Genomic DNA, 72,089 nt, shown 5'->3' with positions numbered 1-72,089 from the left:
ACCTATGGTACTATCAAATAGTAGGCCTTATTTATTCTTTGTAACAATTTTTTTGTACCCATTAACCATCCCCACCTTCCCCTGAGCTCAACTACATTTCCCAGCTTCTGGTAACCATCCTTCCACTATCTTCAGGAATTCAATTGTTTTGATTTTTAGATTCCACGAACAAGTGAGAACATGTTTTGTCTTTCTATGCCTGGCTTATTTCACTTAACCTAATGACTTCCAATTCCATCCATATTGGTTCAAATGACTGGATCCCATTCTTTTCTCTGACTCAATAGTGTGGACACTTAAGTTGCTTCCAAATCTTGGCTATTGTGAACAGTGCTCCAACAAACATGGAAGCGCAGTTATCTCTTTGATACACTGATTTCCTTTCTTTTGGATATATACACAGCAGTGGAATTGCTGAATCATATGGTAACTCTATTTTTAGTTTTTTGTGGAACCTAAAAACTGTTTTCTATCATGGTCCTGCTAATTTACAGTCCCATCAACAGCGTACAAGTGTTCCCTTTTCTCCGCATCCTTGCCAGCATTTGTTATTGCCTGTCTTTTGGATCTAAGCCATGTAGACTGGCATGAGATAATGTCTCATTGCAGTTTTGATTTGCATTTCTCTGATTATCAGTAATGTCCAGCACCTTTTCCTATGCCTGTTTGCCATGTGTATGTCTTTTTTTGAGAAAATGACTATTGAAATCTTATGCCCATTTTTTGATCAGATTATTAGATTTTTTTTCCCCTAGAGTGATTTAAGCTCCTTAAATATTCTGGTTATTAATACCTTGTTGAATGGAAAGTTTGCAAATATTTTCCCCCATTCTGCTGTGCAGAAGCTTTTTAACTTGATGTGATCTCATTTGTCCATTTTTACTTTGATTGACTGTGCTTATGGGGTATTGCTCAAGAAATTTTTACCCAGACCAATGTCCTGGAGATTTTCTATAATGTTTTCTTGTAATAGTTTCATAGTTTGAGATCTCAGATTTAAGTCATTAATCCATTTTGATTTCATTTTTCTATATGGCGAGAGATAGAGGTCTCTTTTCCTTCTTCTGCATATGGATACCCAGTTTTCCTAGCACCGTCTATTGAAGAAACAGTCCTTTCCCCAGTGTATGTTCCTGGCAACTTGGTCAAAAATGAGTTCACTGTAGGTGTGTGAATTTGTTTATGGGTTCTCAATTCTGTTCCATTGGTCTATGTGTCTGTTTTATGTCAATACTGTGCTGTTTTGCTTACTATACCTCCGTAGTATAATTTGAATTCAGGTAATAAAATTCTTCAGTTTTGTTCTTTTTGCTTAGGATTGCTTTGGCTATTCTGGGTCTTTTGTGGTTCCATATAAATTTTAGGATTTTTTTTCAATTTCTGTGAAGAATGCCATTGGTATTTAGATAGGAATTGCATTAAATATGTATTGCTTTGGGTAGTATGGACATTTTAACAACATCGATTCTTCCAATGATGAACATGGAATATCGTTCAATTTTTTGGTGGCCTCTTCAATTTCTTTCATCTCAATTTCTTTCATCAGTGTTTCATAGCTTTCACGATAGGGAACTTTCACTTCTTTGGATAATTTAATTCCTAGGCATTTAACTTTATGTGTATCTATTATAAATGGGATTTACTTAAAAATTTTTTTCAGATTGTTTACTGTTGGCATATAGAAATGCTACTAATTTTTGAATGTTAATTTTGGTTCTGTAACTACTGATTTTGATTGTCAGTTCTAATAGTTTTTTGGTGGACTTTCAGTCAGTCAGATAGTATTATTTGCAAACAAGGATAGTTTGACTTCTTCCTTTCCAATTTGATTACGCTTTATTTATTCTCTTGTCTGATTGTTCTAGCTAGGACTTCCAGTACTATGTGAAAAAATAGTGATGACAGCAGACATCCTTATCATGTTCCAGATTTTAGAGGAAATGCTTTCAGTTTTTTTCCCATTCACTATGATACTAGCAGTGGGTCTTTTGCATATGGCTTTTATTATGTTGAGCTATGTTCCTTCTCTCCTAAGTTTTTGAGGATTTTTATCATGAAGGGATGTTGAATTATATCAAATGCTTTTGTAGGATCAATTGAAACGATCACATAATTTTTATCTTTCATTCTGTTCATACGATGTAACACTGATTTATTTGCATATGTTTAACCATCCTTGCATCCCAGGGATAAATGCTACTTGGTCATAAAGAGTCATCTTTCTAATGTATTGTTGAATTTGGTTTGCTAGTATTTTGCTGAGAAGTTTTGCATTCATATTCATTGGAGGTATTGGCCTGTAATTTTCCTTTGTTGATGTCTCTTCATCTGGTTTTAGTATCAGTGTAATACTGGCCTCGTAGAATGAGCTTGGGAGTATTCTTTCCTTCTCTATTTTTCCGAATAATTTGAGTAGGATTGGTGTTAGTTCTTCCTAAGTGTTTGGTAGAATTTAACAGTAAAGCCATCAAGCTGCAATAAAAGGCCTCCCAGACTTTTCTTTACAGGGAGACTTTTTATTACAGCTTCTATCTTTTTACTTGTCATTGGTCTTTTCAGGTTTTGGATTTCTTCCTGATTTACTCTTCAGCTGAGATTGGTCTGGTTTTCTTTTCTGCTGTAGCAGGACCGCACTGAGTTCAGTGCCTCACAATTGCTGTGCTCTCTTTTCATCAGCACATAGAAACGCTATCCACACCATGCCACCACTGCCATGGCAGGGGATGGGTGGCATTGAAAATTCAATATTGTTCTTTCTACCTATTCAGTGGATCTTTTAGCAATACAAAGTTAAACCAGGTACTGGGAATGCTTACCTGATCTTTGGTTCTCATTAAGGTGTTTTTTGTGTGTAGATAGTTGATAAATTGGTGTCCTTGCTCAGGAGATGATTCGTGGAATCTTCCCTTCTATTCTGCCATCTCGCTCCACTTCAAGTCCCCTTTGTTAAACTGGTATATAATCTTTGAAGCCTATCTGCTTTTGGGGGACTTCATTTGTTTTATATGAAGGCCTCAATGAACATGTAAAAATAAACTTGTTTTCTTTTTTCCTGTTATTCTGTCTTTGTAAGTTTACTTTTCAGGCTCAACCTGAGAACCTAAGAGGGAAAAGGAAACTTATTTTCTCTCTTTCAATTTCTAACAATAAATGTGCTAAACCAAACCCAGTATTATGCCCTCTCATCTCCACCCATGCATACACACATGCTAACCTGGTGTTACCTCCATAATAATTTTTTAAATTTATTGTCTAGGTTGAAGATTCTAAAAGGAGTGGAGTACGCTACTTTATTTCCTTGCATTTCCTATTCATTGTAGAGTTAGGTCTGTTGGTTGAGGAGTTGTGCTAGGCAACATAAGATTGTTAGGGTTAATATTATTAAAACTATTGTTATTTACAGTGGATGCTTTTATTTACTGCATAATAGATCAGTACTTCCTTTGCATTATTGGGCATTTGTACTATCTGATCTTAGTTTTCTTATTTTTTTAAAAAATGGGTAACATCTATATTACAAAGTTTGTTTGTTTTTTTAAGTGTTAATTTTGCCATTGTTTCAAACTTACCAGCAAATTATAAGAGCAACACAAAGAACTTCTAGATGCCCTTCACACAGATTCCACAAATTTCAGTATATTACTACAGTTATTTTATTCTGTTTCTCCTATGTGTCTGTGTTTATATATATCTACATACACACATGGTTCTTAATTACCAGTTGATAAGACCCTTTTATTTGTAAATATATCAGTGGGTACAATGGATATTTTCTAAATAAAGAAATTTTCTAACAGCTCCATAGTAAAGTTATCAAAATCAGGAAATATAGATTGACATACTACTATTATGTAATCTACTGATTTTATTTCTACTTCACCAATTAATGGAACAATATTTTTATAGCAAAAGAAAAATTCACATCATGGATTACATTTATTTATGATGTCTCATATGTCTCTTTGCTATGCTTTGGATATCGTTCATTTGTCCCTATGAAATCTTATGTTGAATGTGATCCTCAATGTCAGAGTATTGGAAGGTGAGGTCAATTGGAAGGTGTTTAGGTTATGGGGGGAAAATTCCCTCATGAATGATGTGGAGGTATTCTCACGTTTGTCAGTGAGTTCCTATAAAACTAGATTTGTTCCTATGATAGTGGGTGGTTATAAACTCAGGACATTCCTCAGGCTTTCTCCTTTTTGCACATGCTTACCCTTTACCCTTCTCTGCCGTGTTTTGACACAGCACAAAAGCCCTCACAGAAGCGGAATGGAAGCAAACACCATGCTTTTTATACATACAGCAAAACCATGAGCTAAATAAAACTCTTTCCTTTATACGTTACTCAGCCTCGGTTATTCTCTCATAGCAACACAAATGAACTAAGACATTCTTTAATCTGAAAAATTTGCTGAATGACTTTTGTTATTTATTACTTGAAAATTTTTAGGAGGACTGGCCAGTTGTTTTGTAGACCATCTCTCAATTTTTATAGTACTGCTTCATGATTAATTCAGGTTAGAGACTTTTGGCAGAAATATCGCAGAATTGATGCTGAATCCTTCTCAGTGTTCTATTACTGCAGAGTATGCTACTGATCAGTCACATTGTTGTCTAGCCTAATAACTTTGATCACTTGATTAAGATAATGCCTACCAGGTTTCTTCACTGTTATTTACTATTTACCCTTTTCTAGTCAATTATTATTGTGAGAAGATATGCTGAGTAAAGTAAATATCTTGTTACTCTTTAAACGTCTACCCACTAGTATATAATTTATTGGTGTTTCTTGTTGAATCTATTATTGTAATGACTGGTACTGGTTATCTTCTATTATGTTTTCTACATGTATTAGTTGGCTTTCCACCATAAGAACAACCTTTTCCTTCCACCCTTTTCATTCATGTATATATAATATATGTATTTATAGTAGTATGGACTCATGTTCAATTGTGTAATATCTGATCAATAAAAACACATTTAATCAACTTCGGTGTTCTTTTGACATGTTACCAATATTTTTTGAACACTCCTGTTATAGAGTAAATCTTTATCTCTAAAATTCATATGTTGAAATTCTAACCCAATGTGATGGTATTAGGAGTTGCAGCCTTTGGGAGGAAGTTAGGTAAGAGAGCAGAAACCTTATGAATAGGATTAGCACCCTTATAAGAGACTCCAGGGTATTCTTTCACCCCTTTTACTATGTGAGAACACAGTGAGAAGAAAGCTATCTATAAACTAGGAAGCAGGCTCCCATCTGACACGAAATTGGCTTGTATCTTCATCTTGGACTTCCCAGCCTCCACAACTGTAAAATATAAATATTTGTTCCTTAAGCTATCCAGTCTGTGATATTACTGTTATAGCAGCCAGAATGGACTAAGGCAGAAAGTTGATAACAGGAGCCACATGCTGCTGTAACAGATACCTAAAATTGTGTACTCAGCTTTGTAACTGGGTAATAGGAAGAGGTTGAAGGAATATTGAGGTACAGGCTAAAAAAACTTACATTGTTGTGAACACACCTTTAAAGGTGATTCCGGTTAGGGCACAGAAAGAAATCAGAAAGCTGTAGAGGAAGCTGTCATTTTCTTAAGAATACTTAAATAACCATGAACAGAATGTTGTAGAAATATGAATGGTAGAAGCCATTTGGTTGAGGTCTCAATAAAAAGGAACATTATTGAACAATGGAGAAAAGACCATCCTTGTAATAAATTGACAATGAACTTGGCTAAATTGTGTTCATGTTCTAGTGTTTTATGGAAGGTCAAACTTGTGAGTGATTGAATAGTTCAGTATTTAGCTGAAAAGATTTCTAAGCAAAATGTTGAAGGCCTGGCTTGGCTCCTTCTGAATGCTTATATTAAAATGTGAGAAGAGAGAAACGATTTAAAGACAGAATCGATAAGCAAAAAGAAAGAGGAACAAAAAGAGTTGGAAAAGTCTCAGCCTATCCACATTGTAGAAAATTAGAACACTAAGGTGAAGGCCAGGTGATTATTTGATAAGGAGAATAGTATAGAAGCCAGGAGCTATTTTTCAAGACAGTAGAAGAGTGACACTAAAGGGAATTCCGAGATTCTCAGGACTGTCACTCCCATCACAGGCTGATCACAGGCTGAGTGCACAGGCCTGGAGTGCATAACCGTCTCCACGAGTTTCAAAGGACAGGTCCAACTGGAGCCACAGGGCTGTGACTGGAATCTTGCAAGGCTGTAGTGTGTACTATTAATATACAGTGTTTAATATAAATAGATATCATACTGAAGCAACCTTGAATTCATGGAGAAATTTTTACTTGATCCACTTATGTCGTTGTCTTAATGTAGTATCAGATTTTATTAGTTAACTTTACAGAGGAAATTTTTGCCACAGTGTTTGCAAATCTTATTAGTCTAAATTATTTTTTCTTTGTACTGTCTTTATCAGGTTTGGGAATCGGGGCTATCCTAAGAAATAATTTATGGTGCATTGAGACTATCTGGCGTTTGAGGTTTGATATATTCCTCTATGATGCCATCTTGCTTTCTATCTCCAGTGCAATTAGTTTTGAAAAACTGCATTTCCCTAGGACTTTTCTTTCAATTTCTCTAGGTTTTTGAGGTCTCATAATTTTCCTAAAATGTATTTTGTTTCAATGTTTTTTTTCTAGGAGAATTTGTCATTCTCTTACCTACTCTTATCTTGTAGATATAATTACATACTGAATAAAATAGTAACTAATAGTCAGGATGCAGTGAGTGATGATGCCAGGACTTTTTCTCCAAGACTTTGTTCTTAATCCTTCTTTCTTCCCCCGTGTTTCTTACCTATGTTGTCTTCTATAAACATTGTCTTAATCACACTGTTCTTTCTTTTACTTTTTGTACTCTTTTATATGTATTTAAAATGTTTTCTTTTAAAAAATCATAACCCACTTAAATCTGTGAATACCTTGAGATGCCTATTTATCTTTAAACATTATTTTCTTATATTTTTGGTAAAATAGGTTACTAATGAATTAGTGAATTTGAAATTTTTTAAACTCTTTGTTTTAAAATATTGTGCTGTGTTGTAATTGTGTTAGAATATCTTTGTTTCTTAATAAAAACTCTCAGAAGCACAGCAATATGAGCTCAAGCTCCATATGGGCGAGGATTGTATAAATTCTATTCATTTCTCTTTCTCTTGTACAGCGGCTGCCTACAGTATTAGTGACATAAATTAGTTGACCAATAATTGTTTAATTACTAATTGTATTAGTTCATTCTCACACTGCTATAAAGACCTAGCTGATACTGTGTAACTTATAAAGAAAAGAGGTTTAATAGGCTCATGATTCTACAGCCTGTACAGTAAGTATGGCTGGGAGGCCTCAGGAAATTTACAATCATGGCAGAAGGGGAAGAGGAAGCCAGCATATCTTCACATGGCAGCAGGAGAGTGAGCGAAAGGGGAAGTGCTACACACCTTTAAACAACCAGAACTTGTGAGAGCTCACTCACTATCATGGGAACAGCAAGAGGGGAAATCCAGTCCCATGATCAAATCACCTCCCAGGCGGTCCCTCTTCTAACATTGGGAATTACAATTTGATATGAGATTTGGGTAGGGACACAGAGCCAAACCATATCATTAATTAATTTTAAGTATATACATTTAAAAATGTAAAACACTAGTATCTCAGTCTCTTAAACAAGTGCCTCTCAAATATTTCCAGTGAAGATCCTTTAACAGAAAGAGAGGTTAAGCCAATATTCCTTGTGCTCTATTCAGCCCTATTCCATTTGGAAAAATCTCATAAACACTCTATTTCAAACACGTAAATAGCTTTTCGTATCTATTCCTTTATATATCTGTTTCTTTAATGGGAAAAAAAACCCTATTTTCCTAATTTGTGAAGTAAAAAGGTAAAATCAATCTTTCTAGTATAACAAAGCACATGTCACTGAGCCAGCTCCATAGTGATGCTTGCCCATCTCTTCTACCAATTCTTCTCCCTACTCCATTGTCGGCACTTGAGTAAGTTGAAAAGAGGCTTTTCATTTCCTTTAGTATATTCCTGGTGTACTTTTGTACTGGCTTCCTTGGTGGTGGCATTACACTATTTTAAACATGAATAAATGTGTTTATCTAATTTGCCATGTACTATGTATAACTTAAATTCGTAGGTGTGAATCTGAGTATGATTACAATAAATGCCTGTCTGCATTTTTGATGTAAATTAGAATACTATTCATTTCCAATCCTGTTCATCTTTCATAATTAAAGGACTTTTTGAAAAGAATTTTATTCCAAATAACTTAAAATATTTACTTGGATTTTCGATTACATTAGTTGATCAATAACTAGGGATCTTGTTCATTAAAACAGATGTAATTTCATTTTTATATGATAGATTCCTTCATATTTTCAAATGCCATGAATAAAGAGATGATAGATAGACAGATAATAGATAAAAGTTTATTCTTATTTGGGAAATTAGATAACATTATTTTAACACTCATTATCTCAGTGTCATAAAATAATTCAAAATATTATTCAGCAAATGATTATATTTTGGTTAAAGTGCTATATCTCTAGATTGAAAATTTACCTAAACAAATAACATTTATCTTTTTAAAATAAATTAACCGATGGAATGGGAAGGACTTTGATTTTCCAGTGCCTAACAGTATCACACATTTGGTAGTCAAATAATAATTTTTTTAAAAATTTAAATATTCTTTATATTTATTTATTTCTGTGGGGTTGCAAATTCATTCATGTGATCATTCATTTTTACAGAGAATATGTAGCTTTGTCACTTTCTTTTTTTTTGAGACGGAGTCTCTCACTCTGTCACCTAGGCTGGAGTGTAGTAGCATGTTCTTGGCTCACTGCAGCCTCCGTCTTCCAGGTTCAAGCAATTCTCCTGTCACAGCCTCTCGAGTAGCTGGGATTACAGGCATGTGCCACCATGCTCAGTTAATTTTTGTATTTTAGTAGAGATGGGGTCTCACCATGTTGGCCAGGCTGGCCTCGAACTCCTGACCTCAAATGATCCATCTGCTTCAGCCTCCCAAAGTGCTGAGACTGAAGCCTGAGCTACCGTGCTCGGCTTTGTCACGTTTTAAAACTTACCTCCTCTTTCTCTTGAAACTTCCATTCCCTAGTTCATTCATGTAGTCACTTGAAGAGTATTTATTCATTGAGTGCCACAATATGCCAGACATTTTAAATGTAACAGCGAACAAAACAGACAAAGCTCCCTGCATTTATAAACCTATTTTGTAGGAAAGACAGAAAATAAATGAGAGAATATTAATAATATAAAAATGAAGAGGAGGTTAGACTGAGATAAATGCTAAAAGCAAAAATAAATTTTGAAAAAATAAGTGTTGAAGAAGAGAATCTTAAATAGTTCTGAGAGAAAATAATAAAAACCTTCATTGTCCTTTAAATGACAACTTAAAGCAAGGGAGTGATCCATGTGTCTACTGAAAGAACATTCCAGACAGACGGAATGACTACAGCAGAGTCCCTGTGAAGGAAGCTTGCTTCACAAGTTTAAGAAAAACCGATGAGACCAGTGAGAGGCTGGGGCAATGGAGAAAGTAGAAATAATGTCAGATAAATAACAAGGTGTCACATATTTTGAAGCTTTTAGTTTATTGTCAGGATTTTGGCTTTTACTCTGAATATTATGAGAAGCTGCTAGAGCATTGTGGGCAGCAGAGTGGGCTGATCTGATGTAGATTTAATAGAATCACTATCTTCTGAGGTGAAAATCCATCTTCAGGAGGCAGACAGGTGGAAACAAGAACAGAGAAATGTCTGTACAAAATTGCATGTGAGATGGGTGGAAGCAGAAAAGGTAGGTAGAAAGGAGAGGATCCCCCACATAACAGCACTTGCTCGGTTTATACTGCTTTCAAGCACTTCCCATGGAGGACTCTTTAGGCCAATTCCTCCTTCCTCATTACCCTGGACGTTTGTCAACAATGTTCTAAAACTAAAACTCAGTGCCATGCTTTGGCAAAAATATATCTACTTCTTTTTAAATCACCCCTGGCTCGCCTTCTATGATAAATGATTTTAACTCTCCCCTTCTCTGGTGCCATCCACACTCTCAGATCGTTTTCCATTTTCCTTATTTACACCCCAAACTGCACCCGCCTCCACTATCACGCATCACTGCTTCTTTCGTGTGCTCTGCACAAGAAATGTTCAACTCCTTCTCTAACAAAAACTGTCTGTCAAGCCTCTTCTAAAAAAACACATCCCTCCACAAAAGTTTTCTTGATTTCTCCCAAACCTCCCACCCGCCATGGTGCAACTTATTAAGACTTCCACAAGCTAACTTCTATGAGTCCCAGGAATATCAAATCATTTCTAATCTTCACAGAAACCCTCTGAAGGTATAATCACTTCCATCCACCAGGATGGAATTTGAGACACGGAGAGTATAAGTGATGGGTCATGGACTGTCCAACTGATAAAGTATGGCACCAGGTCTTAAAATCAGTTCTATGTTGCTTCAAAGCTCAAAAGGTTTTCCCCATGCCACATAGCCACCATATGTGTGATTTCAATCATCCTATGTAATAGCAGCAGCAATAGCAATTTTTCTTAATACATCCTAAGCTACTTAAGGCAAGAGCTTGTTACTCACGTTGAAATTTCTTCCACTGGCCATGTAATATCTTGGCTAGACAGTATTATCAAATGATATATTTCTATTATTTTAAATTTCTCCTTTTTGAAAGGCAGATGTGTATTTTAACTACATTCTAGTAGTTTACCCTCTTCCTAAAGAAGCTACAGTGTTTGCTATTATCCCAGTATTTCAACTATGCATTTATCTCTGTTCTGGTTCTTTTTACTCCTAATTTTAATTTAGATGTTCTACTTGAAGTGAGATTACATATGGGATAGATATGTTGATTCAAAATTTAGAAGATAAGAATTAAAATTATTAAATTTGCCCACTGTGTAAATTAAGCTCTTTCTCCACTACTTAAATGAGGATTTAAATTTGGATTTATTATTAAGATTGTGTTATAGGATTTGATCATATAAAAACATAAATTTATATCAATTGTCCATTGCATTTTGAAAGCTTTATGGTTAAAAACTAAAATTGCAATGATGACATTAATGACATTATTATATAAAAATGATGATGAGACCAGCCTGGGAAACAGGGCAAGACCCATCTCTACAAAAAATACAAAAATTAACCTGGCATGGTGGCACACACCTGTCACCTAATCTGTGATCCTAGCTACTCTGGAGGCTGAGGTGGGAGAATCACTTGAGCCCAGCAGGTGGAGGTTGCAGTGAGCCAAGATTATGCTAATGCACTCCAGCTGGGGTGACAGATTGAGACCCTGTCTCCCCTACCCTCCAAAAAATGATGATGAGGATGTTACTGTGAAATCATCCGAAAATTAATGATTCTAATGACTAGTGACAGGTATTTTCACACTTTTCACAATATCATTAGTTAAGATGTCTCTAAGATTTGAGGAAATATGGTTAAGAAAGATATTATCAGAGGGAATAGAGAAAGACAAAGTATATGTTTTCCTAGGCAAAGAATCTTTAATATTTCTAATTCTGGAAAAATATTAAATACTAATTGTGAAATGCAAAAAGCCACCCCAGTTTTAAGTTACTGAGCTTTAATGTACTGTGTTCTAAAGACCACTTTCAATATTTTCCCCTGTAAGTATATAGTAACAGAGAACATTTTTAATAGATAATAAAAAAGAAGTATCTTGGAGATGCATATTAATATTTTATTTCTAATCTTATCAAATAATTAAGTTTAAAATGAATGTCTCCTTAAGATCATCAGAATTATGGAACATAACGTATAATTCAAAGCTGAAGGAATTTATCATTAAAAGGGCAATTTTGGTTGGTAATGCCATTTCTTTAATCAATCTGTCCAAAAATTCATTAACTGTCTTGGCATTAAGAAAATCTTATACTAAGTTTTAAGGAACTGAGAAGTGATTATATTCCTTATATATTTTAAATTTTTTAAATAAAGAAGTCACAAAAGAGGCCTTACTAGGTTTTTCTCTATTTTGATTTTGCCTGAAATTTCAATCATCTTATGTTTCAAATTGTTTGAATCATTATTATCACAGATGTATTATAGTGATAATATCCCTGCACAAGAAATGTGTAAACAATGTAAACAATAATCAAAACATTAATATTAACCTTACTATCTAAAAAATAATCGAATTTTTTTTTCTTTAGAAGTGTGAAACTTTGAAGTGTTTAGGACCCAAAAAAATAATAGTTGAAAGGCCACTGTCATCATTTTTATACCTCTATTTGGTAGAGTAAACATTGATGTCAGGAAAATATAGCCCCTGGGTTTTATTATACGTCTTGGACCAATCTGCCTCTTCATTGTAATCTTCACAAATAATCAATTCAATATACATTTGAGTGCTTTCTACATCCTATGTGCAAAGCACTTTAGGGAGTCTAAGAATAAATGGAAAAAATAATGTGCAATTTATTCTGCACTCTATTTTGAAATGAATTGAGCCAGGGAGTGGGGGTAAACCAAACAGAACATGTATACTTTTCATAAACTGTAAATAGGAAAGAAAATATGTTACAAAAAGACTACATGACAAAAAGCCATAGCTGAATAGGATAATAAAAACAAAAGAAATTTTAGTGTCAAGAAATACATGTAACACATTATACAAATGTACTAAAACCCATGAATGGTTAACCTGTTCTTGATTCTCAAAGCAAAATAGCTAACACGATCAGTTATAGACTTTATCGTTAAAATTAAATAATACGATAGTAAATCAAAAGAAAAAAGTTTCCCCTGATTCTTATACATACAAAAAAAAAAAACAAAAAACAAACAAACAAAAAAACTTGTATTTAGGCCTTCATGAAAAAGAAGCAATAACTTTGGGAAACTAGCCTCTACTATAATCCAACAATTAAAATCATAGGGATTTTCATACGGCTATTACAGGGTTTTTGTTTGTTTTACTTTGTTTCAGATTAAAGAGTTGCCTATATGCCTATAATTAAATTTTTTTATCCCAGTGAAATATACATAACTTAAAATTTACCTTTTTTTGGAGACTAAGTCTTGCTCTGTCACCTAAGTTGGTGTGCAGTGGCACAATCTCAGTTCACTGCAACCTCTGCCTCCCATGTTCAAGCGATTCTTGTGTCTCAGCCTCCGGAATAGCTGGGATTACAGGCACGCACAGCTAATTTTTGTATTTTTAGTAGAGACGGGGTTTCGCCATGTTGCCCAGGCTGGTCTCGAACTCATGGGCTCAAGCGATCCACCTGCACTGATCTCCCAAAGTGCTGGGATTACAGGTATGAGCCACCATGCTTGGTCAAAATTTACCATTTAAATTGTAAAGATACCTTGAAGATATTGTCACAGGATCCTTGGGGTGTCACTTCACCAGCTGGAAACCCGTGTGGCCGGTGGTGCCTTTGGCCAGATTTTGCTTGGGCCTACTGGGCTGGTTTCGCCAACTCAGCCTGGCGGGCTGCACTGGGCTCTTGCTACTGGCCCAGATCCCACACCTGCCAAGGGTGAGCCAGGCGCAGGCGGAGAGAGGTGCATGCGCGAGCGAGCACAGCGTCTGGTCACTACGCACAGCCAGGCAGACTGGCTCCTGCGGGGTGGGCAGCTCCAGGTACTGGGGCGGGCTCTAGCTCCCTGCAAGTCTGTGGCTGGACCAGGCATACCGGAAGTGGCTTCCACTGCAGGCACTGGGAAATGCGGTGGTGCCTTACAGCCCTGGCTCAGGGGACTCCCAGGTCTGGGCTCCTTGAAGGGCTGCAGCTCTTCTCTCCATAACTCCTCTCTTTCTCGTGCTCGCAACGTGAGGAGCAGCAGGGACGGAGGGCGGAGCATGTTTCGGCCCTGTTTGTGTTGGAGCTCTTTCAGTTCCGCAAATGGCTGGTCCCTAGTTCTTGTCCCATGTCCAGGAAGGATAAGGTAAGTGGACAAATAGAGAATGAGCAAGGCAAAGAGGTGCTTTATGGGTGACAGTACAGCTCTCAGGAGACCCAATGTGTTTAACTCCTTTCCACAGGCAGGTCATGCAGGGGTCTGTGCAGCTCTCTGCCCTTAGGGGTGAGGAGGGGAGTGGGGTGGGCAGCTTCTATATGCTGGCAGGTAGTCCCAACGTCCGCCTGTGTTTGGGAGTCCGGAGTTTTTAAGGACTTCAGAGGGGAGGAAGTGGATGATGATTGGTCCATGGGTGGCCATGAGCAGGCCAGGAAAAGCACCGTAAGTTCTCACTCCAGTCGGAGTTGAGACTGCCCTGAATAGCAGAATTCGGAGCCCGGCCGCCAGGCTTCAAGCTGCCCCTGGCTTGAAAGTGGATTTTCATGGAGGACCCACACTTTCCACCCAGGAGTGTGTCTGCCTCCTGCCGCTTTTCATGGTGCTCAGGTTGTTCATGCAGAGAGGGGTGCCTGCAGGCCTGCGCTGAGCCACCCTCAGCACCCCCTTGTCCTCTCTCCCATGCCGGTCAGTGCCCAAAGTCCGGAGGAGGCTGAGACAGTAGGGGGCTGGAATATCAGCGCCGCACCCAGCCCCCAGGCTCGGCCACAACTTTGTTCCAAAATCAGAGTGGGTGCTGGGAGCTGCGGAGGCCAGGAGGCCAGGTAGCTGGAGCGGGCACTTACCAGGAAGCTTCCTCCCCCGCGCCCCTCCTCGCCCCCAGAGCACAGGCATGCCGGGGTTCATGGCTGGGCAGCTGCAGCTATTCCAGAGAGCGCAGGGCTCCTGCCCCACAAAATCGGAAGTGGGCGGGGCTCCTCAGACAGGCCACTGCTGCCATCAATATTGTGGATTCCATTCCAGACCACTGTAGTGAAGCAAATATCACAATAAGGAAAGTAATTAGATTTTTTTTGGCTATGTAAAAGTTATGTTTACACCATGTTGTAGTCTATTAAGAGTGTAATAGTATTGTTTAAAGAAAAATGTACATATCTTAATTTAAAAATACTTCATTGATAACATATGATAATGATAATCTGAGACTGTCTTATATGTGTGCTATTCAGGGCAATTCAAAACAATCATAATAGCAATGTCAAAATCACTGATTTCAGACCATCACTACAGAAATAATCATCATGAAAAAGTTTTAAATATTGTGAGTATTCTCAGATGTGACACAGAAACATGAGGTGAATACATGTTGTTGAAAAAAATGGCACTGGTAGACTTGCTCAAAACAGGGTGGCCACAAACCTTCAATTTGTGAAAAACGCAATGTATGTGAAGCACAATAAAGTAAAGAATTAAATGGGGGTATGCATATATTTTAAGTGTGTAGTTCAATGGCATTAAGTACATTAAGGCCTGACATAATGTTTTGCAGCTTTTACCACTATCCATCTTCAGAACTTTCTTATCGTCTGAAACTGAAATCCTGTACCCGTTAAGAAATAATCCCCCATTCTCTCCACCCCTGGGTCCTTTGACAGCCACTAATATATTTTCTGTTTCTATGAAATGGAATTACACAATATTTGTTCTTTTGTATTTGGCTTTTGATTAGCATAAATACAATTGACCCTTGAACAACATGGATGTTAGGGACATTGACTCCCTGCACAGTCCAAAATTCATGTGTCACTTTAGACTTCCCGAAAACTTAACCATGAATATCCTACTTTGGATTGGAAGCCTTGCCAATAACATAAACAGTCAAATAACACAGATTTTGTGTTATATATGTTTTATGTACTGCATTCTTACAGTAACATAAAGCTAGAGAAAAGAACATTAAAAGAAAGAGAAAATATATTTACTGTTCATTAAGTGTAAATGGATCATCATAGAGCTCTTTATCCTTGCTGTCTGCATGTCAAGCAGGCTGAGGAGGAGGAAAAAAGGAGGAATTGGTCTTGCTGTCTTGAGGGTGGCAGAGGTGGAAAAAAAGCCACATATAAGTAGATCTGTGCAGTTCAAACTGGTGTTCAAGGGTGAACTGTATTTTCGTGGTTCATCTATATTGTAGTATGATCAGAGGTTCCAATTCTTTTTTAAGGCTGAGTAATATTTACATTGTAAATATATAACATAGTTTTTTTTTTTTTTTATTGACTTGTCAATGCACATTTGTGTTGTTCCAACTCTGGGCTAATGTGAATAATGCCACCGTGAGCACTGGTGTCCAAATATCTGTTCCAGTTCCTGTTTTCAAATCTTTGGGGTATCTCCTAGAAGTGGAATTACTGGGTTATTTGGTGATTTTATGTTTAATTTTTTGAGGAATTGCCACATGGTTTTCCATAGTAGCTGCATTATTTGGTATTCTTAGCAGTAATTCACAAGGGTGCTAATTTTGCCACATATTTGTTACAACACTTGTAATTCCTTTTTACAAAAAAATTAATAGCCATCCTAATAGGTGCAAAGTGGATTCTCATTGTGGTTTTGACCGGCATTTCCCTGATGGTTAGTGATGTTGAGCATCCCTTCATACACTCATTTGTCTTTTGTAAATTTTTTAAGATATGCTTATTCCAGTCCTTGTTCAATTTTATATTTGAATTGTTTTTCTTTGTGGTTGAACTGTAGGATTTGTTTATATATTTTGGATATAAGGGCTACCAATTATATCACTCGCAAATATGTGCTTTCATTCCATGGTTTGCATTTTCACCCTCTTGATGTTGCCCATTGATGCATTAAAAATTAAAAAGTTAGAATCAATATTAATAACTATTATTATTAAATATTATTAATAATATTAAATTATCATTAATTAACATTAATAATTAAATTTTTCCAAGTTTTTATTTTTGAAAAAATTGATTTATCTATCTATTCTTTTGTTACCTGTGCTTTTCATGTCATATCCAATAAGTCGTGCCGAATCCAATAACAAAAGTTTTTCTCTTATTTTTTTTCTAATAGTTTAATAGTTTTAAGTCTTATGTTTAGGTCTTTAATCCATTTTGACTTAAGTTTTTGTATATCATGTAAGGTAAGAGTCCTACTTCATCATGTTGCATGTGGATATCTACTTTCCTAACACTATTTGCTGAAAAGATTGTCTTTTCCCCATTTCCTCATTTAATGACCTTGGCACCCTGTTGAACATTATTTGACCATGTGTGAGGGAATTTCTTTCTGGGCTCTATTCTAGTCCATTGGTTTTTTATTTTGCCAGTATCACACTGTTTTCATTGCTATGCTTTTATTTTAAGTTTTAAAGAAGGCAAGTATGAACCCTCCAACTTTGCTGTTATAGAATTGTTTTCACCAGAGTTGCTTGAGATTTCATATGAATATTAGGATGTATATGTTTGTTAAAATCTATCAAATTTTACATTTTAAAGAGGTAATGTATAGTAAATGGCTTAGTATCTGGTCTATCCTGGAGAATAGTCCATGTGCCTCTGAGAAGAATGTGTATTCTGCTCTAATTTGGTGAATTCCATGGATGCCTGTTAGGTCTAGTGTATTTAGACTGTTGTTCAACCTTCTATTTAATTATTGAGGTTTTGTCTAGATGTTCTGTCTGGCTGTCAAAAGTGGCATATTTTTGTCTTAAGCTATTATTTTTAGAATCATCTATCTCTCCCTTTAATATTGTCAGTTTTTGCTTTATGTAATTTGGTGCTCTATTTTAAAGTGCATATATCTTTATAATTGTTAAATTTTGATGGTAGAGTGACCCATTTATTCTGAGATGTCCTTTTTATCTTTAATAACATGTTGTTTGCTTTAAAGTCTATCTTGTGTGATGTTAATATAGCAATTGCAGTTCTTTTATGGTTGCAGTGTGCATGGTATGCTTTTTCCATTCTTTTTCTTTCAATTTGTTTCACCTGTAAATAGCATAGATTTGGATGCAAATTTTCTGATAGATAACCTCTTTTTTATATTATTCAGTCCATTCACTTTTAATATTATTATTAATATGGTCAGAATAACATTGGTTATTGTTATTATGTGCTATATCTTTCTGTTTCTGTTCTTCTTGTAGTGGATTATTTTTTATTAAGTGGGTGTTTCTACTGTAATATTTTAATTCCTTTAAGAGTTTTTCAAGTTATATTCTTTGAATTTTGTCAGCTTTTGTCATATGGCTTACTATACACATCTTAACTTATCAAAATTAACCTCAGACTTATAACTTAATTCCAGTTATATATATATATTTTCTCCTATATAGTTCTATCCCTTTCCTCCCTTTATTGAAGTATTATTGTTATGCATATTAAGCCTACATATTACAAACTAAACAATACATTATCATTTCTATAACATCACAAAAGTTTGTCTTTTAAATAAGTATTTTAAAAAACTTTTTAAAAAGAAGGTAAGAGAAGAAAGAAGAGCAAGTGTTTATACACTTTAATATTAATTTTTGTGTCACTCAGTTTGGGCTGCTATAACACAAATGCCATAGATTGAGTGGCTTAAACAACATTTATTTCTCACAGCTCTGGAGACTGGAAAGTCCAAGGTCCTAGTACCAGCAGATTGGGCGTTTGATGAGGGCTTGCTTTCCCATTTATAGATAGTTCCATCTTATTGTGTCTGCACATGGAAGAAGGAGCAAACAAGCTCCCTTGGGCCTCTTTTTTTTTTTTTTTTTTTTGAGACAGAGTCTTGCTCTGTCACCAGGCCAGGGTGCAGTGGCGCAATCTTGGCTCACTGCAACCTCCCAACCCCCAGGTTCAAGTGATTCTCCAGCCTCAGTCAGACCTTTTAAAAAAGGCACTAATCCCATTAAATAGGGCTCCAAATTATGACCTGATTAACTCCTGAAGACCTCACCTTCAAATATCATTACATTGGAGGCTTTAACATATTAATTTGGGGGGAGGGGGACATAAACATTTAGCTTATAATAATCTTATTTACAATTTCAAAATCTGTTCATTTTGTTCCCTAAAGATTTAAGTTATTGCCTGGTGTTATTTCCTTATTCCCATGCAGCTTGATCCCCACCTGTATGCTGTTACTGTCCAATATTTTACATTTCTATTTAAATCCCAACATACAATTACATACTGCTATAGACTGGATATTTATATTCCCCCAAATGTATATGTTGAAACCTAATCCCCAATGTGATGCTATTTGGAGGTGGAGCTTTTGGAAGGTGATTGGGTCATAACTGCAGAATCCTGATAAATGGGATTAGTTCCCTTGTAAGACACTCAAAAGAGATCTCTCACCTGTTCTGCCACACAGCAAGAAGATGGTCACCTATCAGCCAGAAAGCAGGTTCTCACCAGACACCAAATCTGCCAGTGTCTTGACCTTGGACTTTCAGCCTGGAGAACTGTCAGATACAAATTACTGGTTTTTGTTTGTTTGTTTGTTTGTTTTAATAAGCTACCCAATCTATGGTATTCAGTCATAGCTCCCCAAACTAAGATATTCACATATGATTTCATAAGATTTTAAACAAAATCCTAAAACTTAAGAAAATAAAGATTTATGCAAGTATACTTTCTTTATATCAAAAAAGCTGTTTTTAAAAAACAAATTTCTTAACATACAGTAGACACCTAATGAGGTTTGTTGCCTCATTCATGAATACCAATGTCCTCATGAAGAAAAATTAAGACAAATGTACAACCAAAGTGGACAGTGTTTAATATATCCTTCTTAGTAACTGTTAGATTAGCAGAGCAAACAAAATTTAAGCATATAGATGTTTTAAGCAATATAATTTAAATATTTTCACCTAGTGGGCAGACATAGAGCACTGTCCTTAAAATTTCAGATTGTATAGTGTTTTTCAAATATTCACAGAATTTCTATGGAAATGATTATATGCTGGTCCAGAAAATAAGTCTGAACAAATATCAAAGGGTTATCATAGAGTGTATAATCTAAGACTGTCATAACATAAACTTATAAATCAATAACAAAAAAATCAGTAATATGTCTACATGCCCTTAAATTAAGAAATGATAGGTCTAAATAAAATGTGGGCCAAGAAAAATGTTGATATGGATTTTAAAATACTGGACCAAATACAAATGAAAATGTCTTCATCAAAATTGGGGGGATATGATGAATTCTGTATTTAATGATAAATTCTAGGCTTAAATTATTTTTAACAAATTATGAAAATTACTAATCTAATTATCCACCTCCAAAAATTAGAAAAATAAAGCAACTAAAATCCTAAGACCATCAATAGGAGTAAATAATCGAAGTAAGGTAAAATGTTGATAATATCAAAAGCACGTGTGATAAAGTGGATTATCAAAGCCAAAAATTTTCTGATGGCTATTGCCAAATGCTGCTAGTCTCACTTTCCCCAAACCATGAGAATATTCACCTATATTGTTTCACCTTTCTCACTGAGTCCCACAACTACCTGGAATTAATTTTGATACATTGTCTGAAGGTGTCAGTAAGGCTAATATTCTGCAATATAGAGAAAACAATGGCCAAAATATCATTTTTTCATTTAATTTGGTGAATTTTTAAATAAAAGACTTTTTTTTTTTAGAACAGATTTAGTTTACAGTAAAATTGAGATGAAAGTATGGAGCTTCTCTATATCCCCATTGTTGCAGCACGTGTATAGCCTCCTCTGTTATCAACATCCCCCAATTTGTTACAATTGATGAGCCTACATTGACACATCATAATCACTCAAAGTCCATGGTTAACCATAGCATTCATCCTTGGTGTTGTACATTCCGTGGGCTTGAACAGATGTATAATCACACGTGTCTACCACCATAGTATTATCTAAGTACATTTACACCCAAAATCCTCTATGCTCTGCCTATTCATCCTTCCCCATCCCCCTAAGTCCTGACAACCACTGTTTTTTTTTTGTCTCTATAGTTTTGTCTTTTCCAAAATGTTATATAATCATAATCATAGTATATAGCACTTTTACATTGACTTCTTTCACATAGTAAAGTGCATTTAAGTTTCCTCCATGCCTTTTCATGGTTGGATAGATCTTTTTTATTATTAAATAATATTTCATGGTTTGGTAGTGCCATGGTTTATTTATCTATTTACCTACTGAAAGATATTTTAGTTGCCTGCAAACTTTGGCAATTAGAATAAAGATGCTATAAACATGCTTGTGCAAGTTTTTGTAGGGGCATAAGTTTTAATTTTTTTGAAGTTAAAATACCAAGAAGCCATGATTGCTGGATTGCATGGTAAAAATGTGTTTAGTTTTGTAAGAAACCATCAAACTGTCTTCCAACATGACTACAGCATATGGCATTCCCACCAGCAATAAATAAAAGTTCCTACTGCTCTACATCCTTGCCAACATTTGATGTCATCAGTGTTCTGGATTTTGACCATTCTAATAGTTATTTAATAGTGTCTCATTCATTGGGATTTTTCTTTCTTCTTCTTCTTCTTTTATTTTTTATTTTTTGTTTGTTTGTTTTTGGTAGAAACAGGGTCTCCCTGTGTTACCCAGGCTAATCTCGAACTCGTGCCTGGCCTCAAGCAATCCTCCCTCCTCGGCCTCTGAAAGTGTTGGGATTACAGGTGTGAATCACCCTATCTGGCCATTCAGTGTTGTGCTAACTTGCATTTCTCTGATGATATATGATATGGAGCATCTTTTTACATGCTTATTTGCCGTTTCTATCTATTTTTTGATGAAGATTCTATTAAGATATGGAACTTTTAAAAATTGAGGGTTTTTGGGCCAGGCGCAGTGGCTCACGCCTGTAATCCCAGCACTTTGAGGCTGAGGAGGGCGGATCACCTGAGGTCAGGAGTTCCAGGCCAGCCTGGTCAACCTGGTGAAACCCTGTTTCTACTAAAAATACAAAGATTAGCTGGGCATGGTGGCACCAGCCTGTAATCCCAGCTACTGGGGAGGCTGAGGCAGGAGAATTGCTTGAACCCGGGAGGCACAGGTTGTAGTGAGTCAAGATCATGCCACTGCACTCCCAGCCTGGGCAACAGAGTGAGACTCTGTCTCAAAAAAAAAAAAAAAATTGAAGGTTTTTTTTCTTACTTTTATCTTAGCTTTAGGGGTATATGTGCAGGTTTGTTACAGAGGTAAATTGCATGTCATGGGGGTTTGGCGTACAGATTATTTTATCACCCAGATAATAAACATAGTACCCAATACGTGGTTTTTCAGTCCTCTCCCTCTTCCTGCCCTCCACCTTCAAGTGGGCCCCTCTGTTTGGGTGTTTGTTCTTCCCTTTTTGTGTCTATGTGTACTCAGTGCTAGCTCCCACTTGTAAGTGAGAACATGTGGTATTTGCTTTTCTCTTACTGTGTTAGTTCACTTAAGATAATGGCCTCCAGCTCCATCCACATTGCTGCAAAGGACATGATCTCATTCTTTTTCATGGCTATGTAGTACTCTATGTTGTAGATGTACCACATTTTTTTAATCCAGTCTACTGTGGATGAGCGTTTAGGTTGATTCCATGTCTTTGCTATTGTGACTAGTGCTGCCATGAACATACACATGAATATGTCTTTATTGGTAGAACAATTTGTATTCCTTTGGTTATATACCCAATAATGGGATTGCTGGGTTGAATGGTACTTGTGTTTTATGTTCTTTGAAAAATTGCCACACTGCTTTTCACAATGGTTGAACTAATTTACATTCCCACCAGCAATGTATAAAAGTGTTTCCTTTACTCTGCAACTCACCAGCATCTGTTATTTTTTGAATTTTTAATAATAGTCATTCTGACTGGTGTGAGATAATAGCTCATTATGGTTTTGATTTGCATTTATCTAATGATTAGTGAATATTGAGTTTTTTTTTTCTATGCTTATTGGCTGTGTGTTTTTTAATGTTGAATTTTAAGAGTTTTTGTACAGTTTGGATAACAGTTACTTGTCAGATGTCTTTGCAAATATTTCCCCTCAGTCAGTGGCTTCTCTTTTCATTCCTTCATTCACTGATATTTACAGTAATTGTTTCAAGACTTCAAGTGCTATTTTTAGGACTCTCTCATACAAGTACTAACCAGGTCCAATCCTGCTTAGCTTCTGAGATCAGACAAGGTCAGACATGTTCAGGATGGTATCGTTGTAGACTGTTCTATTATATTATTATTTTTTTCTTATTTCACAAGTTGAGTTTTGAGAAGCAGCACTTCAGTGTCATTCTTTCTAGAATTCTGTCACTGAACACTAGCTCATTGTTCAAACATTAAGAATTAATGATTTATAGAATGTAACTCTGAAATATTTCGAGACATCAATCAAGTAGTCATATGTTATTCTTGGCTGATACACACCACACATATATGTACACATACACATGTATATGTAACATGGATTGCTTATAAATTGACTAATTCTTTCTTTTCTAAACTTGCTAGTATCCTTAAATTTTAGAAGAACAACAATAGAAAGCAAATTGATTTTTCTTCATCCTTGTGATGTTTTTCTAGAATAAAGTATAAAACTTGCTTTCGACTAAAAATCACTATCATAATGGAAAGAATGTGGTCAATGTCTCTTTGTTACCTTCTTTAAAAAGATTAAACCTATAAATAAAATGGTGCAAATCATATTAAAATATTCTCATAAATTTTTAGATTTATTATATGGAATTATATAATTTGGTTAATTTCAATTTTTTTCATTCATAAAGTACCCTGAATAGCATATCTGCCTTTTTGCTGATATCACATAAAGAGCTTTAAGAATTTGCTATGCAAAAATATTATGCTTATATTTCTGCAGATTTTGCCTTGCGTGTTAGATTTTTTCTACTTGAATTACTGAAAGGTAATTTAATTCACTTTAAAATATTTCATTTTCTTCGAGTGCACAGATGTGTCCTAATCCTATTCAAGTAGCTACCAGAATCATGTATTGCAAGTAACTCTTTTATTTCAATATTTAGTAATTACTTTTCTCTTATAACAGTAGCCTTTATACCTACTGATTATAAGGATAAGAAGGTATGTAATTATGGCTACCTGGTCTTCTAAAATGCCATTTCAAAAAAAATTTACATTAATTTTATCTGAATTCTTGAGGAAAATGAAACTCAGCTCTTTTGAGGTAATCTTCATTAATATGAATTTCCCAAGTATGAATCAAAATAATAAAATTAACCTGCAGATGATTGTAAGCCAACCCCAATGTATAACATCTGTCATTATCATTGATATTCACAGTAATTGCTTCCAGACTTCAAGATTTGTGCTACAGTGCTAAAGGAAATTTTGTTTGAGAAGCTGAATTATTAAGGGCCCTTGATTTGTAAGTAATAAAAATCCATAGCAGCTAACAAGCAAAAAAAAAAAAAAAATTCCGGGTGGGGAGGCATGTATAAGCTATTTATTACTTTTGTAAGGAATGTCTAGTATAAAATCACAGAGTTGGTTCATGGAATGCAGTGGCACGTATAGGTCTAAAACTCAGATACAGACTAAAATTAAGGACTGAAGTGCTTTAGAGTACTGCTTTTAAATGTCGATTTTATTTAATTAATTTTATTTAAATGGCTATACAATTCACAGGGAATTCTGGTTAAACACCATCTTCTACATCTGTGGGTCTTTCTGGAACCTGGGAATCCGTCTTTCCCAGAAGCTCCCAGATAATATTTACTCCCTGCAAGTTATAGTCCACACACTGAGTAGCAAACGTTTTGAAAACTGTGATATTCTCCTTTTTTTTTAAATAGAAAATTTTTTGTAGGGGTTAGAAAGACCATGAAGCCTAAGTACAGATTTTCTAACTCTGGGGGAAGTTTATACTTTATATCAGTCAACTATAATTGGGCACTCAATGTGGTGCAGATATGGCTATTAAAGGACCATCCTTATCATTTTCACACAGATCTCAGAGAAGCAATAATTATCTAGAGCTGAGCAATTTTTTTCAGCTGAGGAACTTCCTACTGCAGGAAATTAGTGAAAATAGCTCTTTAACAAAAAGAAAGAGAATTAGATGTTTCATTAAAATCAAACAGTAATTATAGCACATGGCCTGGCACAGTGGCTCATGCCTATAATCTCAGCATTTTGGGAAGCCAAGGCAAGAGAATCACCCGAGCCCAGGAGTTCAAGACCACCCTGGGAAACAGAGAGTGAGATTCTGCCTCCATAAAAAATTAAAAAAAATTAGTCAGTCATAGTAGCATGCTCCTGTAGTCCCAGCAACTAGAGAGGCTGAAGCAGAAGGATGTCTTGCGCCCAGGAGTTCGAGGCTGCAGTGAGCTGTGATTGGGCCACTGAACTGTAGAGAACAAGATCCCCCTCCATATAGAATTATAGCACAGGCGTATAGAGAATATTTTTCATTTGGCTTTTTTTTTTCTCACCCATTCCTCTACAGGTAACATACAAATCTACAATAGCAGTTTGTAAGTATTTTTCACCTCCTAGAGGGTGATGTCCATCAGTGGATTACACAGGAAAGTTAGGTAACTGAATAATGTCGTTAAAGACCTAGTTTCCAGCTGGATGAAGTGGCTCATGCCTGTAATCCCAGCACTTTGCGATGCCACCTATAATTCCAGCTACTCGGGAGGCTGAGGCAGGAAAATCTCTTGAATCCAAGAGGCGGAGGTTGCAGTGAGCTGAGTACACACCATTGCACTCCAGCCTGGGCGACAAGAGTGAAATTCTGTCTCAAAACAAACAAACATTTTCATTTAGTTCCTGACTTGCTTTCCATGGAATCAGATTTAATCCTCTAATGTGAGTTTCCTGTTCCATATCCAGGAGATGTGTCCATATCCCTGCAGAATAAAATGAGAAAAATGAAAAGCTAAAAGGAATGAACCATGAAGTCTATTTTAAAAATAAAGACAACTGTTAACTTTTTCCACAAACCAATTTAAAGAGAAACTTTACCAAAGAGAACATATAGATGGCAATTAGGTACATAAAAAGATGCTCAATATCATTATTCATTTGATGAGTACAAAGGCAAACAATAAAGAGCTACTACTATTCACCTATTAGAATGTGCAAAATTTAAAAACTGACCACACCAAGTGTTGGTGAGGATCTAAAGGAATTGGAACTCTCATGCATTGCTGCTGGAAATGTAAAATCATTGGGCAGGGCTTTTTTTTTTTTTTTTTAAGTTAAACATACATCTGCCAAATGACCCATTTTTTTTCTGCCTGAGATGTTTGACTAATTGATATCAAATCATGTTTGGCCAAAGACCTGTACACACATATTCATTGAAGCTTTATTTATAATATCCCAAACTGGGAACAATTCAAATGTCCATCAATAAGTGAAGTGATAATCAATATTACTCAGCAACATAAAAGAATAAACTGAGCCAAATAAGTTAGATAAAAAGAGTATATTTTGTATGATTTCATTAATATGAAATTCTACAAAATAAAAACTAACAATCACAAGATTGGTAACTGTCTGGGCACATGTGGGGCAGGTGGTAGGGACTACAAAGGGGCCAGAGAACTTTTGGATGGTGATATCTCTATTCAACTGTCATACTGTGTTTAGTAGTTTCACGGGTGTAAGCATATGTTTCCAAGTTCCATTTATTGCACGTCAATTATACCGCAATTGAGTACTGAAAAATATTAAAAGACATCCACATTAAGCATACTATAGTGAAACTAAAAAGCCCCTCTAGATGAAAAGGAAAAATCAGATCTTAAAATCAGCTGGGGGAGCTATGAATCTAAAATTGAATATATTCTTAAGCACCAATTTAAATACATGACCACCGTACCTTGAGGAAGCTGGGTTGAAAGACAATAAAAAGAGCTCTTAAAGGAGTCTCTCAAAATGTGGTTTCGGACCATCAGTCTCAAAATGACCCTAGGGTATGGGGCTAAGAAAATTGCATTTTGGAGAAGTACCCTAGGAGGAAAAAACTTACTTTTATGGTTCACTTCTTTCATTAGTTTCAGTCTCTCTCTGCCCTTAGATTGCTGCACAACCTTTCTACCGCCAAAGATTTTGAGCAACCAATTTGTTAAATCCTTATAACTCTTCGGGACTTCTCTCTTTCTGGACTTGGAGTGCCTCCGAACCATCATGATAACCTCTTCTTCTCTGATTCATTTAATATCATAAGAAAAAAGCTGGAGCCCCTTACAGTGACTTATTTTAGAGAGACCAGATAATTAACATACTGTGGAATTATCACTATTAAATTTGCTGTAACCAGGGCTGTTTTTTTTTAATATAGAATTACTTATGGGTTAAAGATTGGTGTCAGCTTTAAAATGACCCATCGCAATGGGAAGCCACAGAGAAAATATGGGCAGAGTCACCCTTTGTCACACTCTTAGTCACCCTACTCAGTAAGGTCACTAGCTCTGACTATGCACTGGAGAACTTTGCAAGACGAGAGGCCGGTTATCTGTGTGTATAGAATGTCTCTGCCCCATCAATTCAGATCACACTTCAGGCCATCAGTCCACTCTCCGAAGGTCCAAACCAAGATAGGTTATGTGCTTGTTTAACTCGATGATGGTTTAACTCTGTAAAAACAGTTTTCTTTTCCTATTAGAAGCATTTATATCATTTTTGTTCTTCATTTCTTGGCGTGTAATTAAATCAATTGTGGCTCCTACATTTTAAATCACTTTAGCTATGATTTTCTTATGGCAACCATATGACCTTATTAATTTTGAATATACCCAAGAAATGTATATATAAAAGTTCTAAGAGCCTAACATCTGAATTATTGAAAATCAAAATGATACTAACATTTCTCTGGTATCAACGTCAAAATATAGATTCGTTCCAGTCAGTATTTAAAACATTATGTCCTTACATAGGTCTGCAAGAACACTACCATGCTTTGATTTGTGATTTAATATCAAGTGGGAAGAAATAAGAGCAAGTAAATCAATAAATCATTTGTATTTTCAGGCATGAATGAAGTAACTTTCTCTTGGTTTCTTTCCTTTCTTTCTTTCTTTCTTTCTTTTCTTTTTTTCTTAAAGCAAACAAAGAGCTTTATTATAAGTGATGGGAGACATCCACAAGTGTAGACAGTTAATGTGAAGTTATACACCTAGAAAAAACACACACTTGAGAACCTGGATCCCAGCGTCTCTATCTGGCCTTGCAAGTCTATCCTCACCCCTAGGCCACATCACTGGAAATTGAAGGATTGGGCTAAAAGTCCCTCACTGAGGTTTATTCCTTCTTTATTATTTTTTGGGGGGCACTACCTTAGTTCCCTAAGGCTGCTGTTGCAAAGCACCACAAACTGGGTGGCTTGAAATAACAGAAATGTATTGTCTTACAGTTCTGGAGGCCAGAAGTCCAAAATCAGATGTCCTAAAGAGCCATGCTCTCTTGGACAGCTCTAGGGGAGACTCCTTCCTTGCTTCCCTCAGTTTCTGGTCTTTGCCAGCAATACTTTGTGTTCCTTGGTTTGCAGACGACCGTCTTTTCCCCGTGTATCTTCACATCATCTTCCTTGTGTGCTTGCCTGTCTCTGTGTCTAAATTTCCTCTTTTTATAAGGACACCAGCCATACTGGATTAGAGTCTCCATCTCCAGTGACCCCACTTGACTTAATTACCTTCTAAAGACCCTGTCTCCAAATAAGCCACATTCTGATGCACTGGGGGTTAGATTTCAACACAGGATTTTGGGGGCAGAAATACAATTTAGTCCAAAACAAGGACCATCTTGAAGAAAAGGTGATATTTGAAAGGCCTATAATGACAAACCCATGAATTGTGTGTGCTAGTCAGACATACCACCCTGAGGTTCCAGGATAAAGTTACTAGTTTACAAAGATACCATAATAACATATGAACAATTATGTTGTAGGAAAGTGCATACTGCCTACTGTAATTTTACAGAGAAATGCAAATGTTATAACCCAAGTGAGCTTCAGAACCAAACTTACATTAAATTCACATTTGATCATTTCCTATGATCATTGATATAAAAATCAAATACAGATCAAGCAAAAAAGAAATCTAGGTTTTTTTTTTTTTGCTAAAAAGTTCCAACAGAAGTTCATTAATGTGCTACTAAAAATTATCACAGAATTCTTTTGCATCATAAGTACTCAGAACTCTTTTAAATACTACATACAAAGAGCTTGTATATATCAGACTTTCACAAAATCAGATTTACACCCTTTCTCAGCAACACAAGCATTCATTACATAAACAAGGCCACGGGGTCTTTGCTTGTCAGCACCAACAAAGACCTATCCATTCTTCTGGCTTTTAACGAGAACATTCACGGCCCACCAGGAACTGCTTCAGTTCCCAGGATGGTTTCCCAGTGAATAGCGTCAGGGCCAGCCCAGTAATGAAGGTCAGCAGACAGTGTCCAGAGAAAAGATAGAACATCTTGTCAGTGCAGTGAGCAAGTGTTTCCTGAAGCTTGTTGTAGAGGATGACCAGAGTAAGTAGCAAGCATAACTGATGCTGGACAAAAAATCCAGATGTCCCAAGAAAGCACGAAGTTCACCAGACCTCCATAGCCTCCGTGGCATACAAAAAGGACTTTTTTTTTTTAAGCGAACAAAGAGCTTTATTATAAGTGATTGGAGACATCCACAAGTTGTAGACGGTTAATATGAAGTTATACACCTAGAAAAAACACACATCTGAGAACTTGGATCCCAGCGTCTCAAGTCTATCCTCAACCCTAAGCCTTATCGCTGGAAATTGAGGGGGTCCAGTGGAGGACTTGGTAGAGAGCTGCAGATCTGGTGGAGGGCTTGGTAGAGAGCTGCAGCCACTGGAGAGGAAGCAGAGGCATCATCCACCGCATATGCCAGAGTGGTCACAGCAAATAGGCTGACCAGGGAGCATCTCCACCCAGCAGGGCCTGCACCTTGGTTCTGAGAGTGTTTTCTTGGTGCTTTTGGTGCATGACAATGCTCAGAAAGAGGCCCACAAGGAATGGCCCAAATTGGCATAGGGCTTCACGTAATACTCTAAGAAATACAATAGAATCACCTCTTCGCTGGCTTCTGATGGAGCCACCATGGGAAGTGTATACACCAGTGTGAGCATAGCCGTGGCTGTGAAAGATGCCAAGAACAGCACAGCCCCGAGGAGGATGAGGACACGTATACTTCAGATGACAGAAAAAGTATCTGAGTATGATATTAGGGGCTATTCCTTTGTCTGAATTCTGATGCATCTTTAAACACAACCTTGCCCTTACCCAACCACTCCAGGTCTTAAAACAATAGTTTTGTTCTTGCTTATGCTGTGCACCCAGGCTGATGGAGCATGGGAAGTTCACCAAGGACCATGGAAGACGACAACCTTGGTTTCTATAAAAATAAATAAATGCATTTTAAAATCATGAACTCAATGACCATGTGTCTTTATTGTGATCTTTTGAGAAATTATTTATTTTCAGATAAGTGTTCAAGATAAAACACTGTATGAAAGGACATACAAAGTAGAAAATTAAAAATATTTGGAGGAAGTGAAAACTAGGGTAATTCATCAGCACTTTTTGAAATTATAATATTCTTAATTATATGCATGTATAAATACATATGTAGAGTTACAGGATATAAATATTTGCATTTATAGCATATAAATACATATATATTTATACATGTAAATTTCTCAAAAGTTCTATACCAAAAATTCTTAATTTTAGTTCTATCATCTCAATTCTTCTGTTACTCATTTGCTATTATCATTTTAATTTTAAGAGAATATTGCAAAATATTATGTAAACTGCATACAGAAGCATTAAGAGAAACGTGATATTTCTGTACTTCTATTTTATCGGTAAAAAACATGTAGCCCCTTTTAAGATCTATTTTTTTTTAAAGTTCTATTTTTTTTCCAAGTCAACATCCATCTATGAGGAAAACAACTAAATATATTTTTTGCCCTTCACTCTCGATAAGAGATTTACAAATGCTGGATAAATGTGCCTAGAGGTTTTACATAACCTGTGAGTGTCTCTCTGTTTCATGTTAGTCTTTATTATTGTATTTTTTGTTAAAAGATAGATTAAAGGAATAGCTGATGATTTTCCAATGCTTTCTTTTAATAATAAAACATATTTTCAGTAATTCAAAGTTTACTTAATGAAATTAGAGATTATTTATCCTTAATTCTTGGACAAATGAGATTTTCAATATGGCTGGCAATGATGTAGTTTGGTTGAAATATCAAAATCAGCTCTATGCTGCAGGCCAATTTTCACTGCAACACTGAATACCTTTAGTGGCTTACACACTTACACTAATCTTATTTAATCTGTGTTCTGTTCTCTTTAAGAATGTGGACAGAGATATTTGCATAGTCTACTAGTAAACTTGTTATAAAATTTTAACACTGGTTCTTTGTAACAACTGCTGTAAAATCATTATTAAGCTGATTTTGTATTGTTTTTGTTTTAAATATGAATAATTTCACATATGCTTGGAAAGTCAGATTTCCTTTATAAATAATATTTATATTTACTTTGCCACACTTCTGATACTGTATTCAAATTTACTCTGTTCACTGAACATGCAATGACTCGGCATTTTTATTATTTCATATTGTATTATATAAGAAAAACCAAAGAGAGAAGGATGTACCTGTTTTCAGTCCCAAGAATGACTACTTCATTAACTCATGAATCTTTTGCTTTTTTCTCTCATTTATATTCCTTCTCTGCCACTTAATTTCATAGGAAATTTGGAAATATCAGCAATAGACTTTTTTTAAAAAATTCAATTTTATTTAAACAAGATAAACATCTGATAACCATATTTATTTAACAAAAGATGATGAATATATGTAAATTACATGGGATGTATATACAATCATAGTTTTCATTAGTATTTCTTTCCCATTATTATTCTTTTATAATAATTTTAGAGTTTATTCTTTACAGCTATGACCTCATAACTATATGGGTTTCAGTATCTCCTGACTATCAACGTAGGACAAATTATTCATGTTTCAGTACTTCAATAATGAGATGTCAGCCCATAATCCTCCCTGTTGAAGGGATTGTTGGAAATGATTGAATCCCTAGTGATAATGACCTCAGTGCCATTTAAAGCTTGCCCTCATAAGAAAGTACATGCTCTCTCAGAAACCCCTCATATTCCTCTTAGCATTTAACATTTTTTTGCATAATGCCATACATGTGCATCATATATATGCATAATCCAAACTGAAAACAAATTCAGCAATAATCATATGCACATAGAGTAGTAAGTACTACTTATTTTGAAAGCTTTTTATGGAAATATGTGGATATCATCTTAATTTATTTCTTCAGAAAATCCAGAATAAAATGTTGGGGCTGCTAATTTTCCATTGCTGTATGGTAGATGTGTTTGTCTGCTAGTATTTTTTGTTTGGTTGGTTTTTTAAACATCATGACTTTGATGATGTTTACAACATAAAAAGTTTTTACCTAATGATTTTATATCCATGAAAGTTTCCTTTGTGATTGCTATAAATTTGCAAAGAAAAGAGGTATGTGTCAGAGTTCCACCAGAAAACTGAGTGATATATATGTATCAGTGATATATATGTATCAAAAGATTTATCATAAGGATGTGGCTTACAGAATTGTGAGGCACGGCTAAGCAAATCTGAAATTTATAGGGCAGGCCATCAGAAAGGGCAGCCTGGAACTCTTAGGCAAGAGCTGAAGCTGTAGTCCACAGGGAGAATTGCTTTTGCAGTTCTCCTCTTAATAAAGCTTTATAACTTAATCAGGCCACTCAGATCATTGAGGATAAGCTCCTTTACTAAAAGTCAACTAATTATGAACTTTAATCACATCTACAAAATACCTTCGCAGCTGTGCCTACCTTAGTGTTTGATTGAATAACAGAGGGACTATACAATAACAAGTTGACAAGTAAAAGTGACCTTTACAGGTTATTTCCTGTTTTTATAAAGTTAGCATTCCCTTAATACTTGAATGATGAAAATATAAATGCATAAATCAACTGTCAATGAACTCAACGCTGGGCGTACCATGAAATCAGTTTACTTTATATATTCATGGTTTCTATTATGACAGGCATATTTTAGTAGTACTTATAAGTTTTAAGATCTTGAGGCTGATAGATGCTTAAAAATTTAACCTGTCATATTTTGACCAAGATATAGATATTATTATATGATTGCACTTATGGCCATATAATAACAAAAAATTCAAATCCATTTATATCTTGAATAATATTCCAAATTTAGCTCATTCTTTCTATATTAGGCATATATATAAAATAAAGATATAGATGGAAAATGACAAAGATGTGTTAGTGCTTATAAAAATAATTTAATAGCCTAAATAGATATGATACCAATATAAATATACAATATTTATCTTTGACTTAAAAACTTCGTAATACATGTAGTTAGTGGACAATGACTAAACATAGGACTTATGGCTTAGAAACGAAGCACAAATGGTAGAAAAAAGAATACAGATACCTTATGCTTCAACTTTTTTCTGTTTTTTTTTCTGGCATTTTTTTTTTGTTTTACCTGTCTCCCTAATATTTCTCTAAATCCCTATATTCCTTCTCTTTATATCCTGTATTAATTTTCTATTGCTATATAACAAATGAGTACAAATTAAAACAACATAGATTTATTATCTCAACAATTCTGTGGATCTGGAATCTGGTTACATGTTAACTGAGTCCCCTGCTCAGGTTCTCACTAGGCTGATATCAAGATGTCAGTGACAGCTGTCATCTCATCTGAGGTTCAGAGTCCTCTCCCAAACTCAATGGTTATCAGAATTCAGTTTTGCGCCTCTGTAGAAAAGAAGTACCATTTTCTTGCTGGGTGTTGGCCAGGGACTGCTCTCAGCACCTAGAGGGCACCCTTAGCTTCTTGCCACATGGCCTCCTCCAGAGGCAGGTCACAACATACTTTTTGTTTGTTGGAGGGTAGGAGGAGTATCTCTTTTACTTGGAATTTGTCTCCTACCTTGAGTCCCTTTTAAAGACTCACCACCAGATTAGGTCAGTTCTTCTCAGGATAATCTCTCTTTTGATTAATAATACAAAGCCAACTGACTAGAGACCTCTGTTACATCTGTAAAATACCTTTTTCCATGTAATGTAATCTAATCATAGGACTGATATTCTATTTTATTCACAGGTCCTGCTTACACTTGACAAAGGATTATGCAAGGGGATGAATCATCTTAGAAATCTATCTGCCACATACTCTAAAATAAAATTTCCCAATAACATGTTAAAATAATAATACACTGACCTAGTAATATAGACAGATTTACTTTTCAACTAACTTGTTCTAGGTCTTTTTGTTTATGGCAGGGTCAAATAGAAATCAGAAATGTCCAACGTTTCAAAACTGTAAGTAATTGTTAAGAATCCCCTTTCACTCCCAACTTCTTCAACTCAGAGTTAATATACGGACTTCACAGAGCACTGAAAAAAACATTCACTGGGCAAAGCCAGTTTCATTAGAGAAGTATTGGCTCTCTTCACTAAAAAAAAAAAAAAAAATATATATATATATATATATTACATGCACGTATGTATCGTGTTTGTGCATTTAAACACATAGATTTAATTAAGAAATAAAACATGCTATTACAAAGAGTAGTTTTCCAATGAAAATTGATTAGACAAGAGGATATGATTATCAAGTAGATTTTTAAATTTGAAAATCATCTGTCATTTTTGAATAATGTTTGTAAAAAATTATGGATAGTATAATTCACTACTTCACTAAAAATGTAAACTTTAAAAATAAACCTCTTGAAGAACTACAAACCACTGATCAAGGAAATAAGACAAGACAAAAACAGATGGAAAATCATTTCATGCTCATGGATAGGAAGAATCAATATCATGAAAATGGCCATACTGCCCTAAGTAATTTATAGATCCAATGCTATCCATATCAAGCTACCATTGACTTTCTTCACAGAATTGGAAAAGAACTAGTTTAAATTTCATATGGAACCAAAAAAAAAAGCCTGCATAGCCAAGACAATCCTAAGAAAAAAGAACAAAGCCGGAGGCATCACACTACCTGACTTCAAACTATACTACAAGGCTACAGTAACCAAAACAGCATGGTACTGGTACCAAAACAGACATATACACCAATGGAACAGAACAGAGGCCTCAGAAATAATGCCAACATCTACAACCATCTGATCTTTCACAAACCTGACAGAAACAAGCAATGGGGAAAGGGTTCCCTATTTAATAAACGGTGTTGGGAAAACTGGCTAGCCATATGCAGAAAACTGAAACTGGACCCCTTCCTTACACCTTATACAAAAATTAACTCAAGATGGATTAAAGACTTAAATGTAAGACCTAAAACCATAAAAACCCTAGAAGAAAACCTAGGCAATACCATTCAGGACATATGCACCGGCAAAGACTTCATGACTAAAACACCGAGAACAATGGCAACAAAAGCCAAGATTGACAAATGGGATCTAATTAAACTAAAGAGTTTAGGCATAGCAAAAGAAACTATCATCAGAGTGAACAGGCAACCTACAGAATGGGAGAAAATTTTTGCAATCTATCCAACTGACAAAGGGCTAATATCCAGAATCTACAAAGAACTTAAACAAATTTACAAGAAAAAAACAACCCCATCAAAAAGTGGGTGAAGGGTGTGAACAGACACTTCTCAAAAGAAGACATTTACTCAGCCAACACACATGTAAAAAAGCTCATCATCACTGGTCATTAGAGAAATGCAAATCAAAATCACAATGAGATACCATCTCATGCCAGTTAGAATGGTGATCATTAAAAAGTCAGGAAACAACAGATACTGGAGAGGATGTGGAGAGATAGGAACATTTTACACTGTTGGTGGAAGTGTAAATTAGTTCAACCATTGTGGGAGACAGTGTAGCGATTCCTCAAGGATCTAAAACTACAAATACCATTTGACCCAGCCATCCCATTACTGGGTATATACCCAAAGGATTATAAATTATTCTACTATAAAGATACATGCACACGTATGTTTATTGCAGCACTAGCACTATTCACAATAGTAAACACCTGGAACCAACCCAAATGCCCATCAAAGATAGACTGGATAAAGGAAATGTGGCACATATACACCATGGAATACTATGCAGCCCTAAAAAATGATGAGTTTGTGTCCTTTGCAGGGACATAGATGAAGCTGGAAACCATTATTCTCTGCAAACTAACACAGGAACAGAAAACCAAACACTGCATGTTCTCACTCCCAAGTGGGAGTTGAACAATGAGAACACATGGACACAGGGAGGGGAACATCACACACAGGGGCCTGCCAGGGGGTTGGGGGCTAGGGGAGGGATAGCATTAGGAGAAATACCTAATGTAGATGACGGGTTAATGGGTGCAGCAAACCACCATTGCACGTGTATACCTATGTAACAAAACGGCACGTTCTGTACATGTACCCCAGAACTTAAAGTATAATAAAAAAAATTAAAAAAGAAATAGCTAAAAAAGGAAAAATATTAAAAAATAAAATAAAATAAACCATAAGTACATCTTTATAGATTTAAAACCCTTTGAGGAGAAGTTATACCTCATTTATGAACTGTACTATTTTTTGTTGCCATTCAATAATTATGTTTCATTACAATTTTTAAGGTACTTATGTTTTCCTTTATGATTCTTAGATGCAGAATGTTGCCGTAGAGTAAATATATTTTAGTCTTGCATTACTTTGAAAGGTAATGGATGAATCAAGTTGCACTTCATGTATATTCATTTCTTCTGGTTCGATCAATTGGTATAGCACATTGTGCACTATTAACTACTTATGTATTCAATATTGCACCTTGTCAAAAAAGCTATCTTCCAAAGCATTTATACTAATGCAAAGTAGTAATCTGCCCTAGTAAAAACATGCAATATACATTATGAAATATTTTGAAAGGGAATTAGAATCTGTCATTATTGGATCTATAAACTCACACTTCAATGAGGAAAGGGATTTGAGTTTTTATAGAATAGTGGTACACTAACAGCAAATATAATTATAAATGCTTTTTGTCAGGTTGTATAACATTAAGATCATATTTGAGTAATTCACTGTACAAATAGGTGGAAAATTAACATTTGATACAAAATTATAGAGTTTTTTTGTTTAATATAATTACCCAGCAGTACTAGAAAGCCAAAGAGTTGGTTATAATGAAATCATTTATATTTTAAAATATTTGGCTTCATGAAAAATTATGAGTTATGATTACATTTAAGATGAAAAGTACAAAGATATAAAGGTAGTAATATAATGTCTTACTCTCAAGGCAAAATAAATATTACCACTCATAAGTAAGCACTAATGAAATAGAATATTGACAACACAATAATTAGGTGTCTTAAAAAAATAAAGTTTTTTTTTAATAAATCATGTTAATGGGTTGTCGTTAATCACTAGCCTGGGTTAAAGCCTAGAGTTGACTATTACATCATAAAAAGTGAGCTTTGCAAAATAATATGACATTGAAACACTATATGAGTCTGAAAAGTAAACCTTTGGGAAATGAATTAATGGTAGCAATTATACAATATATAATAGGATAAAAGTTCAACCATATAAATATTGATGGCAGTTATTTAGGAATTAAATGCATGGTTAAAATTGTAAGTGCCATATGAGAATTAAATACATCAGAAGAAATATTGTTTGGAATGTAATGAGAGACAATTCCACAAGTTGGTGCAGTATCATAAATGCATAATTACATATAAGTTTTGATTTGAGAGCCTAAGAGTAGGTTACGCAGTTCATTGAAGTAAAAAATGATACCCTTCTCTATGGGGAATTTACAACTAATCTGAAAAAGTACAAAATTTTAAAACAGAAACTTCTAGAAGTACAGCTTTTAGAACTAAGGTTTAATTTAAAAACATAAATATCATGTTTTAAAAAATGATACCTTATGCTTAACATATTAATTATTATTATTTATTATTTTCCAGGTTGTCCAAGGTAACAAAACTTAACAGTTTCATCTATTATTATTTTCTTTAAGGTAAAAGCAGTTCTAATTTTTTCATGACTCTAATCATTATAACTCTAGTACATCTCACTGAATCATAATTTTTTAATAATAATCTTTATTTGTATAATATAATAATTCATAATTTTAACTACTTGGAATAAAATATTTTAAGGCAGTGCAAGTTTATAAAATTTTAGAAAAATAATATTTTAAATGGCAAAAAATATTCTAATATTTTGTTTTGAATTTAATACTACATTAATCAATTTTCTTTCAAAAGTAATTAAATGTTTGTAAATGTGTTTATTCAATGTCTTAGCAAAAGATAGTATAAACCAAAAAAAAAAGGAAAAATATTTAAAATACATAGTAATTCTTAACAGTCATTGGGGAGAATGTACTTTCCATGATGCAATATAAATTAACAGGAAAAACAGAAAATATTTAAGAGATCTGTTCAGGCTGAGTGTTTCTTCCTAAGTAATAAGCATGAATGTTGTTTTTTTTCCAATTATTATAACTTGTGAACTCTATATTAAAGACTAAAAGACAACTAAACATCGAGGAAAACAAAAGGAGCAGAGACATTTATGCTAATAAAATGCTATTGGAGAAAATGCATTTGACATTTTAAAATGGGCTAAAAGCAAAGTTTCTCTGTAATCCTCACTGACTTTAGGCTTATTTGAGCTTAACAGAGGCTTGACATACATAAGCAAAAAATAAAAATAATAAAAAGGAATTAATGCTGGGTTCACATATTCTGTAAAAAGAAAAGGAGAATAAAACAAAAAACAAAGTCTTAGATATTGCTATGTGTAATCCACCAGTGATTATTTCTTTAATTGGATAAATAACTTTAAGCTGAATTCAGTACAAGATGCTTTTTGACAGTGTCAATTTTCAGTTTGTTTTCAGGTCTTCATTAGATTCCTACTTTTTTATAGTATTTTTGTTTGAACTACTGAGATATTTCTGGGTTCTAACGTGCTACTTAACAGAGTACAATTAAATCTATTGTTTGTCTTTTGTTTCACTTGCAGCTAATGCTTTTACTCTAGGTGATACCATGCCAGTATGTGATCACCAGAGATTTTCATTTTGCAGTTGTTAAAGAATCAAACAATTTTGGAAATTTACTTCCCTACACATGACTAGTTTTATTATGTTTTAAATTTTTGCCATGTAAGAAGGGATTTTATTTTCTTTCCACTCAGTAGCTGAAAACATTAGATGAAGAAAGGAGTAAGAAACTATTTGATTTGGTTAGGAGGAGAGAGAGAGCTGTGTGGGATACTGACGTGATGAAGAGGAGGAAGATGATGATTATAATAGCTAAACTTTATTGAAATCTGTCTGTATGCCAGGCACTGTGCTAAGTAAGTTATATAAAACAACATCATTTAACTCTCATAACAACCCTGTGATGTATGCACAATTATAATTCCCAATTGTCAGATGTACACTAAAGTTCAGAGAGACATATAAGTTAGCCAAGTTCATTTATTATTAGTACATAGCAGAATCAATAATCACAATCAATACAACACTCCCACAAGTAATTGTGTAATTACGATGTCTGATTGTACAGTAAAGAAGAAGAACACTAAGTTTGGGGAAGAACTCCTGACAAAGGGCAATTAGAGTGCTATCTAAGGAACAACCAGCAATGCCTAGTCCCTAGGCTGTCTACGCACCATTTTAGTGTCTATCAGACAATTAGGAACACCAAAAATATGGAGAAAATATTTTGAGATGCTGTATTTCAAATACCGAAGAGGAAAGAACTAAGTAAACAGAGTATGCATTGTGAAAGGAAATTGGCAGCAGTACGTTAGAAAATAGTCTATGTTAGAATCGAGAGCCTGGAATGAGATGGTGTATATTGTAGTTGGGGCATTATTTTTTAAAAATAAAGACCGATATGACTAGAACATAAAAACCATGGGGAATAGTGTAAAATAAATAAAAAAAAAAGAGAGAGAGAGATTGGAATCACAGAAACCAGACTGGGCAGAGCCTTCTATTACCTGTGAATAGTTTAATTTTTGCTCTTTGTTCTAGGAAGAAGGTAAATCCACCAAAGCGTTTTAAGATGGCGGGGAATGATATAATCACAGATGTGTTTTGAGAAAGACCCCCTGGTTGCAATAAATGTGGGAATACAGGTAAATTCGTTGAGTGTTCAAGTAACAGGGAATAAAAGCTTAGATGAGAGTGGAGACACAGAAACAGAGAGAAGTTCCCATAAAACTGACCGATGTAGCAGATGCCTTCAGTGCCCTGCTTGAATCCATTCATCCTACCCTGCAAGAGACCTGTACTAAGTTCCAAACGTGCTGAGGGAACCCTATATACCTATGCTTCAGAATGTTCTCTCATCATTGGAGTATGCTCTGCCCCTTTGCAGAGTAGGTGAGAAGAGCTAGAGTTAATGTCCCAGGAGCAATCCTCACTCAATGACAGATGAAAGGAGGCTGGTGGATAAATACCCAGAGTTTTCCTCCTTCACAGAGAAGTAACAATTTGGACATGTATATTATGTAGTCTTTCAGAAGTTCCTCAGAGGAATTCAGTGCCACTTGCTTGCAGCAGTAACCTCCCTGATAATACATCTATTTTTTTGGCTTTTCTCCCTTCTCTAGCTTCCTCCCTTCCTCCCTTCATCATCACTTCCTGGGATATTTTCCCAGATAAAATAAATTTGCATCCAGTTCCTTCATTTAGGGATACCTGTCCTAGGAAACAAAGCAAAGACAATAAGACCTGGTGATTTACTGAATTTGGAAGAGTGGATCATGATACCAGTTTACTGCCCTTTAGAACAGGAAGAATGTTGAAGCCATTTTCTAAATAAAGATCCTCACAAAAGGACAATGTTTTTAGAGAAAGCTCATAAGATTTGTGTCTTAATATTTTGTAATTGATTTCCTGTTAAGACATTCAATAACAACGTCAAGGAGATAAATTTGTTTGCACAAATATAAGCCAGAGCTCTATGAATTTAGAAATCATTGGTATATATGTGATGATAACTTTATGGATGAAATTGCATAGGCAGAGAAGATACAATAAGATGAGAATCTTGTATGGAGGCATAAGAAAATCCACACTGAATGGCCAATTGGAAGAGAATGAACTTGCAGAGAATATAGAAGCAGATTAAGTCACACCTCAGGAAATGAATGAGGAGTGGGTGATGTCACAGAAACAAGAAAATAATGTTTCCTCCTGTATTGTGAATCTTCCTATAAATATAAAGTGTGTTTTCGGGGACCGTGCCTTGGGACAAGTCACTGATTTTAGTTTTTTCTTTGTTAGAATCAGCTGATTTCTCACAAATTTAGGACATGATAGTCTAATATTAGACTCTGTCATCTAAAACAAGGACATCATGGCCACTTTCCTGCATTGTATTCATCCTAATGCGTAGTACAGTACTTTTAAACTCCATCTATAAAAAGGCAGGATTCTTTAAAAATACAGTCTCCTTGTATTTCTATAAAAGAAATAATTACAGAGCAATCACCAGCAGGAATACTTAAATTCTTTCTGGTGAAGAGTTACAGAGAAACTACACAACTACAAACTTTTACTCTTATTTTATCATTAATTGCATTTCCATTTATTTCTCCAAGGGAAGCTCATTAGGGGAAGGGTTAATGACACTGACCCCAAACACCTGCAGTTATGTTCCTTTAATCCATATCACTTGACCAGGAAAGAGTGTGACTAATAATGATATACATACATGACTTATTCACTTCTTGGTCCCTCAGTGCTATTTTGGGTTCACAAAATGTTCTATTATTAATATCAGCTAAGTATTAAGGAATTTTATTCTGAGTCAGTGGTGGCATCTGGGATACTGTTCTGTCATATATGAATACTCAGAACCCAGGCAATGATCTCACGATTCGGGTCATCCAGGATATTGCATCAGATAACTTCAAAAAAAAGCACACTTTTTATAAGCCCTCTGGTATATGATGCAATGGAGCCGCATGAAAAGTGGAGCATAAACCTTCCTTTGATCTGATACTACTTGGGAAATACTGCTCATTATGCACTCTTTTATCAATTGCCCTCCTCAGAGAATTTATTAACCCCAAATTTGAAATATAATTCATTCTTAGCACTTTGCTAGCTGACATATAACTTCAATCCTATCAACATTTTTAAAATGGAACCAAGTGACTTGCAAAATCATAATATTTCATGGGGAACTTTATTTTACATCTAGTTCTCAGTGTATAAATGCTCTCAGGTCTATATCTTCAGAGTCTTCTAATGAATGTCCATTCAGATTTTTAATGCATATTTTTGGAAACGTTCCTTCTATTGAAAATGCTTTGATTACTCCTTTCTGTCTGTGCAAATCATACCTGACAGTCAAGGACAGGCTAAGTTTCCAGGATTCCACAGCTCCTTCTCCAGCTAGTGGAGTCAACAGTTTTAACAATGGTCAAGAGTTGACTTGACTGCTATATAATATATATATCTTATTTTGCTGATTCTTGTACATTCTTTAAATCTTCAACAAAATTACAAATTCATTGCATTGAGAACAGATGTTTCCTGTCACAATAAAGATAGTTGGCCAGTTCATCACATGATGGGTTTATCATCATCAGGAGAGATATCAGTTTAATCTCTGCCATTCATTATATTGAGATTTAAGCCCAATTATTTAAATTCTATATGTTTAAATTTCCTCATCTGTAAAATGGAGAAGGTAATAGTATTTATCCCCAAAGACATTTGTGAGAAAGAAACTAGCTAATTTATATAAAAAAATAAATGTTTATACATACTATTTTCTCAATAAAATTGGTAACTATGAGATACAGACAAGTACAATACACTTATCCTCTTTCTAATTGTAAAATGGAAAATCATATTATTTAATATAAATTTTAATTTTAGAAAAGACACATTTTAATACTCTTTTTATAATATTTCCATATAAGTACATGATTATGAGATTTCATGTTCAGAATTCTAACAGCCTTATTTGTATTCATATTACTAAACCTAGGCATGAACCCATGGCTTTGTGATTTAAAAAAAGGACATTCAGTAAATATGCCCACAGTTGTGAAAATATGTATGTCTTTATAATAAAAGACTAAAAATACTACCTATTACAATGAATACCAAAAATTTGATAAATGTGGAAGACAATCCAATTCAAATATATAAATGAGTGATAGAATATTTCAACATGGATATACCATATATATATATTCACACACATATACACACATATATATATTAAGTTCTGGGATACATGTGCAGGTTTGTTACCTAGGTAAACGTGTGCCACGGTGGTTTGCTGCACCTATCAACCCAAAACCAAGGTATTAAGCCCAGCATGCATTGGCTATATATCCTGATGCTCTCCTTCCCCCTGTCACCCAACCCCAACAAACTCCAGTGTGTGTTGTTCCCCTCCCTGTGACCATGTGTTCTCATTGTTCAGTTCCTACTTATAAGTGAGAGCACGTGCTGTTTGGTTTTCTGTTCTTGCGTTAATTTGCTGAGGATAACGGCTTCCACCTCCATCCATATCCCTCCAAAGGACATGATCTCATTCCTTTTAATGGCTGCATAGTATTTCGTGGTGTATGTGTACCACATTTTCTTTATCCAGTCTATCATAATTCTATGTTACTTTGAAAGCTTCAGGAAAGTGACAAATATTACTACTGATCAAAGGAATAAAGCTTGATTAACAAAGAAAAAAGTATTTATAAAATAAAGCATCATCATTCTCATATATTATCTGGAATTATTTTCACAGATGCTCAAAGATATTATATTTTCCACAAATTATTGAAGTAAATATATTAAACAATATTCACATGGTAAATTAGAAAAACAGCTAACTGCATTTTAATTTTATAGTATTTGAGGAGTTTGATAAATACTTCTGATTAATGTTGAACCAATTTATAGTTAAATTAGCTTGTCCTTTAGATGACTCCTAAGATTTACATGTTTGCTTGATTTAAAGCAAATATTATACAATGAGGTCAGAGCATTCTTTCTGCAATACAATTTTGCAGCACAGAATTTAGGATAAATAAACTATTTAGTTTTGCCTAACATATGCTTTGACTTAGGTATCACAAAATAAATCATAGTGGACAACTATGGTAGCAGAACAGACACAATTATTTTGTTCTTATTTTTTGTTTTGTTTTTGTTTTTGCGTATTTGTTCAGCTTGCTTTACATTTTTGTCTAAATGTAAACACTAAGTAAAAGAGAGTATATTGGCACGTAAGAGAGATGACAGTGTGGCTCAGCTGCATGTGTGAGTTTGAATTGCATAGTGGCCAGTAACCAGACAGATTTGGATTACTCATTTTTCTTGATATGTAATTATGTTAGCCAAGCTTAAACACCTCCTCATACATGGTAGAGTTATGGCTGTATTTTCTGATGCTAAATTTTCTGATGCTAGGACTAATGTTCTTTTCACAAACATAACAATGACAACTAATATTCTTAAATAGGCCCACAATAGGAAATGAATAGTGAGTTATTTATTAAGAGGGAAAGATGATCTGACATTGGGCCCAACTTCATGATACTACCAAAATTCTTATCACAGTTCTTCTGATATATGGGTATGAATATTAATACTGGATGGTGGTGATGGTTGTGCAACAATGTAATTGTACTTACTGCCAGGGAAATATACATTTAAAAATGGTTATGGTGGCACATTTTATGTATGTGTATTTTATTACACACACAAAAATTTTTTTTTCCTAAAAAAATAAACGAGATCCACGTGCAGAGCGTGCAGGTTTGTTACACAGTTATGCATGTGCCGTGGTGGTTTGCCGCACCTATTGACCTGTCCTCTAAGTTCCTTCCCCTTACGCCCACCCCCTAACAGGCCCTGGTGTGTATTCTTCCCCTCCCCGGATCCATGTGTTCTCAATGTTCAACTCCCACTTATAAGTGAGAACATGTAGTGTTTGGTTTTCTTTTCCTGTGTAGTTTGCTGAGAATTATGGCTTCCAGCTTCAACTGTGTCCCTGCAAAGGACATGATCTCATTCCTTTTTATGACTGTATAGTATTAAATGGTGTATATGTACAACATTTTCTTTATCCGGTCTATCATTGATGGGCATTTGGGTTAGTTCCAAGTCTTGGCTATTGTAAATAATGCTGCAATAAACATTCTTGTGCATGTGTCTTTATAGCAGAATGATTTATACTCCTTTAGGTATATATTCAGTAATGGGACTGCTGGGTCAAATAGTATTTCTGGTTCTAGATCCTTGAGCAATCACCATACTGTCTTCCGCAATGGTTGAACTAATTTACACTCCCACCAACAGTGTAAAAGTATTCCTATTTCTCCACATCCTCTCCAGCATCTATTGTTTCCTGACTTTTAATAATCTCCATTCTGACTGGCGTGAGATAGTATCTCATTGTGGTTTTGATTTGCATTTCTCTGATAATCAGTGATGTTGAGCTTCTTTTCATATGTTTATTGGCCCTGTACATGTATTATTTTGTGAACTGTCTGTTCATATCCTTGCCTGCTTTTTTGATGGGTTTTTTTTTCTTGGAAATATGTTCAAGTTCTTGTAAATTCTGGATATTAATCCTTTGTCAGATAGGTATATTGCAAAACTTTTCTCCCATTCTGTAGGTTTACTATTCACTCTGATAGTTTATTTTGCTGTGCAGAAGCTCTTTAGTTTTTGGTTTAATTAGATCCCATTTTTCAATTTTGGCTTTTGTTGCCATTGCTTTTGGTGTTTTTGTCATGAAGTCTTTGTCCATGCCTATGTCCTGAATGGTGTTGCCTAGGCTTTCTTCTAGGGCTTTTATGGTTTTGGGTTTTACGTTTAAGAAATTTAAAGTCATTTTTTCTAATTCTGTGAGGAGTGTCAATGGTAATTTGATGCAAATAGCATTGAATCCATAAATTACTTTGGGCAGTATGGCCATTTTCATGATATTGAGTCTTCCTATCCATGAGCATGGAATGTTTTACCATTCGTTGGTGACCTCTCTTATCTGCTTGAGCAGTGGTTTGTAGTTTTCCTTGAAGAGGTCCTTCACATCCCTTGTTAGCTGTATTCCCAAGTATTTTATTCTCTTTGTGGTGATCGTGAATGGGAGTTCATTCATGATTTGGTTCTCTGCTTGCCTATTGTTGATGTAAAGGAATGCTTGTAATTTTTGGACTTCGATTTTGTATCCTCAGACTTTGCTGAAGTTGCTTATCAGTTCAAGAAGTTTTTGGGCTGAGATGATGGGGTTTTCTAAATATAAAATTATGTAGTCTGCAAACAGAGACAATCTGACTTCCTCTCTTCCTATTTGAATACCGTTTATTTCTTTCTCTTTGCCCTGGCCGGAAATTCCAATACTATGTTGAATAGGAGTGGTGAGAGAGGGCATCCTTGTCTTGTACAAATTTTCAAAGGGAATGCTTCCAGCTTTTGCCCATTCACTATGATATTGGCTGTGGGTTTGTCATAAGTAGCTCTCATTATTTTGAGAAATGTTCCCTCAATACCTAGTTTATTGAGAGTTTTTAACATAAAGGAATGTTGAAAATTATCAAAGGCCTTTACTGCATCTATTGAGATAATCATGTGCTTTTTGTCTTTGGTTCTGTTTATGTGATGGATTATTTATTTATGTTTATTGATTTGCATATGTTGAACCAACCTTGCATCCCAGGGATTCGGCTAAGTTGATCGTGGTGAATAAGTTTTTTGATGTGCTGCTGGATTCAGTTTGCCAGTATTTTATTGAGGATTTTCCTAGCCATGAGGAATATTGACTTGAAGTTTTCTTTTTTTGTAGTGTCTCTTCCCGGTTTTTGAGTCAGGATGATGCTGGCTTCAAAAAATGAGTTAGGGAGGAGTTCCTCCTTTTCAATTATTTGCAATAGTTTCAGAAGGAATGGTACCAGTTCCTCTGGTAGAATTCAGCTGTGAATCTGTCCTGGCCCTGGGTTTTTTTTGTTGTTGTTTGGTAGGCTATTAATTACTCCCTCAATTTCAGAGCTTGTTATTGGTCTATTCAGGGATTCAATTTCTTCGTGGTTTAGTCTTGGGAGGGTGTATGTGTCCAGGAATTTACCAATGTCTTCTAGATTTTCTAGTTTATTTGTGTAGAGGTGTTTATAGTATCCTCTGATGTTAGTTTCTGTTTCTGTGGGGTCAGTGGTGATATCCCCTTTATCATTTTTTATTGTGTCTATTTGATTCCTATCTCTCTTCTTATTGTCTAGCTAGTGGTCTATCTATTTGGTTAATGTTTTCAAAAAACCAGCTCCTTATTTGTTGACGTTTGGGAGGGTTTTTCGCGTCTCTATCTCTTTCAATTCATTTCTGATCTTAGTTATTTCTTGTCTTTTGCTACCTTTTAGATTAGCTGTTCTTGCCTCTCTAGTTCTTTTAATTGTGATGTTAGGGTGTTGATTTGAGATCTTTCTAGCTTTCTGATGTGAGCATTTAGTGCTATAAATTTCCCTCTTAACACTGTTTTAGCTGTGTCCCAGAGACTCTAGTACATTGTGTCTTTGTTCTCATTGGTTTCAAAGAACTTCTTGATTTCTGCCTTAATTTCATTATTTTCCCAGGAGTCATTCAGGAGTAGTTTGTTCAATTTCCATGAAATTGTGTGATTTTGAGTGAGTTTCTTCATCCTGAGTTCTAATTTGATTGCAGTGTGGTCTGAGAGACTATTTGTTATGATTTCAATTCTTTTGCATTTGCTGAGGAGTGTTTTAATTCCAATTATGTGGTCGATTTTAGAATAAGTGCCATGTGCCACTGAAAATAATGTATATTATGTTGATCTGGGGTAGAGGGTTCTGTGGATGCCTACGAGGTCCACTTGATCCACAGCTGAGTTCAAGTCCTGAATATCCTTGCTAATTTTCTGTCTCATTGATCTGTCTAATACTGACAGTGGGGTGTCAAAGTCTCCCACTATTATTGTGTGGGAGTCCAAGTCTATTTTTAGGTCTCTAAGAACTTGTTTTATGAATCTGGTTTCTACTGTTTTATGTGCATATATATTTAGAATAGCTAGCTCTTCTTGTTGAATTGTTCCCTTTACCATTATGTAATGCTCTTCTTTGATCTTTGTTGGGTTTTTTGTTGTTGTTGTTGTTGTTGTTTGAGACAGAGTCTTGCTCTGTCACCCAGGCTACAGTACAGCGGAGCCATCTCGGCTCACTGCAACCTCTGCTACCCGGCTAAAGTGATTCTCCTGCCTGAGCTTCCCGAGTAGCTGGGATTACAGGCGTGTGCCACCTTGCCCAGCTAACTTTTTTTGTATTTTTTAGTAGAGACAGGGTTTCACCATGTTGGCCAGACTGGTCTCAAACTCCTGACCTTGTGATCCACCCACTTCGGCCTCCCAAAGTACTGGGATTACAGGTGTGAGCCACTGCACCCAGCCATTTGTTGGTTTAAAGCCTGTTTTGTCAGAGACTAGGATTGCAACCCCTACTTTTTTTTTTTTTTTTGCTTTCCATTTGCTTGGTAAATTTTCCTCTGTCCCTTTATTTTAAGTCTCTGTGTGTCTTTTGCCCATGAGATGGGTCTCCTGAATACAGCACGCCAGTGAGTCTCAACTCCTTATCCAATTTGCCAGTGTGTGTCTTTTAATTGGGGCATTTAGCTCATTTACATTTAAAGGTAGTATTGTTATGTGTGAATTCGATCCTGTCCTCATGATGCTATTTGTTTATTTTGCAAACTAGTTGATGCAGTTTCTCTGTAGTGTCATTGGTCTTTATATTTTGGTGTGTTTTTGCAGTGGCTGCTACTGGCTTTTCCTTTCCATATTTAGTGCTTCTTTCAGGAGCTCTTGCAGGGCAGGCCTGGTAGTAATGAAATCCTTCAACATTTGCTTGTCTGGAAAGGATTTTATTTCTCCTTTGCTTATGAAGCTTAGTTTGGCTAGGGATATGAAATTCTGGGTTGGAAATTCTTTTCTTTAAGAATGTTGTATATTGGTCCCCAATCTCCTCTGGCTTATAAAGTTTCTGTTGAGAGGTCCACTATAAGTCTGATGGGCTTTCCTTTGAAGGTGGCCTGGCCTTTCTCTCTGGTTGTCCTTAACAGTTTTTCCTTCATTTTGACCTTGGAGAATCTGATGATTACGTATCTTGGGGTTGATCTTGTGGAGTATCTTAATGGTGTTCTCTGTATTCCCTGAATTTACATGTTGGCCTGTCTTGCTAGGTTGGGAAGTTCTCCTGGATAATATCCTGAAGTGTGTTTTCCAGCTTGTTTCCATCCTCTCTGTCTCCCTCAGGTACTCCGATCAATGGTAGATTTGAGCTTTTTATGAAGTCCCATATTTCTTGGAGGCTCTGTTCATTCCTTTTCATTCCTTTTTCTCTATTCTTGTCTGCATGTCTTATTTCAGTAAAGTGGTCTTCAAACTCTGACATCCGTTCTTCCGCTTGGCCAATTTGACTGTTGATACTTGTGTACGCTTCACGAAGTTCTCGTGCTGTGTTTTTCTACTCCATTTGGTTGTTTATGTTACTCTCTCTATTGAATATTCTAGTTAGCAATTCCTCTAAGCTTTTATCAAGGTTCTTAGCTTCTTTGCATTAGGTTAGAACATGCTCCTTTAGCTCATGTAGTTTTTTATTACCCATTTTCTGAAGCCTGCTTCTGTCAATTCATCCATCTGATCCTCCACCCAGTTCTGCACCCTTGTTGGAGAAACGTTGCAATCATTTGGAGAAGAGGCACTCTGGCCTTTTGGGTTTTCAGCATTTTATTATTGACTCTTTCTCATCTTTATGAGTTTGTCTAGTTTCAGTCTTTGAGGCTGCTGATCCTTGGATGGGGTTTTTGGGGGGCCTTTGTTGTTGTTGTTGTTGTTGTTGATGCTATTGTTGTCACTTTCTGCTTGTCTGTTTTTCTTTCAATAGTCAGGTCCTTATTCTGTAGGGCTGCTGCAGTTTGCTGTGGGTTCACTTCAGGTCCTATTCATCTGATTCACTCCCATGCTTGGGGATGTCACTCAGGCAGGCTGGAGAGTATCAAAGATGGGTGCCTGCCCCTTCTTTTGGGACCTCTGACCTCAAGAGGCACCAACTTTATGCCAGTAGGATCACTCCTGTATAGGGTGTCTGACAACCCCTGTTGGAGGGTCTCACCCAGTTGGGTGGCACAGGGAACAGGACCCATTGAAGGAAACACTTTATCCCCTTGGTGGAGAGGGTGTGTTTCGCTGGGGGGAAACCCACTTGTCTGGGCTGCCTAGATTCCTCAGAACTAGCAGGAGGAGAGACTAAGTCTGCTGGTCTGCAGAGACTGCTGCCAGCCCTCCCCCTGTAGCGGGGCTCAGGCCTGGGGAGATCCGAATTCTGTCCTTGAGCCTGTGGCTGGAGTTATTGGAGATCTTGCGGGGAAGCCCCAGCTACTGAAGAAGGATGAGTCAGGGTTAGACCTGAAGAGGCACTTTGGCCACAGACTGCCACAACTGGTGTGTTGGGCTGTGGGGACAAGTCTTGGGACCAAGCCGTCCAGCCTCCCTGGCTCTAGCAGGGGAAAAGTGCAGCCTGGAGCTATAGAAATGGGTGCTGCCCTTCCCCTGCCCAAGAAACTTAGTGTGTTAGGCAGTTGCAAGTCCTAGTGATGGCCGCTGCCCCTCCCCCAAGGAACTCAAAAGCTTAGACAACAGGCAGCCACAGCCAGTACTAGTTGTCCATCCCTCCCCTGGGAGTTTGGTAGGCTTAAGCAGATTCCAACTGAGAGACTGTAAGAATTTGCATGCCTTGGGGTTGGACGCTAGGCCCCAGTGGTGTGAGTTCACGAGTGGAATCTTCCAATCTGTGGGTTGCACAGTTCCATGAAAAAAAGCACAGTTTCCCTGGCTGGATAGCATGCTTGCTAACCACCTCCCTTGGCTGAGGGGAAAGGGGTTCCCCTTCCCCCTGTGGTTCTCAGGTGGGCCACGACACCACACTGCTCTTCCTTCTATCTGTGGGTCATGCCGGTCTTCTAGTCATTTTTGATGAGAGAACCTGGATACCTTGGTTGCCAGTAAAGACTTCACACACTTACGTTTTTTTCTGATGGGAACCTGCAATCGCTGCTGCTTCTACTCCTACACTAAAAATTATTCCTACTATATGTAGTGACTTCATTTATTTCTAGTGGCTTTCATTAAATATTGTGAATGTTTTAAAATGTTAATATCATTTAACTTTAATTGGTTACTTTGTTTTATGATATATGAAACGTGCAATAAAAAACTAAGGAAATTATCTGAATCTACTAATCCATATATTTCAGGTAAAAGCAAAATATTGAGCTGGCTTAATATTATATGTATGCATCATTTGAATTCCTTTAAATCTCAGCAATTTTGGACTTTTTTTTTGCTTAATTCCTGTGATTTTTTTCATTTCATCTGGTTGTAATCTTAGCTCTTTTAAATGCTAAAGTAGAAAGAATCAAAACAATAGAGCATATGCAATTATGACACAGATTTCTATAAGTGCTCTGTTCAAGACTCGCAACTAGTAGGCACGCTCCAATGTAGATTATCGTGTTTGCTATAGATGACATTTAGTTGTTTTCCATTATTAAAGGATGTTTCCTCTTGGAAAATTATGTTTCATGAATGCGATATCTCACCACAAATTAGAAAACCTAATTTTGGAGAATTCTGCTGGTTTGCTAACAATGGACCAAATTAGAAGTAATCCCTGACATTGTCCTGACTGTACGTACTATGCTTAGCTAACAGAATGAACACCCTTGGAACCTGGAAGCAATCACTTGTATTATACCTAAACCCTAGATGACAAAAGCTTTCAAATTGATAGCAAGGCAACTACTCTTTCTGTCAAGTTAATGTTTATTAAAATGACATATCTTTTTATTTACTCTCTCTTTCTACATCTTCATCTTTTTTCTTCTTAGACATACTTCAGTTTTTTAAAGGTTAAATTATTTATTCAATATTGTGTAAAATAATTTGCGAACTCTTCTAATCAATACCCTACTGATGTAGAATAAAATACTAGAATGTGTTAAAACAAACACAATATTTGATGTATTGAGAAAAGAGAAGAGTCGACAAAATTTAACTCGAGTTAATTTCTTATATCCATGAATTACACTCCATTATTATTTTAACACATTCACCTTTAACCAAACAGGAAATTTAGCTGTACTGAGACAGGCAGGGACTCAGGTAAGAAAAAAAAGGAGGACTACATACTTATATGTCATTAATTGTCAAGATGCTAGTTCTAATATTAGATGGGAGAAGGAGTTTATTATATACTAGGTTGGTGCAAAAGTAATTGTGGTTTTGCCATTACTTTCAATGGCAAAAACTGCGATTACTTTTGCACCAACCTAATACATGCTATATTGGGTCAATGATGAAACCCCTTCTATCGTAAATGAAGGAATACGGTCACAACCTGTGCATCAGAGTCTATAAAAACAGCAAAAACTCTTACTACTACTACATGCAGTGGAGTAGTTTATAATATAGAGAAGCACTTATTAAAATGCATATTCTGATTGTGCAGTTCTGGCGGGGAGCTGAAAGTCTACATTTCTTTTTTTTTTTTTTTTTTTTTTTTTGTTTGAGACAGAGTCTCGCTCTGTCGCCCAGGCTGGCGTGCAGTGGCTCAATCTCAGCACACTGCAAGCTCTGCCTCCCGGTTCACGCCATTCTCTTGCCTCAGCCTCTCGAGTAGCTGGGACTACAGGCGCCCGCCACCACGCCCAGCTAATTTTTTGTATTTTTAGTAGAGACGGGGTTTCACCGTGTTAGCCAGGATGATCTCGATCTCCTGACCCCGTGATCCGCCCGCCTCGGCCTCCCAAAGTGCTGGGATTACAGGCGTGAGCCACCATGCCGGCCTTTTTAAATTTTTTTTTGAGATGGAGTCTCACTCTGTTGTCCAGGCTGGAGTGCAGTGGCATGATCTTGGATCACTGTAACCTCTGCCTCCCCGGTTCAAGTAATTTTTCTGCCTCAGCCTCCTGAGTAGCTGGGATTATAGATGCACGCCACCATGTCCCGCTAAGTTTTGTATTTTTAGTAGAGACAGGGTTTCACCATGTTGGTCAGGCTGGTCTCAAACTCCTGACCTCGTGATCTGCCCGCCTGGGCCTCCCAAAGTGCTGGGATTACAGGCGTGAGCCACTTCTCCCAGCCGAAAGTCTACACTTCTAGCAGGGTCGCAGGTGACGCTTTTGCTGCCCCAGAGACTGCAGTTTGGGTATGATTGATTTGGAGTGCGTAATAGAATGTCTGGAATCTAACTCAACAGGTTGTAAGCTGGTAAAAGTTTGTGAGAGTCGGCTTCAGTGCTCTCCTCTACAAAATGGCCATGGTAATGGTAGTGTGGTTATTGAAATTAAAATATGCAATACCTTTAAAATGCGTAAAACATTGTCTCATATTGAGCAAATACTAAAATAAGTTAGCTGTTATTCTTGCTATTATTATATGTTAGTCTCAGGCACTCATGAAATTAAAAAATAGCTTTTCTGTGTTTTCAGAAGAATATATTTAGATAGAGTAGAAAAGTTGTGAAGTTGATACTCTATAATTATGTTAACTTTACTTATAATACAAATAAATGATAGAGAATGACTTGGTTTTAAATCCAATTCAACTATAAATGCTTAGCATTTTTTATTCTCATATCTAATTAACCTTTCAATGGTATACTACCACACACTTAATTCATTTTTTAACAATGTATCTTTAATACAAACTATATGCACGTGAATATCTCATTTTAATTAAATCAACTAGGAAATCTGGTATTAAGAGATAAGTAAAAGAACATACACCGGATATATTAATTAGTTATACCGTGAAAACTATATCACAGACTTCTTCTTTCTGGTTCAGCATATGAGGAAGTTGGGAGTTACCATTCTATCTAACACATAAGAAATTAAAAAGAAAAAAAACTGAAAAAAAATCAGCTCTTCTTAGATCTGTAAGAGAAGTGAGTTCACAGGACAAATCACTACCCCTTAAACTGGAGAGACAGACAGGGAAATACAGACAATCACAACTTCCCAGAGCAGAAACCTATAAATAGAAACCTCGTTCTATCTCTCTCTCTCTCTCTCTTTCTCTGTCTCTCTCTCTCTCTCTCTCTCCCTCTTCCTTCTCATAACCATTGAGTGATCTTAGAAGTGGTTCCTGCCCTGTTGTAATGTGAGATGGATTGGCCCTGACTGATACCTTGAATCAGCCTGCAACAGACTCTGAACCAGGAGACACAGAGCTAAGCTGTGCCCTGAATCCTGACTCCCAGAAACAATGAGATCATAAATGCGTGTTTTAAAGAAACTAAGTTTTGGTATATTTGTTACAAAGCAGTAGATAACTAACGCAAGCAGTTATTTAAAACCAAATTATACCTGTAAGTCTGAGAACTTAATTTTAAAAAAAAACTTAAAACTAAAGATATATATTCTATAAGATTTATCCCAAGAAAAAAGGAAAAATAAATGAAACAAGTTGATCCTATGAGAATTAGAGAAATTTATTCAGAGGTTAGATTTATGTTAAGAACATGTCATAGACGGGATCTAAATGGATAAGAAAACTTCATAAAGTGATCTTAAGGAATTAGGCTATTTGTTTTAATAGAAAACTAAGTACTGCTAAGCAACTTTGTCACTAACTTTTATAAGTCAAAGTAATGTATTTTACCTTTTACTTCTGCTGTACTAATTTCATCATGACTGGATAAGTACATTTCTAGAGAGTTAACGATATGTTACATAGATCAATTTTGAATTGCCTATTTGAAATTATTACATCATTTATGAATCTGTCTAGCACAATATAAAAACTTAGAAATATGCTAGGAATTTAATTGTAGTAGGTGGATCAGGTATATGTGAATATTTCTATGTATAATTATAATCAGAGCATTTAAACCAAAGCAAAGTAGAAAAATGTCCTTGAATGATTGATATATTTTATGTAAAATGGACATTGTCCAAGAATATCCTAATTATTCTAAGCATTAGCAATTATGCATAACAATTATTCATGTGGAATTTGAATAGAATTAAGGCACAGATAACAAAATATGAAATAATAATAGTGCCATTGCTTTTCTATAAAATAATGATGATAATATAGTACAAATAAAATGTACACTAAATTAAAGGCCATTGGAAAAGATAACCAAATATATGTTTTAATACTGAGAAATAGGTTTCTGAAAAGAAAACTTTATCAAGAAGAAATAATTTAAAAATACATTTATAGAAACACATACTCTTTCATAAGCATATCAAAGAAGACATGTAGAGTTGAATCATCACATAGAGTTAACAGAATGTTAAAATGAATTTTCTTATCTTATTGCTCTAACCCAGTGTTTCTCAATTGCGAACGAATTTGTACCAGAAGACATTTACCAATGCCTGGAGACATTTTTGCTCATTGCAACTGGTGATGCTGTTATCATCTACTGGGTAGAAGGCAGGAATACCGCCAAACATTCTACCATGCACAGCCATATACATCAAGGAATTGCCTGGTTCAAAATGTCAATAGTGCTTCTGTTGAGAACCTCTCCCCTAACTTCTCTCTTGATAAAGTGTCATTCACAGTGATAGTTTCTATTTCCACTTTTAAGCAGGTGACTTATCCATTTGTATATCCATCTTAAATCTCTTCTTTGAGCTTCAGGCCCATTTAGTTCACTATCTACTTGGTTGGCATTTTGCTTTGATTGCTTTTCAAGGCATCTGAGCTCATCCTTATTCTAACAGAAGTCCCGTTCATATTTTCTGTCTCACTAAATGTCCAATAAGCATCCAATTGTGGGGATGTCTTTGACACAGTTCATCTACCATCTCCCATTTCTAATCCATCATACAGTTTTATTAATTGTAACACTTTATAGCTCTCAAATCCAACAACCTCTCTCCATGTCAGTAGCTACTATGCTCACACCTCTGCTGCCCCTCCTCGCTTATCTGAGACACACACATAAAAAACACAACAACAAAGGGCACGTGCATATTTTGTGGATTTTGTCTTTCCAAAATGTACATTTGATCCTGTTATGCTTTGCTTGAGACCATTTAAATGATAAAATGCTTAACGTGCCACACAAAGCTCTCCAGTGTTTGACCATTCCTTCTTCTTAGGTTCATTTTGCAACACTATTTACTGAATGCTCACTGTGTCAAAGGCCCTCAGACCTACCATGTCCCAACCTCACCACACCTCTGCTCTTGTCACACCCTTTCCTACTCATTTTGTATTTAGTAATGCATATTCTTTAAATTCGACTAAAGGCTATCTTAAGGATAGTATATCATGACTCTATCAGATCTCTTTATGATAATTGTTCAAAAGAACACTAGCCTTAATTCAGAATTCTTGTCATAGTGTCGTGAAAATGGTTGTATTGTGTGTGTGAATATTAATCATTTTGAAATACTAATGCAATCTCAATTCTGAGAATATTGATTGCTATATAATAAATGTTCTATAATATTTGTTGAATGAATTATGAAAATAATCTCTAAGTTATATTGATCAAGAAGAGGTTTATTCAGTTGAAAAGAAAACAATATATTTAGTAGCAGAGTAAGAGAAGAGAAAAGAAAACATTAAAAAGCAGCTGTCCATCTATACTGAACATCTGTATATCTGTACCTGGACACAGGACGGAATTAAAATTGAGAAGGAAATATAAAAACATATATATATATATTTATATACATATATCTCTATTCATATCTGAAAGTCTGGACCATCTATACTGAACATACATACATCTGTACCTGGACACAGGATGCAATTAAAATTGAGAAGAGAATATATATTTAAAAAAACAAACAAAAAAATATATATATACACACACATATATCTCTGTATCTGAAAATCAGGACAATTATAAGAACGAAGGAAATTCAAAAATTAAATATCTCTATACGGATATACGTTCTGACTTTTGTAGTGATCAAAATGCTGGATTTATTATTTATTGTATTTTTAATATAAAAATAGTTCTATTCAAACATATCGCTGAAAATATTTTTTTCTCAGTATGAACATATACAGTTGACCCTTAAACAACAAGATGATCAGGGGTGCTGACTCCCTACAGTGTAAAAAATTCACGTAAAACTTTTGACTCCCCAAATATTTAACTAACAGCCTGCTGTTTACTGGAAGTCTTACTAATAACATAAACAATTGATTAAATATAGGTTCTATATTATATTTATTATATGCTATATTCTTACAATAAAGTAAGCTTGAGAAATAAAAAGAATACTAAGAAAACTATAAGGAAGAGAAAATACATTTACTATTCATTAAGTGGAAGTTAGTCATCACAAATGTCTTCATTTTGTCTTCACGTTGAGTAAGCTGAAGAGGAGGAAAAAAAGGTTGGTTGGTCTTGGTATACCAGGGGTGGTAGAGGCAGAAAAAAAATCTACATACCACATATATGTGGCGACACACAGTTCAAACTCATGTTGTTCAAAGATCAACTGTACCTGTGTTTATTAACATGAGAACATGTGCATCTTTTATTGATTGTACAAAATTTTAAAATGGCATGAACGAAATTGTTATTCTGGGCCATATTTTCATACTTTAAATTTCTTAATTTATCTGACTTATTATTTTGTAAATAGTATGTTCTAAAATGTTTAATTTTTATTATTAATTTATTTTATAATTGTCTTCAATTTTATTCAATGCTATACTACATAATTAGAAATTTTAAATTTTTAAAACTTGCATTTTACTCTTTGCTATATACCATAATATTTTAAATGAGAAAATACTGTTTTAAAACTAACCTGTAAGAATAGAGAAAATTTATGATAGATTTTATTTTTAAATTTGTAAATATTATAAATATTCTCACAGGTATAGCCTTGGTTGCTTTTATTAGATCACATTCCTTTTAGAAATAATATTTCAATACAAAATTTGTTAAATTCGATATGTATTGGGGATGTTTTATTACATTTAGATGCTGCAAAAACTTTAGGTCTTAATTTAATGCCATTATGTTATAAGATAAAATTTTATCTAATTACAAATAGAAACCCTTTCAAAAGAATTTCCCAATTTTAACACTTAAAAATCAAATCCTGAGGACTAATATCAGCAAGATGACAGAACAGGAGTTTCTAGTGCTCATTTTCTCATGGAAATATCAACTTGAACAACTATTCACATGCAAAAATATATTCACAAGAGCTATGGAATCCAGGGGAGGAATTACAGAACCTGGGTTGAGTGCAGAAATAGGAGAAGACAAATTAAAGAAAGTAGAAGCACAGCATGGAGAGTAGGAGTCCAGCCTGAACAGTGCAGCATGAAGAGAAATACTTTCCATGCAGAGCAAGGAGAGTGAAGTCAACATTTGACTTTGCCTTGGATTCCAGCATCAAGGATGACCCAGTAAACCTTAGTGAGTGGCCAAGTAAAAGTGGGATTATATATTCAATGTCTTGGAAAAACAAAACAAAACAAAACAAAACTACCAACCAAAAATAGTATACACAACAAAACTGTCATTCAGAAAAGGAGAGATAAAGGCTTTTGCAGACAAACTAAGGCTGATGGTGTTAACTACCACTAAACACACCTTACAAGAAGTGTAATAAATGCCAGCATGAAAAAGAAAATATTTCAAATATCTCTCTTTAGCTAGACTAACCAAGAAAAAAGAGAGAAGACTCAAATAAATATAAGTGAAAGATGAGACAATAAAACTGAAATCACAGAAATACAAAGGATTGTAAGAAATTACTATGAACAATTATATGCAAAATATTCAATAACTCCGAAGAAAGGAATTAATTCCTAGAAGAATACAACCTACTAAGACTGAATCATGAAAAAACAGAAAATACGAATAGACAAATAATGAGTAAAGATAGTGAATCACCATGCAAAAACTTCTCAACAAGGAAAAACGCAGAACCAATGGCTTCATGTGTGATTTTTGCCAAATATTTGGGAAGAATTAAAGCCAGTTCTGTTTAAAATTTCCAAATAAAATGAAGATGAGGAACCTCAAACTAATTTCATGAGGCAAATGTTGTCTTGATATCAAATCCAGACACGGACACTGCAAGGAAAGAAAATTACTTGCTGAAAATAGATGCAAACATCTTCGACAAAATAACAGTAAACTGAATTCAACAGCTCTTATGAGAATCATATATCGTAACCAAGTGGGATTTACCTCTATAATGTAAGAATGGTTCAATAAACACAAATCAGTAAATGTGATATGCCACATTAACAGGATGAAGGATAATAATTGTATGACTAGAAAAAGCATTTGACAAAATTTAACATTATTTCATTATAAAAACTCTCAACAACATAAATATTGAAGGAATGGATCTCAACATAATAAAAGGCATACATGACAAGTCCACTGCTAACATCATACTCATACTTACATCCCTGTCATAGCGTTTCTTCTAAGTTCAGGAGCAGGACAAAGATGCCCATTCTCACCACTTCTATTCCGTATATTAATGGAAGTCCTAGCCAGAGCAATTAGGCAACAAAAAGAAATAAAAGATGTCCAAATTAGAAAAGAAGTAAAATTGTCCCTGTTTGCAGATGACATAACATGATCACATAATATCTAAAATTCATATAGAATCAAAAAAGTCCTTGATATGGTTTGGCTCTAAGTCGCCACCCAAATCACATCTCAAATTGTAATCTCCAGTGTTGGTGGAGGGACTTGGTGGGAGGTGGTTGGATTGTGGGGGCAGATTTCCTGCTTGCTGTTCTCTGAGTGAGTTCTCCTGAGATCTGATGGTTTAAAAATGTGTGGCAGCTCCCCTCTTGCTGTTTCTCTCCTGCCACCATGTAAGACGTGTCTTGCTTCCCCTTTGCCTTTTGCCATGATTGTAAGTTTTCTGAGACCTCCCCAGCCATGCAGAACTGTGAATCAATTAAACTTCTTTTATTTAAAAATTACCCAGTCTCAGGTAGTTCTTATAGCAATGCGAAAACAGATTAATACAGACCTCAGTAGCCGAAGCAATCTTGAACAAGAAGAACAAAGCTGGGGGCATCACACTACCTGATTTCAAAATATGCTACAAAGCTAGAGTAATCACACTGGCGAAAGAACACATTCTTTTCAGAGGCACATAGACCAGTGGACATATAGGCCAATGAAACAAAATGGAAAGCTCAGAAATCAGCTCATGCATTTATGGTTAATTGATCAATCTCAAAGGTGCCCTGAACACACAATTTGAAAATGAGAATCTCTTCGATAAATGATGTTAGGAAAACTGGATATCTACATGCATAAAGTTAAGTACTTATACCATATGCAAAGAATCAACTCAAAATGGTTTAGAAACTTAAATTGAAGCCCTGAAACTGTAAAACTACTAAAAGAAAACACAGGAAAAATCTTCTTGTTGGTTGGGGCAATGATTTTTGGGTTACATCCCCAAAGCCCAGGTAAAAAAGGAAAAATAGACAAATGGGATTATGTCAAACTATAAACCTTCTACACATTAAAGGAAAGAATCAACAGAGTGAAGACACAGCCTATGGATTGGGAAATAATATTTCGAACGATACATCTGAAAAGTGGTTAATACCTAAAATAACACTCAATAGTAACACAATAAATAACCAAACTAAAAAGTGGGCACTCTTGGACTCACCTGGACTTGAATAGACATATATCAAAAGAAGACATACAAATGGCCAACGGTTATAAGAGAATCTGCTCAGAGAAATGCAAATCAAAATCACAATGAAATATCACCTCACAGTTGTTAGAATGAATATTTTTTAAATGACAAATATATCAAGTGTCAGTGAGTATTTAGAGAAAAGTGAACGTGTGTGCACCAACGGTGAGGATGTGAATTAGCACAACCTTTATAAAAAATAGTATGAAGGTTCTTCAAAAAATTAAAAATAGAACTATCATATGATTTAGAAATCCTATTTCTAAGTACATATGTAAAGGACATGAATTAGTATCTCAAAGTGACATCTACACTTCCATGTTCATTGCAGCATTATTCACAGCAGCCAAGATATGGAAGTAATCTTTGTCCATTGATGCAATGATACGTGAATAAAGAAAACATTATATATGTATACTATAAAATACCCCATAATAATGCACTCACTACAATATTATTCAGCCTTAAAAAAGAAAACAAAATGTTGTTTGCAATGACATGGATAATTCTGGAGAATATTATGCTAAGTAAACTAAGCCAGGTATAGAAAAACTAATACTGCATGATTTCACTTATGTGTGGAATCTAAAATGGTTGAATTGGTAGAAGCAGAATAGAAAGGAGATTGCCAGAAGCTGTGGGGTCGGGGAAGCAGGAGATGTTGGTCAAAGGGTACAAAGTTCTAGTTATGTAGTGTGAATAAGTGAATAACTTCTGGAAGCCTAATACAGCATGATAACTATAATTAATAATACTGCTATTTGTGCATGAAATTTTCTAAGAAAGTAGACTTTAAATGTTCTAATCACATACACACGAAGTGGCGACCGTGTGAGGTGATGAATATGTTAATTAGCTTCATTGTTAGAATTATTTAATGACGTATACTTAAATACATACAATTTTTATTTTTCAATTCTACCTCAATAAAGCCAAAAAAGTTTTAAAAATAAATTCTTATATTCAATTTGTGACTCTTTATTTAGTATTTTCAGTGCCTTCCTTGACATTTATAGGATTGGATTACAGTGGGTTTTCTTTTCAATTTTTTTCCCAGTAATTAAAATTTAATACAAACTTAAGAATATTTAATATTTCCAAATTGTTATGAAAAAAGTAAATAAGAACAAAATCTAGAGAACTCACTAAAATGAAAATTAAAACATTTATAAAGCTCTTTGAATTATAAATCCTTACATTTTAAAACTTCAACTAAGAATAGCACAGAAGAAAATAAATGCCAAAATATATTTTTATATTAAAAATAATCGTCATCACAAAAATTATAATAGTTTGCGTTTAGAATATATTTGTATATTTTAAAATACAGTATCTAATGCAACTGATTGAATAAGGTATCTTATTTGGAAATATTTATAAATCATGTATGCACCACAACAAGTTTTAAGACAATTTCAGGGTTTTTCCTTCTATGTGAACCTTTGCAAAAAATCAATTCACCTTAAATGTGTGGATCTCATTGTAACCTGCAGCATACAAATCTTGCACATATTTTGTAAGATTTATACCTATGTTTAATATTTTTGGTGCCACTTATAAATGAACTATTAATACTTAATTTCCATGTTTTTATTTCTAGCACATAGAAATAATTGTTGGCTTTTTGTACATTTACCTCGTGTCCTGGACGACTTGCTAATTTAATTTATTTGCTGAAGTAGTTTTGTTGCAGATTATTTAGGAATTTCTATATAGATAATAATATCTGAATACAGGGTTTGTTTTAGCTCTGCTCTCTCCCTCTCTCTCTCTCGTATATATACAGTATATGTATATATATACAGTATATGTATACTATATATATGGTATGTATAGTATATATGTGTATATATATAATATATGTGTGTATATATAATACATATATAGTATATATGTATAGTATATATAATATATATACCCTTTTTATTTTATTCTCTTGCTTTATGACAAGATTTTAAAATTTAAGTGAGAATACATTTTTGAGAATACATTTTGCTATTTATATTTCATATAAATTTTCTTTCTGTTAATGTATAAAATAAACAATTTTAATCTTCAGTGTTTTAATTTTTAACTGAAATTAATTAGCATCCATAAAATAGCAAATGTTTCACCTTTAAATGAATGAACTTTCCAAAGCTTTACTTTGATTCCATGAATTGGGTGGATAAAAACCAAAAATTATTAAAATTAACTAGTTTTTATGAAGCATCTTATGTTACTGTTACAAAACTGGAATAATGTGACAATTGTTAAGATTCTTGTTTTGCTAATAGTGTCAGTCTTAAAAGCTATTACCTCAGTTTTCATGAGTGTACAATACTTTGATTGGAAAAAAATTTAATTAATTATAAGAAATAATTTAATCTAAATACAAATGTATGCTTCATAAATATCCACCTAAGTATTAATTTTTAAAAGACGTTGATGCTTTATTAATTTTTTCTCTTTCATATTGCATATGCTTAGTAATGTCCCTAGGACTCATATGTTGGATTGTAAATGTTGACAAATATTTTGTGCAAATTTTATCTTTAATATTAACTTTGTCAGTGAAAAAAATTCAAGACTGATATTTCATTAAAAATGCATTTTTAAATTTTTAACATACTGCTCCAAAAGGGGTTTATTGCATTAAAAAATAATAAATGGGGTTGGAATTATTCTAAATAGTAAATAAAACCCCTATAACAGGCTATTTGAGACTACTCTATACTAGGCCTTTTCTTAAATCTAGACAGAAGAGCTGCCCTGGGCTCTGTAAATTAGCTTGGCTGTTCTGAGCCTCCTCTGCTGATGCCCCCACCATAGGGCAAGATGTCTGCAGGAACAATTAAAAGTTATCACCCCAAATATCTCTCTTTTAAATAATGATATATGTGTGATACATTTATATATGTGTGTATATATATATACACACACATATATATACACACATACACAACAGAATCTTTTAAACTTTTTTGTGATTACATTGACTACTTAGTGAAAAGTAATGGGTACATGCTCACAAAACCAACTTCATAAAGATTCACTTTTTTCCCGTTACATTTTTCCCAAAAAGATCATCATACTCAGTATTTATCATATTTGGGGTGTAAGGTATGTGCCTTTTCTCTGGTGGTTGACTGGTAAGCTAATTGAGAAAATAATGATTAATCTATGTATATCATCCAAACTATCTAGGATCCAAAATGTTCATTGAATGAATGTTTTCCCCATGAAAGCTAGGAAACTTGCAACTGAGATTTTTCAGAAGCCTAAGTGATAAAATATATTTCATATGGCCCTGAATGTTTCCTTTCATATCTTTTAAGACACATTCTTCTTCCCATGACACCAAATACTGGAAAGAAAAGCAATATCCTCTCTATGCCTGAATTGTGGCTTTTTACATATTAATATGAGTTTAATAAATATTTACTAATTTCTTGTTTTAGAAATCTAGCATTCGTTACCATTTTTTTGTGTGTGTATGTGGTGAAATAGTTTGTGTTCTTTAGGCCTTCACATTAATTGCAGTTTCCAATGCAGACAGTGACATGAAAATACATATAAGACCATAATTGGTAGTAAAATAGCACAGTTGTGTCTGTTTGCATGTAAATTACTGCTATTACGAGCCGTGGTGCTTCTTGAAATTGTAAAATAACCGTTGGGTTATAATTTTAGCAGACAGTAGCTATTGCTACTCCTGAGTATTCATTATACATACCAACTATTTATTTGATGCATGTGTTTTTTTATTTACACATATGGCATCTTGACAAGCATATCTGCCAGCAAGTAAGTATTTATTAGAAAACCAGGCATCAAATCCAAACCTTTACTCTGTTAAGATAAGTCCTTAGGTTTTCAGCATGCTTAAAATGTATTTTTTAAAAAGGTAAAGATATTTATAATGTTTTAGTGTTGCTATACACATTATATTAATAATTGTGGGTATAGCAACCCATCCCATAGCAACCCATCCTGGACCCTCTCTTGAAAATATTTTATTTTTTTATATTAATATTTTCAAGTGGTGAATTGTACTTTATGTCAACATTAATAGTGCATTGACTCTTACCAATAATTTTGTATACCAATAATTTATTAAGTGGTGAATCATATATTAATGATAGGATTATGTGAAATGCTAATTGGCATATACTTCTGAAAATCAATAATTTCTTAAGTTTGGTGATTACACTTGTTTTGAAGTTCTTATGCCTTGATGACCTCCAGAACATTAATGCAGTATTTCTTGTGCTTATTTAAAGCAACAGTCAGTAATTTTAATATTTTTCTCTCATATTCTTTATAAAAATTAATTAATGAGAAATATTTTAATATTAGCACATAAGCTGCTATTAGTTGATTATTTACTTGCGGGAATTTCCATTTTGATTTTGCTTTAAACTACAGAAAAATTATATAACAAAAATAATAGTTTAAAATGTTATATCTGTTTCGCATTGTCCATAATCTGCAATTAAGTACACATTCTGTAAAGCTCATGCTTTCAAAAATGCATTAAATCAAGGATTTTAAGATTTCAGTGTGGATCATTCAGAAGTACAAGTGTTATAAAAATAAGGATTTTTAAAACTCTCCAGAAAAAGGGCAAATATTCTTCAAAAATACAATTTGTATTAAGGATGTACTTATAATAATAATATAACTATATAACATAATTATTATATAATGATATATAATAATAATACCTATTTCAAGGCAAATAATAAAGTTTCTTTTTTTAAAAAAAAGAAAAAAAAAGGTAGAATGTTACTTAGAAACATCTCAAAGTACCTACTTAGCCCTTGCTCTCTTTTCTGAGTTTGGCCTGCTTGGGCTCCACAGGCCTTCTGAGTACACGCAGACCTCATGATCATAATTGATTAGACCGAGAGGGTTTTCTTGATTCAAAAAAGGCTTGTAATATCTTTCTCACAGGAATTTTTAAGTTTGACACCGGAAAATTGGGTCAGATTATGGCAACTAGCAGATGATGGAGTAGTTTTGACTTAGTCAATGAAAGTTCTTCAGTAGCAGCTTATGACTATGCATGAATCATCGAAGCAGAAAAACTGCAGAGAAAGAGGAGAACCAGATATCCCTGAAGATTGCTGAAGGAATGAGAGAGATTTCCCTGAGGGATTGCGGCACTCCCAAATGGGGCTCCGTTGAACTTACTACCTTTGGATTTTGTGAGATAACTTTAAACACTCCTAACAAATGTAATTTATTTTTTCCTAATTGAACTTACTTGAGTGACTTATTTTCCATGAAATTAATAAGTATTAATTAAGATTTTTCTTTTCTCACTTTAATCATCCTCCTATCATAGATTCAGCACAAATTTGATTTTGGCATATATTTTATAATTTCATTTTAATTTCAGATAATGTACCAATTGACTTTTAAAAAGGTGACACATTGCATAATATTAGAAACACATCTATTCTAATACCTGCATTTTACAGGTGAGGAATATGAGAGCCAGAGTATGTAAGGGATTATAGCAGATCATACAGGTGAGTGGCACAATAATTGGGAGTAAACCTTAAATGGTTGTGGGTATCAGGAGACCTGGGTTTAACTGTAAGTTTTGCAGCAAATTTTAGAAATAACTGTATTTTTTTTTATGTTTTTATTTTTTGACAGAGTCTCACTCTGTTGCCCAAGCTGGAGTGCAATGGCACAATCTTGGCTCATTGCAACCTCTGCCTTCTGGATTCCAGCGATTCTCCTGCCTCAGCCTCCTGAGTAGCTAGGATTACAGACGTTCACCACCATGCCCTGCTAATTTTTGTATTTTTGGTAGAGATGGGGTTTCACCATGTTGGTCAGGATGGTCTTGAACTCCTGACCTGAAGTGGTCCCCCAGCCTTGGCCTCCCAAAGTGCTGGGACTACTACAGGTTTGAGCCACCACGCTGGCCACTTCAATTTTTAAACAGAATACTGGATTAGAACATGTAAAATTCTATGAATATTATTTAATCATACTATCATTCTATGACTTAAAGGCAAGTGTTTGCAATCATTTATTTTCAGTTGACACCTTCGTCATCTTATCAGTAGTGAGCTATAAGTGCTTAGCAACTGTTTCTCTTGACAAAAGTGTGTTCATATACATACTTATATATATATATACTTATTTTTTGCATAAATGTTACTAATATAAAGCATCTAAAGTACACATTTTTCAAATAATAGTATATATAATATTTGTGTTGTTATTTCCACATAGCCAATTCATTCACAGAATGTATATTTTTGTTTGTTGCTGAACTTTTGTATCAGTAGCCAGCTGAATATGACTATATTCTCATATGAATGTTGTATAATATTTTCATTTAAAGTAATGAGTAAGAAAAAAGAAAAACAATGAATATGTATGTCAAAAATACACTTATTTGGCAATGACATGAATAGCTTATTTCCTGAATCAGATAACTGTTTCCCAAAACAGAATAATATTTTCTAAATCTTTATCTCAAATGTAGCCACTACTCTCAATATTAGCTTACACCTTTATATTGAAACTACAGTATTGATATTTTGCATCATTTTCTGAAGTTTAGACAATCAACACAGCAATAACTCAAGGCCTGATGGCCATGGTGTAAATATGCCAATTATGGCTAATTTGAAGTTAACTGTATGACATGATTGAAACTGTCGTTGAGAAGACAGGCACAGTAGCACAACAGTATTCCCACAGCAGACACAAATAACCCCAAAATCAGAAGTAATCATACAATAACTAGGTATTAATAAATTTTGAGCATTACATCTGTTTTAAATACTATTTTATATAATTTTACAAATAATGTCTCTATATAACAACTTGTTAAAAAAATTCATGGTTGGGCATGGTGGTTCATGCCTGTAATCCCAGCACTTTGGGAGGCCAGGGCGGGCAGATCACGTGAGGTCAGGAGTTTGACACCAGCCTGGCCAACATAGTGAAACCCTGTCTCTTCTAAAATACAAAAATTAACTGGGTGTGGTGGCGAGTGCCTATAATTCCAGCAACTCAGGAGGCTGAGGCAAGAGAATTGCTTGAACCCGGAAGGTGGAGGCTGCAGTGAGCCAAGACTGTACCACTGCACTCCAGCCTGGGCCATACAGCCAGACTCTGTCTCAAGAAAAAGAAAAAAAAAATCTGGAAATGTAACAGTTGGTTCTCATGAGCCATTAGGAGCTGGTTCCAGCAGACCTCTGGTGCTTGTGTATGATAAATAATGATTACAAGGTCAAATATAAGTGTTCTAAGAAAGTTATACCTAATTTGATTGAGCAGAGATGCTAACATGAATATTTAACAAACGGTACAGTTTGGCATCTGCCTACATACTCATAATACCCATGCTGTGTAACTGGTCAGCCATCAAGTCTGGAGGTGAGTTGAAAGGAGGAAGGGGTTATGACATGTAATAAAGAGGGACTACAGCCTTTGAACTTGAACGTAAGCAAAGACTGAGAGGTAAGGATAAGAAAGTATTGTGGCTTGATAGGAGTATAAGGTATGCTCTGAGAAAATGTACCATAGAGGTTTGAGGACTTGGATTCAGGCATTGCGTGGAAGGTCATATGCAGTGGGTGAAGATTTTAAATCAGTTCATTTGAAGTGCTTGGAGATGGAGAAGCAAATGTGAATCAACATTTTGAATGTCCTCAAAAAATTCAGAGCTTAAGCTCGCCTACCTGAATATTCACTTCAGCAGATCAAATGTAACACATCCTGGATAAAGACATAAAAGACCTGTGAACAATGTGCTGTGGGAGTCAGGGATGTTGAGTAATTAAATTTTTTCAGAGAGATCATGGAATAGTTCACCTGATGAACAGATATTTAAATTGGGTGAAAGATAAGTTTGGTAAAAGAAGAGAATTCAGTATCATTAAAAGCAAAGTGCAAAAGAGGAAACGTGCAAGGGAGAGAGTTACAAAGAAGTTCAATGAGGCAGGAAAGATAGAAGGGTTAAAAGGTTACTGTCTAGATATTTAAATGGAAAATAGACAGGAGTCAGACTGTGAAAGGTCCTTTATGTTACGCTAAGGAGTTCAGATTTTATCCTGAGGGAAAGAGGATATGCCTTTTTAAAAAACTGAAGCAATACTATATATCTATAAAATAAATTTTAAAAACGGAAGCAGTTGTGCTTCTGGAAACAGTAAATTTGGTGGCTATTTGTGGGAAGATACTAATGTCAGTATCTTCTTTTGTGGTCATCTAAATGAAAGATAAAGAGAACCAAGACACAGGCAGTAAAAGGGTGAGGAGATGTCATTGAACAGAAATGTTCAAGCAAACTAAACCTGAACTGATAACCAAATTTTTGGAGGAATGAGAAAGGGTGAAATTCACCCTAGAAAGTCTAGTTTTAGTGAATAGCTGGATGGTTATACCATTTTTTTTTTTTTTTTTTTAGACGGAGTCTCGCTGTCACCCAGACTGGAGTGCAGTGGCGTGATCTGGACTCACTGCAAGCTCCGCCTCCCGGGTTCACGCCATTCGCCTGCCTCAGCCTCCGATTAGCTGGGACTACAGGCGCCGGCAACCATGATTTCAAAATGTCAAATCATTAGTTATAGGAAATCAAGAACGATTACTACACTCTCACCAGCTTCATGATATACAAACATCTAATGTGTAGTTCTAGAAAGTATAGCTTGTTAGCTGTCAAATCATTATTAAAACCACTTGGAATACAACCGATGCACACATAAATACACAATTTTGTATCGCATCCACTTTGAGGTTCCCTTACGAATGTTCAGAATTGTGACGCATTACTATTAGTGCCCTAAAATGATGGTAGTAAAAAGAAAAATACATGTATTCACTGTGTATATATCACAGAGTCATTTTTATAGTCATTGATTAAAAACTGAATATTTTATAAAGTATTTCAGCAACAGTAGGTGTTCAAACTCAAATCAAATACATGCATGCTCTTCCTCCAACTTTCAAAACCTATATAGTTTTGGCTAAAGCATATGCTAAATGAGATAATAGGGATCAAAATTAACTGGGAGTTTGTGGTTCTAGAGTAAAGCTTATGCTCCGTTATGGACTAACTAGAGTTTAAATTGCAATGTCTGGTCAAGTGCAAAGGCTCACACCTTTAATCCCAGCACTTTGGGAGGCCAATGTGGGCGGATCACTTGAGATTAGGAGTTTGAGACCAGCCTGGCCAACATGGTGAAACCCCATCTCCACTAAAAATACAAAAATTAGTCGGGCGTGGTGGCATGTGCTTATAATCCCAGCTACTTGGGAGGGTGAGGCAGGAGGATCACTTGACCCTGGGAGGTTGAGGTTGCAGTGAGCCAAGAGTGCCTGACTGCACTCCAGGCTGGGCAACACAGCGAGACTCCATCTCAAAAAAAAAAAAATGCAATGTCCATGGAGAATAAAAAACCTGATCTTAGTCCATCTCCCTTCTCTAAATTAATTAAATTTAATGGGATTAAGCTAGAGGGGCTGTGAGAGGGCTGTTCCAGGGGTCTTGGCATATATTTGAATAGTATTGCTATTCTAGGTATCTTGTTGATGCAGAAAACTAAGACACCCATGAAGGAGAAGAATAGGATCCAACCTCACAGAAGAACGCTGACAATAGGTGCTAGGCAGAAAATTAGAACCTTGACTAAACTTCCAGGGGTTCAAGAGGAGGCTCAATTTTCACTGAGAAGACTGGAACTGACTTACACTATAAATATAAACTGCAAATTTGATTCCTGATACATTACCAGGCTAAAACAATTAGGTGGAGTTGAACCTATATATAGAAATTTGCAAGGACATACAAGTGGGTGGAAATGAAGACAGCAAGGACAAACTCAAAGCTAATTCCCCAAACTGTAGAATACATTTGGGGGTCAGAAAACTATGGAAAGTTAGTGAGGTTTTTCAGAGTGTGTCAAAGGAGAAATCAGTATCAGAATATCTGTTATTATGAATTCTCATTCCCAAGTATCTAATACCCCATTCCCTGGGAGAGGATTACATTTCGGTTGCTTGCAATGGATCTATAGTGCCTTCCTGCAGGAGGAGTGAGAAGCATACTGTTATCAAAGTCATTGACTTGGCCAGGTGATTTGTTTTTTGGTAAATGATGTGACAGTATGCTGATTCCAAACAGAAACTTTGAGAGCGACGGTAGGTTTAATCCAACTCTGTTGATTTGTTTTTTTTTTTAATTTGTTTTTAATTTGCAACAAAACAGCATGCTACAATATGAAGCAACATCCTGAAAAGGAAGAAAAAACAAAAAAAGGCATGAGCAGAACTGTCAACAACTTTAGCCAACATGACAGGAAAAGCATTTGTTGTAAGCTTGTGATATTTTAGGGTGATCTGTTAACACAGAGAAGCTAAGCAGTTCAGAAATTTTATGTGAAGTGAAAGAGTGTCACTTTTTTTTTTTAAAGAACATTGTATATGATATTGGCTTCAAGACTCTGTAGTGGACATCAAGTAAACTATAATTGGAGCATGAAAAATGGCAGCCTGTTTTATTTATTGATGAAATTTTATGTATTAATGAAACTGGCAGTGCTGTTCTCTAAAATATCTCTCAAGTCACGTAACGTACCTAATTAAAATGTGACTTTTGGCAAAAAGGGGTAAGATATAGAACTTTGTGAAGTGTGTTTTTGTTATTATCAACTGGACTTGACAAAACAAAGATGAGGTCAGGAAAGGGTTCACTAGTGAGCCATAAAGAGTAAAAGAGAAATTCAACAGTCCAGAAAAAAAGGTCTTAGAGGGCTGGCCAACTTAACTGTTTCTAATATGCAACCAATAAGTGATAGCATTTGTAAGTACTCTGAACAATTAAGATTAATTAATAATTGACCTACAGCAGAGACCAAATTAAAATAATTGACATCTTGTTTTTGTTTAAACATATGAATAGGTTAAGGTAGCTATGAGTAAATCATTTCAGTTGAACAAAATGTGTCAGAGAAAACAGACCAAGATTGTTTTCACAGGGAAGTCTGATAAATGCAAAGTCACTTTAATTAAAGAGAGAAAGACAGAGAGGTGAGGCTGCCTCCAAAAGCACTGTGAGTGTGACCATTTGTATGCTCAAATTAGAAAGAACTCAATCATTTGGAAATGACTGGAATCTAACTGATGAAAAACGAAGTTATAATATAGAGAGCTATACTGCCAAAACCATCAACAAGGACTGAAAGAAATTGTAACCTTTTGAGATGTAAAACAGTTTTTCATGTCCACAATGCCTACAGCCAGTACACAAGTGGTTTAGCCACCAATGAAGGGACATTCTCCAGTGGCCTCTTCAGAGATGACCAAGTTTAACTGTACAATAAAAAAAGGAAGAACTATCCTGAGGGTGGAGCCAAGAGCCACTGAGAACACACTGGGGAGTTTCCAAGAAGCAAAATCACATCATAATCATGTTCCTTGAAACATCTGGCCAACAGAATTCC

This window comes from Gorilla gorilla, chromosome 3, assembly GCF_029281585.2.
Source record: "Gorilla gorilla gorilla isolate KB3781 chromosome 3, NHGRI_mGorGor1-v2.1_pri, whole genome shotgun sequence".
NCBI classification, from domain to species: Eukaryota; Metazoa; Chordata; class Mammalia; order Primates; family Hominidae; genus Gorilla; species Gorilla gorilla.
This window is presented reverse-complemented; position numbering follows the sequence as displayed.